Source organism: Palaemon carinicauda, chromosome 5 (assembly GCF_036898095.1).
Source record: "Palaemon carinicauda isolate YSFRI2023 chromosome 5, ASM3689809v2, whole genome shotgun sequence".
Lineage (NCBI taxonomy): Eukaryota > Metazoa > Arthropoda > Malacostraca > Decapoda > Palaemonidae > Palaemon > Palaemon carinicauda.
Window position 1 is genome coordinate 188,989,379 of NC_090729.1, and position 62,136 is coordinate 189,051,514.

General features: G+C 42.5%; 1 protein-coding gene across 1 annotated transcript; it reads right to left on the reverse strand.

The window, feature by feature from the left end:
• Nucleotides 1-2,977: 2,977 nt before the first annotated feature.
• LOC137641679 (RWD domain-containing protein 2A) lies at nt 2,978-51,977 on the reverse strand. Its single transcript, XM_068374458.1, has 6 exons — nt 51,864-51,977; nt 46,037-46,171; nt 42,264-42,385; nt 41,105-41,294; nt 13,454-13,579; nt 2,978-3,529 (listed from the first exon to the last, which is right to left on the reverse strand). Exons 1-6 carry the CDS (start codon nt 51,966-51,968, stop codon nt 3,284-3,286), a joined length of 924 nt encoding a protein of 307 aa, XP_068230559.1. The 5' UTR covers nt 51,969-51,977; the 3' UTR covers nt 2,978-3,283.
• Between the last annotated feature and the right edge of the window lie 10,159 nt (nt 51,978-62,136).

Here is a 62,136-nt window from a genome sequence, read left to right on the forward strand (position 1 = left end):
TGCCTTTGGTATATGTATGTATGTATGTACAAACATTCAAAGATACAAAAACAAATTCAACTGAAATCATAAATTTCAGGTATTGTATGAAAATTTTGTATACTGTAATAGGATAATAGAATATTGTAATAAAACAATATATATTCTAATACAGTAAGCAAAACCGCATTTGCAATTACCCGATATTCATTTTATATGAAACTTAAATATTTATTGACTTTTCCCACTAGAAATTGTAACCACGGGAGTTAGGTTAGGCCTACCTTAAGCCAAAATTCAACTTATAAACCAATTCTTGGAACCTATTAAATTAGTAATTTGAGGACCTTCTGTATTATAAATGAAGAGCCATTTTATTCCTAAAAATAGACCAATTTATAATCGTGAAGGTCTCCCATGTCTTGAATACTTCTCAGCTTGAATGATTTGAATCTAGTCCATAAAACCCTGACAAGATATTCCTGCAAATCTTGTGCTGGGTACCCCTAAAGGAATTATGTACACATTTATATGTATCATGCCAAATATATCATAAGCTCTTAAACCTTTTACCCCCAAAAGGACGTACTGGTACGTTTCACAAAACTTATCCCTTTACCCCCATGGACGTACCGGTACGTTCTTGCAAAAAACTGCTATTTACATTTTTTTTTGCATATTTATGATAGTTTTTTGAGAGACTTCAGGCATTTTCCAAGAGAATGAGACCAACCTGACCTCTCTATGACGAAAATTAAGGCTGTTAGAGCAATTTAAAAAAAATATACTGCAAAATGTGCTTGAAAAAAAATAACCCCTAGGGGTTAAGGGTTGGAAAGTTCCAAATAGCCTGGGGGTAAAAGGGTTAATATACTTTTCATAACAATGAATGCCAACAGGTGGAAAAAAAGAAAAACAAAGCCAAGTAAATGTACAAAAAAATTAAAAATGCAATTACTGTAACTTCAAGGTGGCTTATGACTTCTCAAATACTTGAACACATCTACATTTGCACTGTATTATTGACAAAAGGGCATTTAATCATTCCAGGCATACTTCTGAAGCTCTAAAAATTAAAATATATAGAAGCCATCTACTAGTAAACATTGAGACATCCTGACAAAACAACTGATGTCCGATGTCAAACTGACACCCTGCAAAATAAATAGCATTTAATAACTCAAGAGGCACAAGCACTCAGATCAACAGCATCATTTCCACATCAAAACAATCCTTGATAAGGGTCTTAATCATAGGTGCCCACCACTTAAAAGTAATTCTGTGAAGATAGTGGTCTCATGTTGCAAAATTAAAAACCTAGTATAAGATGAGACTTGAAGCATGGACACAACTAACATAACCTCTAGATGCAGGAAACCTAGTGAAAAATAGCCATATTTCTAATAGCAAATGATCTTGTTTTAGTGGCTGCAAAAGTAAGAAGAGAGTTTGGAATCAAACATGATACCAAGTATTGTTAACATTTAGAATGCTCAAGCCTAGTGTTACGAAGATGAAGTGTGCATTCAGTAGGAGAGCTGTATGACATTGGCTAAACAATAACACATCAACTTTAAAAAAAAAGCTCTTGTTTTTAGCTTCTCATTCAATATTTTGATAATATGAATGTAGCATAAATTTTTAAATATTCATAACCAATCAGTGTACCCACCAATTAAAGCATTTCAGTTGACACAAGGTCTTAGTCAACATTTCAATTGTAATCCAAGAAATGTACAGTCATCAAATGAAATCTCCAATAACAAACAAACGAACTCAATGACAGGTTTCATCTAGATAAATAAGTCCAAACAAAATCCAACACAAATATTTACAAATTTGACTTCTGTTGGCATTCATTTCAAGTCAAAACAGTGAGGCCAATTTACTTATTACCAGACTATTCACTCCATCACAACAGATTTTGATGCAGTTTGCTAATCCAAGACTAGAATTAATTACATTTCATGTCTCTCCTCTATCCTTTCGTTGTCTGATGCTAAAAAAGTTCTCAAGTCTTATCTAAACCATGAAGAGAGGAAGTACCTAAAGCAGTATATAATATCACATTCCCATTCTGTTTCCAAAAGGTCACTACTTGATCATATCAGCGTGATTTTGGTAACTGTTTTTTTTTTTTTTAAACCATAACTTGAACACATGTAATGCAGTTGAAGCATACATGTATCACTAACCATCCAATACGGTATTGGTCTCCTTTTACACAAAAAAACATTACTTATGTACATAGAAAAATTTTAAACATAGGTCCTATGGTGGGAAAAAAGGGGAAAGTTAACATCTACTTATGAACTTTGAAAGTTGTCGTTGGTAATGATGAACTGCTATTAATTTACATTAAAACATTAGTACGAACCTCTTCTTTTTATTCTGGGAACCTGTCATTGCAAGATCACTTTATGATATTACTCAAATTCATCGTTTAATAGTCAAGTTGATACTGTGCTTTTTCTATAAGGAACTGCAACTATTTTTCAGTTATCACTTCTCTATGAAAGCTAAAGGTTTGGCAAGTCATCAAAGGTGCTTTGCCCTAGCAGCAAAGTAACCCTTGGTCATTTTCCCAACATCTATTAGCTTAAGATTTACTTCATTAAAAACTCCCAAGCCTATCATTATGGCATTTTTGTTATTAAGGCTTACATAAAACCCATTTGTAAACAAAATTTTCAAACCAATTTTGAAACTTCTAACGACATACTTTTTAAACTCTCGTAAAGTACTGATTATGTAAAGTAGATGAAATGACTAAAACTATGGACTGCCAAATTATAATCTAGTTCTCAACATCCTTCTGCCCAAATGAATGTTCTGCCTTGACAGAAGGGTGAACATGATAGAATTAACTCTACATTATAAAACATCAATGGTGACTAAAACTTACAAGAATACAGTAGAAGAAAATCTTACGTATAAATTGCTTATCAACATTCCTTTAAACGGCAAATTTGTCTTTAAATTTTGTTTTAAAATAACATAACAAATATTTTTCATCACATGGCTACTCAATGGATGGATGTCCAGTTTGATGAAAGTTTCATACTCTAGTAAAATTTACATAAAAAGGAATCGCACCAATGCTAACGAGTTTTCAAATGAGCAAATTTGTCTTTAAATTTTGTTTTAGAATAACATAACAAATAATTTTCATCACATGGCTACTCAATGGATGGTTGTCCAGTTTGATGAAAGTTTCATACTCTAGTAAAATTTAAATAAAAAGGAATTGCACCAATGCAAACGAGTTTTCAAATGTACTGCACATACTGTACTGTATGATGTATCAAGCAGGTTTACCATCTACCCCAAAGTAATCTTTAAAAACGTAACCAGACCCATGTTTTTCTAAGTATCGGTACACATCACCCATGTCTACGTGGAAACCACCGCTTTTCACACGAATATCAGACTCTGAGCCTAACTCTTCAAATCCTGTAAATCGACGATGAACAGAAAAATCTTCGTCGGGTTCAATGTTTGTGACCTCACGATTCTTAATCAAAATCTTCTGCCAGTTCCAAGACCGTACCTTTAAGGTAAACAAAAAATGTACATGTCAATAATTTCATAATATAAACCATGAAAATAAAATAGCTAAATCACCCAGCAACTTTTCTAACTGATGAATTACCAACAGCATATAAAATGATATTTTCATTATAAAATAAATTTTTGGATATACTTACCTGGTGAATATATAAATAGCTGACGTCTCCGACGGTCGACAGATTTCAAAAACTCGCGAGCGATCGCCATGAAGGCTGCCGGGTGTGCCCACCAGCGCCGACTATCGGCCAGATACCGCATATACTTCTCAACCAAACCAGTTCTTCTCAGTCCGTAGGGTCTCTATCGGGGAGGAAGGGAGGGCCTTTAATATTATATATTCACCGGGTAAGTATATTCAAAAATTTATTTTATAATGAAAATATCATTTTTAAATATCAAACTTAGCCGGTGAATATATAAATAGCTGATTCACACCCATGGTGGTGGGTAGAGCCCAGTATTAAAACAATAAAGGCGTATATGCTCAAGAGTTTTTGACAACTATTCAAAAAACAAACTTAAGTATAGGTACCTGGTAAGGAAGCTGACTCTGATAATTACTCTGCCTCATTAGTCCGCTATCCTCACGAAGCCCAGCGATCCTCTTAGGATGCTGAAAGACTCCCAGGAGCTGCTATATCCAGGGTGAACACCCCTATAACAGGACCTCATCAATACCCTTAATCTGGGCGCTCTCAAGAAACAATATTTTGACCACCCGCCAAATCAAAAAGATTGCGAAAGACTTCTTAGTCTCCCGTACAACCCAAAATAAGATTAAAAATTTCAAGAGTAGATTAAAAGGATATTGGGATTAAGGGAATGTAGCGGTAGAGCCTTCACCCACTACTGCACTCGCTGCTACGAATGGTCCCAGTGTGTAGCAGTCCTCATAAAGAGTCTGGACATCTTTCAAGTAATATGAAGCGAATACCGACTTGCTTCTCCAAAAGGTCGCGTCAATAATACTTTTAATGGATCTATTTTGCTTAAACGCTACTGAAGTTGCTATCGCTCTAACTTCATGAGCCTTGACTTTAAGTAAATTACGATCCTTCTCACTTAAATGAGAGTGTGCCTCCCAAATCAAAAGTCTAATAAAATAAGACCACGCATTCTTAGACATGGGCAAAGAGGGCTTTTTAACGGAGCACCATAAAGCCTCTGAACAACCTAAATAAAATTTAAGAGCTCTAACGGGGCACTGCACTCTTTCAACTTCATTCCCCACAATCTCAGAAAGACTGGGGATTTCAAATGATTTAGGCCAAGGACGAGACGGAAGTTCATTCTTGGCCAAAAAACCAAGTTGAAGAGCACATACTGCTTTATTAGTGGAGAAGCCGATGTTCTTGCTAAAAGCATGTATCTCACTAACCCTTTTAGCCGAAGCCAAGCTCACCAAAAAAAAGTGTCTTGAGGGTAAGATCCTTCAGGGAGGCTGAATTTAATGGTTCAAACCTGTCTGACATAAGGAACTGTAGGACCACGTCCAAGTTCCAAGCAAGAGTCGAAATATGACGCTCCTTGGAAGTCTCGAAAGACTTAAGCAGGCCTTGGAGATCTTTGTTATTAGAAAGATCCAAACCCCTATGCCTGAAAACAGAAGCTAACATGCTTCTGTAGCCTTTAATGGTGGATGCAGAGAGGGAGCGACCGTTTCTCAGATAAAGCAGAAAATCCGCAATATGTGCTACAGAGGCACTGGAAGAGGAAATAGAGGAGGACTTGCACCAGTCTCTAAATACCTCCCATTTCGACTGATAGATCCTGATGGTAGAGGATCTTCTAGCCCTCGCGATCGCTCTAGCTGCCTCCTTCGAAAACCCTTGAGCTCAAGAGAGTCTTTCGATAGTCTGAAGGCAGTTAGACGAAGCGTGGGGAGGCTTCGATGAAATCTCTTTACGTGAGGCTGTCGCAAGAGATCCATCCGCAACGGCAGACTTCTTGGAACGTCTACCAGCCATAGAAGTACCTCTGTGAACCACTCTCTCGCGGGCCAGAGGGGAGCAACCAACGTCAACCTGGTCCCTTCGTGAGAGGTGAACTTCTGCAGCACCTTGTTTAGGATCTTGAAAGGTGGAAAGGCATAAACGTCCAGGTGAGACCAGTCCAGCAGGAAAGCGTCTATGTGGGCTGCCTCTGGATCTGGAACTGGAAAGCAGTAAGTCGAGAGCCTCTTTGTCAGTGAAGTCGCAAAAAGATCTATGGTGGGTTGACCCCATGTCATCCATAGCTTCTCGCACACAGTCTTGTGCAACGTCCACTCCATGGAGATGACTTGTCCTCTTCTGCTGAGGCAGTCCGCCAAGACATTCATTTCTCCTTGCACAAACCTCGTCAAAAGAGATGTTCCTTGCCTTAAATGGAGTTCCTTCTGATCCGTGGACCAAAGACCCGAGCATTCCAGACTGTCCAGTGGAGCTCCCTAACCCAAATCCGATGCATCTGTATACAACACATGGTTTGGGTTCTTGATCGCAAGAGAAAGACCTTCTCGAAGTCTGATGTTGCTGTCCCACCAAGTCAGACATGTCTAGACTGAGTTGGAGATTGGGAAAGAGATACTCTCTAAGCCCTTCTCCTTGTTCCAATGGTTTAGGTGAAATTGGAGAGGGCAAAGGTTGAGTCTCCCCAGAGAGATAAACTACTCCAGCGATGAAAGAATTCCCACGAGGCTCGTTCAAACTCTTACAGAGCAACTGTTTTTCTCTTGCAAGTGACAGACTTTTAACAGAGCTTGTTCCATTCTTGTGGGAGACGAAAAGGCCCGAAAAATTCGACACTGTATCTCTATTCCCAAATAAAGAATAGTCTGGGATGGAGTACTGTAAGTTACGACTTTTCTACGTTCACTATGAGACCTAGCTCCTTGGTTAGGTCTAATGTCCATTAGAGGCTCTCCAGACAGCGATTTAATGACGACGCCCTGATTAGCCAGTCGTCAAAATAAAGGGAGGCTCTGGATCCTCAAAAAATGTAGAAAGCTTGCTACATTTTGCAAGAGTCTTGTAAAAAAAAGAGGAGCAGGAATGAGGCCGAAGCACAGTGCTCGAAATTGGTACACTACTTTCCCGTCCACAAACCTCAGATGTTGTTGAAAATTTGGATGAATCGGGATGTGGAAGTATGCATCCTGAAGGTCGAGAGAGACCATCCAGTCGCCTTCCCTTACTGCTGCCAAGACAGATTTGGTAGTCTTCATCGTGAACTTTGTCTTGACAATGAACACATTGAGCGCACTTACATCTTAAGTACTCCTGCAGTGAACGTGGCTGCCAGATTATTGGAGCCATCCCTGATAGCCTTGTTCATGCATGACATAATTGTACAGCAATACATTGACAGCTGGAGAGACCTTCTTACTTAAGACTCCCAGGGACCAATCCAACAAATAAATACTTCAAACGCTCGAAAAAACTCCTAACAGGAGATGGTCTAGCTCTGAAGCAGACCATAAAATCTTGGAGCGTCTCATGGCTAGACGACGAGGAGAGTCCACTAGGCTTAAGAAGTCTCCCTGGGCAGAGGCAGGTACTCCCAAGCCGAGAACTTCTCCTGTGTCACACCAGACGCTCGAGCGAGAAGCTGATTAAGAAGGAAGAAAAGCAAAAGCAGACTTTCCTAAACTTCTCCTGGATTCCAACCAGTCTCCCAGTAAGAGCATGGCTCTCTTGGAAGAACAAGAGAGAACTGACTTCGTAAATGTAGGAGTCAAAGAAAGTCATGCCAAGAGTAAACTCAGACGGCGGAGCAGCCGTTACAAAACGAGTAGGACAAAATTTCACTAAAGAAATTCATAATAATAAAACAAGGGATTGTTGGACCATCCTAGGATAATCCTCTTCTGAATGACTCCCCAAAGGTACATTAGTTGAAAGGGGGTCATCAACTTCTTCAGAAGGCACATCATCTGATAAATCTAAAGTCTTGCGAGAAGGAGATTTATATTCAGAATGATGTGAAGGAAAAGCCTGACAGGCTACATCAACTTGTATATGAACAGAAGTTAAAGTTGGAAGGTCGATGTCACGTTGTGACTGCAGAGAATGTTATTCTACTACACGTCGTGACAGAAGTAACTGACGTTCAAACGTCCCGTAGTAACAGCGGTGACTGCTGTTCGATGCTATATCGTGACTACGATGACTGACCCTCGACGTCACGTCATGTCTATGGTGTCTACCGCTCAACGTCACGTCGTGTCTGCGGTGTCTGCAGCTCAACGTCACGCTGTGACTGCGGTGGCTGACGTTCAAAGCGATCAAAGTTACATCGAGATTTATGCTCCGCATCTCGTTTAACAGCAAAGCTGTCACTAAGGATAACGTCAGTGTGGCGTAACAAAGCTCGGTTAGAAGGTTGAAGACCCGAATCACGTATCCCAGAACCGTGACGTACAAAAAGCAAAGGATCCTTTCGCACAGGAACAGGATCGTAAGCTTCTATTAAAGAAGAAAGCTTTAACAGCATATCTTGCAAAAAACTTAACTTCGGATCAACCTGTGACAGCGGTGGCTGACGTTCAAACGTCACGTAGTAACAGCGGTGACTGCTGATCGATGCTATATCGTGACTACGGTGACTGACACTCGACGTCACGTTGTGTCTACGGTGTCTACCGCTCCACGTCACGTCGAGTCTGTGGCAGAAACGTCTGTACATGAACGTCATCGCGATGAACGGGACTCTCATGATGACTACAGCTAGGACGTTGAACTTGTTCTGAAGGAACTAATAAACGTTTCAACCGTCTCGAAACCTTACGCCCAGGCTTTTAAAGAGACGAATCATCGGAAGACGAGGAGAAACTTCGTCTCTCCCGTCTTATGGCAAGGACGTGCTTGACGAGCAACGTCTGATACCTTTGAGGGAACATCTGTTCGTTGGTTTACACCCCTCACTCCCTTAGGTCCTACGACATTCCTTCTCCCTGGTGCAGGGGAGCCTGAAAGAGGTCTCGGACTAGGCAAGCGACAAGCACGAACAAACGAACCCTCCGCAACACAGAACATGTTTTTAGCACTTTCTTGACTGATATTGCATTTTTTAATAATTTCACATTAGACATGAATAAAGCTGATTTCTACCCGAAGCACGCAATTCTCCCTTAAATCAAAAGGTTAGAATTGCGAAATGAGTCGTATAATGTAAGCACATTAGTACAAAAAGAAACACACACGCAAAAATCAATAAACATATACATATATATCGAATAAAACGGAAATATATAAAGTTAAAAAGATCAGTGACTGGGGATGAGACTAAAAACTAGTTCACTAAGGACTACGTTTTCAATCTCTCACCGTACAGTGCCTTGGGATGAGAATAAAAACTAAAACGTTTTATCCTCTCTCCCCGTACAGAGACTTGGGACGAGAGTAAAAATCTGAATCGAGAACAACGTTACTCGCTCCCAAACTCCTTGTACAGAGACTTGGGACGAGAATAAAGATCGGATCGTTCTCTCTTTCTCTCTCTCTCTCTCTCTCTCTCTCGCTCTCTCGCTCTCTCTCTCTCTCTCTCTCTCTCTCTCTCTCTCTCTCTGTCACTCACAAGAGAATGGCTCACTCACTCTTTGTCAATAACAGGTTATTTGACTAATGGAAAAAACTGAAAGGACTAAGAAATTGAAAATTAACATGTTCCTTTAAATTAGTATCTAAAAAACTTCAGTTTGAAAGAAGAATGAACAAAACGTCAAAATCGATTTACTCTTTCTGCAAAGTGAAACCGTGATTCTCTCTTTCTCTATCGTAACGATAGAGCGCAAACTGCGTAGCATAAATAAACCAAACGTTAGTTCATTTTTGAAAAACAGCACGAAGACTATTCAAAGAATAAATTTCTTAAAATATTTCTAAAAATATTCATTTCATCACTCTTACAGAGCAACTGTTTTTATCTAAACAAAAATAAAAGTTGAATGGGCTCAACGTTGTTTAACTTCGTTTTCCAAGTCAGGACCGCCTACAAAGAATAGGCAAAGGCCGCATATAAACAAAAACATAAAATTTATCTCGGTGTTTAGTATAAATGGAAAGCTAATCGAAGAGGCCTAATAAAGGCGGGTGAGATATAAAATATATAGAGGTAAATCTAAAAAATATCAACAATAATTTATAAAATGATAAAATAATTACTAAAATCCTTTAACACACTTCCGTACACTGAGGGAAGGGTCGGCCATCTTTTCTCAATGGAAAAACCAGAGCGAGATTAAAAAAGCAAGGGCAAAAAATTTTCCTCTCCTTTCAAAAGCATTTCTTTTGAAGATCGTATTGAATAATCCAACACGGCGAAAGCAATAAAACCAAAACCAAGTACTTCACCAATCGGTAGAAAACTTGAGGTCAAGCGCAAGCGGAACCAGTGTTGTTTTTAACACCGACAGAGAAGAACTGGTTTGGTTGAAAAGTATATGCGGTATCTGGCCGATAGTCGGCGCTGGTGGGCACACCCGGCAGCCTTCATGGCGATCACTCGCGAGTTTTTGGAATCTGTCGACCGTCGGAGACGTCAGCTATTTATATATTCACCGGCTAAGTTTAATATCTAAAAACACAGGTTCTTAAATCATACACGAATATTTAATCAACCTCAAGAAGTTTCTATCAAAGACTTTAGACTGGCATTTATAAATAGACTATCTCATCTTCATTACATACACTTTTAGAAAGCCAAGGTATCAAATTCACCTCTATGTGGGTGAAATGATAGTTTTTATGTTGAACAAGCTGACATAAGTCTCTTTTCATAGTTTAAATATGAAAGATCTATTCTAATGTTGTTACTGGTCTTAAAGTGTTTTACTGCATTTTAATAATTCATTACTTCTCTTGTAGTTTATTTGTTTCCTTTCCTCACTGAGTTATTTTTCCCTGTTGGACCCCTTGGGCTTATAGCATCCTGCATTTTCCATTAGGGTTGTAGCTTATCTAGTAATAATAATAATATACTGTACTCAAGATGGCCATCCGTGAGAAGATTCTCTATGTTTACCCGGCTGATTAGTAAAACTAGCCTCATAACTGTATAAGGAATCTTAAAAGAAAAATGTCATGTCATGAAGACAGCTTCAATACTTTAAAAAAGACCTATGAAATTAATAACAGAATATAATGCAACAACGTTACACTCCTTAGTGTTTATTTCATAAACCTTGAATGCTTTCTCTGTAAATAATTCTTGAGTCACTTTACCATGTAAATCTCTTGTCCTTTCCTTAAATTTTCCTGAGGCACTAAAAACAATCGGGAAAACAAAGTTCTTTCATTCAGTTCATGAATATAAACACTTGTTTGAAGGAAAACAACGCTACAAGCCATGGGCCCTAATAGGGAAATCAGCTAGGTGCAGAAAAGAAACAAAGATGTAGAGAATAAACCACAAAAAAAGAAATATAAAAAAATTATCTAAATAACAATGGTTTAGCAGAGAATCTCACACTGCATTTCTCATTCCAGCAAAGTAGTAACATTTACTTTTGGAATTATTACATATAGACAGAATATCAGCATATCCTTGCATCTAATGGTAAATGCCAGCAAAATAATGAATTCTAAGACAATCTAATATCTTGAGTACGTTGAAAATTTGGATAAATTTTGACACTCGGTCTTGTATATTTCATGAATACAGTACCTACATACATACATACATACATATACCAAAGGCACTTCCCCCAATTTTCGGGGGGTAGCCGACAACAACAAGAAACAAAACAAAAAAAGGGGACCTCTACTCTCTACGTTCCTCCAGCCTAACCAGGGACTCAGCCGAGTTCAGCTGGTACTGCTAGGGTGCCACAGCCCAACCTCCCACATTTCCACCACAGATGAAGCTTCATACTGCTGAGTCCCCTACTGCTGCTACCTCCGCGGTCATCTAAGACACCGGAGGAAGCAGCAGGGCCTACCGGAACTGCGTCACAATCGCTCGCCATTCATTCCTATTTCTAGCACGCTCTCTTGCCTCTCTCACATCTATCCTCCTATCACCCAGAGCTTTCTTCACACCATCCATCCACCCAAACCTTGGCCTTCCTCTTGTACTTCTCCCATCAACTCTTGCATTCATCACCTTCTTTAGCAGACAGCCATTTTCCATTCTCTCAACATGGCCAAACCACCTCAACACATTCATATCCACTCTAGCCGCTAACTCATTTCTTACACCCGTTCTCACCCTCACCACTTCGTTCCTAACCCTATCTACCCGAGATACACCAGCCATACTCCTCAGACACTTCATCTCAAACACATTCAATTTCTGTCTCTCCATCACTTTCATTCCCCACAACTCCGATCCATACATTACAGTTGGTACAATCACTTTCTCATATAGAACTCTCTTTACATTCATGCCAAACCCTCTATTTTTTACTACTCCCTTAACTGCCCCCAACACTTTGCAACCTTCATTCACTCTCTGGCGTACATCTGCTTCCACTCCACCATTTGCTGCAACAATAGACCCCAAGTACTTAAACTGATCCACCTCCTCAAGTAACTCTCCATTCAACATGACATTCAACCTTGCACCACCTTCCCTTCTCGTACATCTCATAACCTTACTCTTACCCACATTAACTCTCAACTTCCTTCTCTCACACACCCTTCCAAATTCTGTCACTAGTCGGTCAAGCTTCTCTTCTGTGTCTGCTACCAGTACAGTATCATCCGCAAACAACAACTGATTTACCTCCCATTCATGATCATTCTCGCCTACCAGTTTTAATCCTCGTCCAAGCACTCGAGCATTCACCTCTCTCACCACTCCATCAACATACAAGTTAAACAACCAAGGCGACATCACACATCCCTGTCTCAGCCCTACTCTCACCGGAAACCAATCGCTCACTTCATTTCCTATTCTAACACATGCTTTACTACCTTTGTAGAAACTTTTCACTGCTTGCAACAACCTTCCACCAACTCCATATAACCTCATCACATTCCACATTGCTTCCCTATCAACTCTATCATATGCTTTCTCCAGATCCATAAACGCAACATACACCTCCTTACCTTTTGCTAAATATTTCTCGCATATCTGCCTTACTGTAAAAATCTGATTCATACAACCCCTACCTCTTCTAAAACCACCCTGTACTTCCAAGATTGCATTCTCTGTTTTATCCTTAATCCTATTAATCAGTACTCTACCATACACTTTTCCAACTACACTAAAAAAACTAATACCTCTTGAATTACAACACTCATGCACATCTCCCTTACCCTTACCTGGTTTAGACAGTACCTGGTTTAGACAAATCTAGGATGTATAAATTTTCTCTAAGAACAATAATACCAAAAATATCAGATGATAAGCAATAATATAGTGTGGTTAAGAAACCTAACGCAGCTCTGGTAGGCCCTGCTGCTTCCTCCAGTGCCTTAGAGGACCGCGGAGGTAGCAGCAGTAGGGGATTCAGCATTATGAAGCTTTATCTGTGATGGATAACGGGGGAGGGTGAGCTGTGGCACCCTAGCAGTACCAGCTGAACTCGGTTGAGTCCCTTGTCAGGCTAGGAGGAACGTAGAGAGTAGAGGTCCCCTTTTTGTTTTGTTTCATTCGTTGATGTCGGCTACCCCCCAAAATTGGGGGAAGTGCCTTAGTATATGTATGAATGTATGTAGGAAACCTAACAAACAAAGCACATGAATATTATAGCAGTAAGATATTGTTTCTTATTCAAGCCATAAACACAGCAAAGACACAAGCATTGAGCAAGATAAGACCACTCATGTGTGGAAAGTAAATCATCACCACTGGAACGATGATCTGTGATGAAGACGATTAAAACTCACTTAAACTACAGAATATACTTAAACTATATTTACAAATGAATGCTATATTGAGTTATATTTACTAAACGCATAAGAAAATAAAATATACTCACTCTCTGCCACCATTCTTCAGTGTTATATGCTAACCCCTCAATGCATATAATTCCAGGTTTTCCAGGAAGGCAAAAGCCAGTGAGATCAAGTTCATCTGCTAAATCCAGTATATCCTTTCGCTTCACCTAAATCAGAAGAAATATATGTAAATAATTTAACTAATTTACCTATAGGAAAGATCTATTTTTCTTTTAAAAAATATCGGTCTTCTATAATATTTATCAATTAAATCTAGAATTATTTATTTGATTAAAAAATCAATATCTGATCAATAATAATAACAATAAAAATGATATTTTAATTATAAAATAAATTTTTGAATATACTTACCCGGTGAATATATAATAGCTGCAACTCTGCGGCTCGACAGAAAACACACTCAAAAAAACTCGCGAGCGATCGCTATGAAGGTTGCGGGTGCGCCCACCAGCGCCAACTGTCGGCCAGATACCACTCTTGCATGTAAACAAACCCTTCAATTCTTCTCGTCCCGCTGCGTCTCTATTGGGGAGGAAGGGAGGGTCATTTAATTTATATATTCACCGGGTAAGTATATTCAAAAATTTATTTTATAATTAAAATATCATTTTTAAATATTTAACTTAGCCGGTGAATATATAATAGCTGATTCACACCCAAGGCGGTGGGTAGAGACCAGAGTTAATTAAGTTTACAGCGTATAAGCTAAGAGTTTTTTCATTTTGACAGTTATCAATATAACAAAACCAAAATATATAGGTACCTGGTAAGGAAGTTGACTTAGACGATTACTCTGCCTTGTAAGTCTGTCTTCCTCACGGAGTCCAGCGATCCTCTTAGGATGCTGAAAGACTCCCAGGAGCTGAAGTATCAAGGTTTGCAACCCATACAACAGGACCTCATCAAACCCCTAATCTGGGCGCTCTCAAGAAATGACTTTGACCACCCGCCAAATCAACCAGGATGCGAAAGGCTTCTTAGCCTTCCGAACAACCCATAAAACAATATTAAAAAGATTTCAAGAGACAGATTAAAAGGATATTGGAATTAGGGAAGTGTAGTGGTAGAACCCTCACCCACTACTGCACTCGCTGCAACGAATGGACCCAGTGTGTAGCAGTCCTCGTAAAGAGTCTGGACATCTTTTAAGTAAAATGACGCGAACACTGACTTGCTTCTCCAAAAAGTCGCGTCCATAATACTTTGCAGAGATTTATTTTGCTTGAAGGCCACGGAGGTTGCTATATCTCTAACTTCGTGCGTCTTAACCTTAAGCAAACATCGGTCTTTCTCATTCAAGTGAGAATGAGCTTCTCGTATTAAAAAAATCTGATAAAATATGACAAAGCATTCTTTGACATAGGCAATGAAGGTTTCTTAACTGAGCACCATAATGCCTCAGATTTCCCTCGTAATGACTTAGTACGAGCTAAATAGAACTTAAGAGCTCTAACAGGACATAATACTCTTTCCAGTTCGTTGCCTACGATCTCTGATAAGCAAGGAATATCAAAAGATTTAGGCCAAGGACGAGAAGGCAGTTCATTTTTGGCCAGGAAACCAAGTTGAAGTGAACAAGTGGCTTTTTTCTGTAGAAAAGCCGATGTTCTTACTGAAGGCATGAAGTTCACTGACCCTTTTAGCCAAAGCCAAGCACACTAGGAAAAGTGTCTTGAGGGTGAGATCCTTCAGGGAGGCTGAATGTAATGGCTCAAACCTGTCTGACATGAGGAACCTTAGGACCACGTCTAAGTTCCATCCAGGAGTTGCCAAACGACGTTCCTTAGAGTTCTCGAAAGACTTAAGGAGATCTTGGAGATCTTTATTGTTGGAAAGATCTAAGCCTCTATGTCGAAAGACCAAAGCCAACATGCTCCTGTAGCCCTTAATCGTGGGAGCTGAAAGGGAGTGAACCTTTCTCAGATGTAAAAGAAAATCTGCGATTTGGGCTACAGAGGTACTGGACGAGGACACAGATGCTGACTTGCACCAGTCTCGAAAGACTTCCCACTTCGACTGGTATACTCTAATGGTAGAAGCTCTCCTAGCTCTTGCAATCGCACTGGCTGCCTCCTTCGAAAAGCCTCTAGCTCTTGAGAGTCTTTCGATAGTCTGAAGGAAGTCAGACGAAGAGCGGGGAGGCTTTGATGGACATTCTTTACGTGGGGCTGACGTAACATATCTACCGTTAGAGGAAGACTTCTTGGAAAGTCTACCAGCCATTGCAGTACCTCGGTGCACCACTCTCTCGCGGGCCAGAGGGTAGCAACCAACGTCAACCTTGTCCCTTCGTGAGAGGCGAACTTCTGCAGTACCTTGTTGACTATCTTGAATGGTGGGAATGCATATAAGTCCAGAAAAGACCAATCCAGTAGAAATGCGTCTATGTAGATTGCTTCTGTATCTAGGACTGGAGAGCAATAGATTGGTAACCTTTTGGTCAACGAGGAGGCAAAGAGGTCTATGGTGGGTTGACCCCAAGTAGCCCAAAGACTCTTGCACACGTCCTTGTGGAGGGTCCATTCCGTGGGTATCACCTGACCCCTCCGACTGAGACAGTCTGCCAAGACGTTCAAGTCCCCCTGGATGAATCTCGTCAACAGGGAGATGCCTCGAATTCTTGACCATAAGAGAAGGTCCCTTGCGATGAAGGAGTGTGTGCCTCCTTGCTTGGAGATGTACGCCAAAGTTGTGGTGTTGTCTGAGTTGCCTCTACCACTAAGTTTCGAAGAAGCTTTCTAATATCATCAAGGCCAAGTGGACTGCTAATAGCTCCTTGCCGTTGATGTGCATGCTCTTCTGACTTGAGGTCCACAGACCCGAGCATTCCCGACCGTCCAGGGTCGCACCCCAACCCAAATCCGACGCGTCTGAGGACAACACGTGGTTTGGGTTCTTGACTGCTAGGGATAGTCCCTCTCTCAGACTGATATTGCTGTCCCACCATTTCAGGCATGCCTTTACTGGTTCGGAGACTGGGAATGATACCGTCTCTAATGTCTTGTCCTAGTTCCAGTGAGAGGCTAGATGGAACCGGAGAGGTAGAAGGTGTAGTCTCCCTAGTGAGACAAACTGCTCCAGGGATGAGAGAGTCCCTACGAGACTGTTCCAACTCCTGACTGAATAAACGTTTTGTTTCAGCATTAGTTGGACTTCGAGCAGGGCTTGACTGCGAATCTCCATCCCCAAATATAGAATAATCTGGGATGGGATCAGTTGGGACTTTTAGGTTGACCAAAAGTCCCAACTCCCTGGCCAGACTCAACGTCCAATGTAGATCCTGCAGACAGCGAAGACTGGACGATGCTCTGAGAAGTCAGTCGTCCAAGTACAGGGAGGCTCGGATCCCCGATAGATGGAGGGATTTTGCCACATTCCTCATGAGCCTCGTAAACACGAGAGGCGCAGGACTGAGGCCAAAGCACAGGGCTCGAAACTGGTACCCCACATTCCTGTAAACAAACCTCAGAAACGGTTGGGAATCCGGGTGTATAGGAATGTGGAAGTATGCCTCCTGAAGGTCGAGAGAGACCATCCAGTCACCTTCCATAAATGCTGTCAAGACAGCCTGGTAGACTTCATCGTGAAGTTTGTCTTGACAATGAACACATTGAGCGCACTTGCCTCTTACGTACTCCTGCAGTGAACATGGCTGCCAAATCATTGGAGCCATCCCTGAGGGACTTGTTCCTGCAGAGAACGTGGCTGTCAGATCATTGGAGCCATCCCTGAAAGCCTTGTTTATGCATGACATAATTGTACAGCAAAACTTCAAAGGCTCGAAATAGCTGTGAAGTCGACCTGTAAAATCTTGGAGCGTCTCATGGCCAGGCGCCAGGGAGAGTCTATGAGGTTTGAGAAGTCTATCTGGGCAGAGGCAGGAACTCCCAAGCCGAGAACTTCTCTCGTGTCATATCAGACTCTCGCTCTATAAGCCAGTTTAAAAGAAGGGAAAGCAAAGTTTGTTTCCCCCAAACTCCTCCTGGTGATAAACCAGTCGCCTAGCAAACGTAAAGCTCTCTTAGAAGAGCGAGAGAGCACTAGCTTATAAAACAACGGCTTTGAAGTAGCTAGGCCTAGTGTAAGCTCTGACGTTTAGGCGAACAAGGAGCAGCAGTTACAAAAAGATCCGGACAAAGATCCTTAAAAATCAGCATGATTTATTTAAAGTCAATAGAGGGCTAAGCAGCTTTAGGCTCCTCTCCGTCTGACAGAGTCCTCAAGGGAATATCAGTAGGAGGGGGAACAGCAACTTCCTCATCTGAAGGAACCTTGTCCGACAATAGCCGAGTCTCAAGCAAGGGAGAGACCTACCGTGGTGGCAATGCTTTACAAGCAGAGTCCACACGCACTAGTGCATTAGTAGCGGACCAGGACGCAACGTCATGTAACTGCTTGACAGTCTGTGAACTGTCAACAACAACAGGTGCGTGAGGACGCACAGCGTCCACTCGAGACTGCTTTGACCGCCTAGACTGAGCAGTCAAAACAACTCTAGAATGCGGAGGTTGACGCTCAGCGTCAAAACAAGTCAACTCCGATTGTTGGCGAACGTCCTGAACGTCAACAGGAGCATCAGCAAGTGGCCTAACGTCCAAACGTGGCTGAAAATCCACACGAGACCGCATCGAGTGTGGTTCTAAACAACCTGACTGACGTGACTTGGCTACGCCAACGTCAACAGGACGCACAAAGGAACGTTAGGGTGGCTGAAGGCCAGGATCTCGATGAGATAAACGGCTAGGCTCAACGGACTTATCGGCAGAATAGTCTTCCATAAGGGAGGCAAGCTTATTCTGCATGTCTTGCCGTACAACCCATTTAGGATCAACGGGAATGGTTGCGGTAAGAGACGAGGGTAACGTCTGTGACCGCAAAACCTTGCCTACAAAAAGACTCTCGGAGTCTGTGTTACGCTTTTGTTAGGCGGCGAGCAGTCTTCCGATGACTGCATAGGGTCAGAGCTGTCCTAATAGTTAAAACCAGGATGCTGGACCTGTCCTGAAAGGACTGACTTTCGCTTAAAGGGCCTCGAAACCTTGTTCCACGGTTTCTTATGCGAAAAGCCTTCGGATGACGAGGAGAAAATCGTCTCTCTCGCCTTATGGTAGGGGTGATCTTGGTAAGATACACCTGATACCATAGAGGGAACGTCTGTTCGCGGATCAAGGCCTCTCGAACCCATAAGTCGTACGACATTACTTCTCCCCTGGGCTTGGGAGCTTGCAAGAGGTCCCGGACTAGGCGAACGACAGGCACGAACAGACGAACCCTCGGTCGAAACACTGATAACACTTTGCGCAATATCACTTTATCACTACGATTTTCTGTTTTGCACTTATTTCACTGAAATCGAATTTTTTAACAATTCACATTAGGTATGAATAAAACTGATTTCTACCTGAAGCACGCAATTCTACCCTCATCAAAAGGTTGTAATTGCGAAATCAGTCGTATAATGTAAGCACATTAATACCAGCAAAAAACAGTAAACATATTTTAAGATAAAAAAATCAGTGGCTGGGGAAGAGACTAAACACTAGTTCATTCAAAACTACGTTTTCAATCTCTCACCGTACAGTGCCTTGGGACGAGAATAAAAACTAAAAACGTTTTATCCTTTCTCCCCGTACAGAGACTAGGGACGAGAGTAACTCGAGAACAACGTTACTCGCTTGGGACGAGATAAAGATCGGAACGTTCTCTCTCCGTCTCTATCTATCTCTCTCTCTCTCTCTCGATTTCGCACCGAAGGGAAGAGCCCACTTACCTTTCGTCAATAAACAGGTTATTTGACCAAAGGAAAAAACTAAAAGGTTTTTCAATTAAAAGTTCCTTTAAAATAGTCTTTAAAACATTTAAGCTTTGAAAGAAAAAAGAACAAAACGTCAGAATCGATTTACTCTTTCTGCAAAGTGAAACCGTGATACTCTCTCTCTCTATCGTAACGATAGAGCGCAAACTGCGTAGCATAAATAAACTAAACGTTAGTTCATCTTTGAAACAGTACGAAGACTATTCAAAGAAAAAAACTATCATAAAATATTTACTAAAAATATTTCATTTAATAAGTGTAATGTCCTAACATATTTCTAATTGTTACCTTTATATTAAGCCTCCACAACCGCCATCTGTTGTTTGGTTATGTCTCCAGACTTATATTTTAGTCCTTGTTTTCCTAGCACCGCTAGTGAATTATTGTAAAATTACTTGTTATTTTTATTGTTGATCCTTGGGAAAACTGACTTAACAGCTTTCCATGCTTCGGTAAGAGGAGAGCTCCTTAACCTTTGGTGGTGAATACTTGTTTCTTAATTTAAAGCATTGTAATATTGTGCTATTCTTTATAGTGAGAAGGGAGTAATATACTTTTGATTGTACTAATGGTTGTATCTATCCTACGGTAACCATTGAGGCATATAGTAATTGTTCGATCACGAGTGTCAACTAAAAATAGAAAAAGGTTAACATCAAGGAAAAACGGAAATTCATTACATAAGTTTTAAATCATTAGCTCTGTAAAAGTTATTTACGATTGAAAAGGGCTCAACGTTGTTTAACTTCGGTTTCCAAGTTAGGACCGCCTACTCTCAGGAAAGGTCGCATATAAACAAATCATTAAAATTTATTTTGATGTTTATTATAAATGGAAAGCTAATCGAAGAGGCCTAATAAAGGCGGTTGAGATATAAAATATATAGAGGAAAATCTATAATTAATTTATAACGTGATAAGATAATTGCTAAAAGCCTACAACACACTTCCGTCTGAGGGAAGGGTCGGCCATTTAAAAGCCAAAGAAAGTCCATACTCTCTCTCTTGTCATCAAAAATTAAATCTATCCAAAAACGAGTTCAAGATTTAAGATGAAGATAAAACACCTGCACTGCGAAAGCTCAAACCAAAATGAAGTACTTCACCAAATATGTTGAGAAAACTCCAGGTTCTACAGCGAGTATTGATACGTCTTGTTGTCAACGTCGACAGAGAAGAATTGAAGGGTTTGTTTACATGCAAGAGTGGTATCTGGCCGACAGTTGGCGCTGGTGGGCACACCCGCAACCTTCATAGCGATCGCTCACGAGTTTTTTTGAGTGTGTTTTCTGTCGAGCCGCAGAGTTGCAGCTATTATATATTCACCGGCTAAGTTAAATATTTAAAACAATATTTTGCAAGGGCATGAACTAGAGACCCTGGTAAAATATTATTCTAAGATACCTTCAATTAAAATGAATCCAGTTTACAGACTAACAATTGAAAAGAGACCAAATAGGGTATAGCAATGGACAGTATTTAATTTGATAATACATTTTTCATATCCTCCTAAAGAAGGTACTCTGAAAAAAATTACTGTTTTAAATAAGGTTATTGTTTCTAAATACAAGTACTCTGAAAAAAATTAGTTTTAAATAAGGTTTTTTTTTACATACATAGATACATATACCAAGGCACTTCCCCCAATTTTGGGGGGTAGCCGACATCAACAAATGAAACAAAAACAAAAAAGGGGACCTCTACTCTCTACATTCCTCCCAGCCTAACAAGGGACTCAACTGAGTTCAGCTGGTACTGCTAGGGTGCCACAGCCCACCCTCCCACATTATCCACCACAGATGAAGCTTCATAATGCTGAATCCCCTACTGCTGCTACCTCCACGGTCATCTAAGGCACCGGAGGAAGCAGCAGAGCCTACCGGAACTGTGTCACAATCGCTCGCCATTCATTCCTATTTCTAGCAAGCTCTCTTGCCTCTCTCACATCTATCCTCCTATCACCCAGAGCTTCCTTCACTCCATCCATCCACCCAAACCTTGGCCTTCCTCTTGTACTTCTCCCATCAACTCTTGCATTCATCACTTTCTTTAGCAGAGAGCCATTTTCCATTCACTCAACATGGCCAAACCACCTTAACACATTCATATCCACTCTAGCTGCTAACTCATTTCTTACACCTGTTCTCACTCTCACCACTTCGTTCCTAACCCTATCTACTCGAGATACACCAGCCATACTCCTTAGACACTTCATCTCAAACACATTCAATTTCTGTCTCTCCATCACTTTCATTCCCCACAACTCCGATCCATACATCACAGTTGGTACAATCACTTTCTCATATAGAACTCTCTTAACATTCATGCCCAACCCTCTATTTTTTACTACTCCCTTAACTGCCCCCAACACTTTGCAACCTTCATTCACTCACTAACGTACATCTGCTTCCACTCCACCATTTGCTGCAACAACAGACCCCAAGTACTTAAACTGATCCACCTCCTCAAGTAACTCTCCATTCAACATGACATTCAACCTTGCACAATCTTCCCTTCTCGTACATCTCATAACCTTACTCTTACCAACATTAACTCTCAACTTCCTTTTCTCACACACCCTTCCAAATTCTGTCACTAATCGGCCAAGCTTCTCTTCTGTGTCTACAACCAGTACAGTATCATCCGCAAACAACAACTGATTTACCTCCCATTCATGGTCATTCTCATCTACCAGTTTTAATCCTCATCCAAGCACTCGAGCAGTCACCTCTCTCACCACTCCATCAACATACAAGTTAAACAACCACGGCAACATCACACATCCCTGTCTCAGCCCCACTCTCACCGGAAACCAATTACTCACTTCATTTCCTATCCTAACACATGCTTTACTACCTTTGTAGAAACTTTTCACTGCTTGCAACAACCTTCCACCAACTCCATATAACCTCATCACATTCCACATTGCTTCCCTATCAACTCTATCATACGCTCTCTCCAGATCCATAAACGCAACATATACTTCCTTACCTTTTGCTAAATATTTCTCGCATATCTGCCTTACTGTAAAAATCTGATTCATACAACCCCTACCTCTTCTAAAACCACCCTGTATTTCCAAGATTGCATTCTCTGTTTTATGCTAGATCCTATTAATCATTACTCTACCATACACTTTTCCAACTACGCTTAACAAACTAATACCTCTTGAATTACAATACTCATGCACATCTCCCTTACCCTTATATAGTGGTACAATACATGCACAAACCCAATCTACTGGTACCATTGACAACACAAAACACATATTAAACAATCTCATCAACCATTCAAGTACAGTCACACCCCCTTCCTTCAACATCTCAGGTCTCACACCATCCATACCAGACGCTTTTCCTACTCTCGTTTCATCTAGTGCTCTCCTCACTTCATCTATTGTAATCTCTCTCTCATTCTCATATCCCATCACTGGCACCTCAACACCTGCAACAGCAATTATATCTGCCTCCCTATTATCCTCAACATTCAGTAAACTTTCAAAATATTCTGCCCACCTTTTCCTTGCCTCCTCTCCTTTTAACAACCTTCCATTTCCATCTTTCACTGTCTCTTCAATTCTTGAGCCAGCCTTCCTTACTCTCTTCACTTCTTTCCAAAACTTCATCTTATTCTCTTCATATGAATGACCCAATCCCTGACCCCACCTCAGGTCAGCTGCCCTCTTTACCTCACGTACCTTGCGCTTTACTTCCACGTTTTTCTCTTTATATTTTTCATACTTCTCTATACTATTACTCTGCAGCCATTCTTCAAAAGCCCTCTTTTTCTCTTCCACTTTTACCCTCACTCCTTCATTCCACCATTCACTGCCCTTCCTCATGCTGCCTCCAACAACCCTCTTGCCACACACATCACTTGCAATCCCAACAAAATTTTCTTTTACTAACTTCCACTCCTCCTCTAAATTGCCAGTTTCTCTTACTTTCACTTCGTCATATGTCATTTTCAACCTTTCCTGATATTTACGTTTACCCCCGGTTTTATTAGCTCTTCAACCCTCACTAGCTCCCTTTTACATCCACCTACTCTATTGCCCCACTCTTTTGTTACAACTAATTTTCCTTCCACCAAAAAATGATCAGACATACCGTTAGCCATACCCCTAAACACGTGCACGTCTTTCAATCTTCCAAACATTCTTTTAGTTATCAACACATAATCCATTAATGCCCTTTCTACTACTCTTCCATTTGCCACTCTTACCCATGTATACTTGTTTTTATCTTTCTTTTTGAAAAACCTATTACTTATCACCATCTCTTGCTCAACACACGTATCTACCAGTCTCTCACCGCTCTCATTTTCACCTGGTACGCCATACTTCCCAATGACACCTTCTACCTCTCCAGCGCCCACTCTAATTTTTTTTAATACAAACCACTAATTTTATCACAACCTATTTCTGCCATTACATATGTACCCAAAACATTCTGAGCCTTGGAAAAAGAAACAGGTCTACTCCTCCAGGTAAGTTACTTCCGCATATATTGTAGTTAGGTCAGGTCACAAGGCTGATTGACTGTTTCACTTCTTGCGAGCAGAACACAAGATATTTTCATCTAAAAAGGTACACGATTACAATGCATGTGTGTTAAATGCAAGGAATATATCTTATTTTGAGGATCAGAACCTTTCGAATCATATTTATTGAAAACTTACAATATTCATTATTAGATGTAAGTTTTTGTTTTAATGATAAAATGCAGTCATTCCTTTAATGAACAAAAATATTTTCGATGTCATCTTGCGTTTATTTTAAGTCCGTTTTCATGCAGTACATGGAAGGACGTGATTTGGCAAACAGAATATCACTGTGAGATGCTGGGTTATGGTTCTTATAATACTCATCCCTCCCCCACAAAAAAAGACTACTGTAATGTGACTGAATCGTCCTATGGGATGTAAAACAGTTTAAGTGTCTATAAATACCCAGGTAGTTCTACCTTCCACAGACATTTGAATGCAATTCTTTTTCACTATAAAAGTAGTATGCAACAAGGTTCCGAGTATGCGGGTAACAAGGAGTGGTTGGTGTGAATCTATATTGAAAAAATTCATATTTGGTACGTTCTAGTTCTGCAGGGGACGTAGGATTCCTTGGCTGAGTGTATGGTATTTTTGCTGCAAGAATTTCTTTTATTACTTTACGGAAGTCTTAAGGGGTGGTGGATTTATTTGGATCCTGAAATACCTACGCTGGTATCACAAGTGATTGTCTGTAAAGATCCTCCACCTGTGAAACATTGAGGGCTGCATGTGGGGCTGTCTCAGTCCTAATAGGATCCAATTGTAAATCCTTTTTCCACCTTACATTTGGTGATAAGCATTTCTTTAAGGAAGCGATGGAAACGCTCGACCATGCTGCTGGTTTCTTGGTTCTAAAGACCCACTAAGGAAGTAACCTATAATTGCCACAGTGCCTTGCCTATGCCTTTGTAACAAATCTATTCTACAGAAAGTACATGACGTCACCTAATGATGGAGTTTGCAATGAAATACCACTTTCCAGCAATAAATCTTGTAACTAAGTGGACATAGTTCTTTTCCTCCCAAACGAACATGGTTACTACAAGAAAACCCAAGCTTTCTTATCTTAATATGACTTGATTTCTGGAGTAGGCAATGTTCTTAAGTTGTCCAGCATGATGACTATCTTGTGAGGGCTTGTAGACCCAAAATGGCTGTTTCCAATTCAAAGTTTAGGTGACTCATAAAAAAGAATATCTTGGAATAATGGAACCACAGGCACTACTGCTCTAAAATGTTGAAAATCCTCTCACAACTGAAGATCAATATTGCTGGTAAGGGCACCAGAAAGCAGTATAGTTTAAATATTGAAAACCAGAAGCTGTTCAATCATAAATGGAAGGAGATCAGGGATGACAGTGAGGAACTAATTTCTTAAGTGAGATGGGGTGACGAATGAGACACTGCCAAGCCTTGTAATGAGGTATTGGTCATAAAGAAATCTCAGCATCAACAAGCAAAGTTCTTAACCGCCATTTAGTTGGATGAACAAATGCATTGACAATTTCCATGTTTATACCAAGAAATGTTGTCCTGGTAAATGGTTCCAAGTCAGGCTTCTACCTGTTGATTACAGGATCTATATACTGGCTAAGTTGTAATAGTCTCAGGAGATGCTGACAAAAGTCTTCACTTAAAGACATCATGACAAGTCTGATTCCAGATGTTAACAAAGTCTAATGACTTAATGGTGAGCCCATACAGAGACTGGGATAACATAAGTGAATACCTAAATCCATTAAAACTGAAAGACCTTGCCCCTTTATATAATGTGGGGATACTTCCTGAAAAATAGATGAGTTAGGATCTGGAAATAGATATCTTTGAGGACTACTGATACCAGAACATTATTTTCCAGATAGAGCAATGAATGAAAGCCCAGCCTCAATTCTGAAAGGGAACTGCTAATAGTGTTGATTCAGAGGCGGATGTTAACGGTGGGTTTCCATCCTCTAACAGCTTTTGGAACAGCAATTAGGAAGCTATAGAACACCAAGGAGTAAACTGAAACTTATTCGATTGCCTATTTTTATATAATTGATTTCACTTTTTAAGACTAGATAAGCTTAATACACGATAATCAAAGTATATCAGCTCAGATAAAAGGGAGATTCGACTCCAAAAATGTCAAGCAATACTCTACAGTACCACTAAAGGTTTAGATGACCTGTGGATCTACAACAACCTCATTCAATAAAATTCATAATTTCTAGAGATAAGCCCTTGCTGGACTTAGACTGAGCCATAGCCAGCTTTAACTTAATATCCTCCTCTCTCTCCCAGTTGGAAGAGAAATTGCTGAATTCTCCAGGGTAATGCTGGAAGGGGCTGACTGAAAAGGATGTCTACAGGAAGTTTGAGGAAGACTTGTAGTAAGGCAATGGGGCTGAACAATGAAAGATCTACCTACTTGCCATTCCCAGTAAATGGAGTGGTTGCCCTAAAGGCATGATGATGTCTAGGCCGTTCATTATAGGATGCATTATCACATACCACAACTTTTCGGTTATGTTCGTCACAAGTTTTCCCAGAAACCGATGTAGTTGCTTGATACAGGCCACTTAAATGTCCTCAACATAAAAGTAAATTTAAAAGATCCTGCAATACTACATCTATTGTTTTTATCTTTTAATGATTAATTTTTGCAAGTGGTACAAAGCATAGCCTACGTTAAAAGTAATAGTTTGTGATGAAACAATTTTAAAATCAGGAAATCACCATTATATCATTTTGAATAGGATACTATAGGCATGAAAGAAGATATGAAGCACTTTAAAAGTTTAAAAGCCATTCATGAATAGCAGAAGCAAGGGACAGTGAAACGGCCCTAGCAAGCAGGAGAATGCCCTAGATACTGATTACAGTATATATATACAGTATATGATCAGCACCAAAGCCCCTCTCCACCCAAGCTAAGACCAGGGAGGGCAAGGCAATGGTTGCTGATGACTCAGCAGGTAGACCTATGGGCTCTCTAAAACACACCATCCTTAGCTCACAAGGATGATGAGGTTGCAGACACTAAAGAAACTATCGAGTTTGAGCAGGACTCTAACCACAGTCTGGCGAGTGCCAGGCAGGGACGCGTCAAATAGGCCACCACAACTTAACCAGAAAAAAAACTGTTATCTTTAAACATAATTAAGATGATTTCCAGAATTAAAAAATTCAACTTCCAGCTAACTTTTCCCACAAAAAATTTAATGAAAAGTTGACTCAAGATTTATTTAATTATTCTCATGTGAACAGCTAACAACCAGAAAGATGTTTATAAAAATATACACAAAACACACACATGTGAAACAAATCTCCTTCCAACATTGTTGGTGGAGGTTATGAGTTTGTGATAAAATAAACATAGTATAATTTTAAAGATGATACAATCCGAATAGGACATAAGTCACATGCTACAGCAAAAACTTATTACTGAATCATAGTTTGTGCTCTAAGAGTTGTTCAACTGTTCAAGGGTTTAGTAGATACATACATACATATACCAAGGCACTTCCCCCAATTTTGTGGGGTAGCCGACATCAACAAATGAAACAAAACAAAAAGGGGACCGCTACTCTCTACGTTCCTCCCAGCCTGACAAGGGACTCAACCGAGTTCAGCTGGTTCTGCTAGGGTGTCACAGCCCACCTTTCCCCGTTATCTTCAACAGATGAAGCTTCATAATGCTGAATCCCCTACTGCTGCTACCTCCGCGGTCATCCAAGACACCGGAAGAAGCAGCAGGGCCTACCGGAACTGTGTCACAATCGCTCGCCATTCATTCCTATTTCTAGCACGCTCTCTTGCCTCTTTCACTTCTGTCCTCCTATCACCCAGAGCTTTCTTCACTCCATCCATCCACCCAAACCTTGGCCTTCCTCTTGTACTTCTCCCATCAACTCTTGCATTCATCACCTTCTTTAGTAGATATTATTTGTAAAAGTTATAATATTATACAGTGCAGTAACAGCAGGTCCTCAGCTTACAAACAACCGAAGATACAAACACAAATCCAACTAAAAATAGCAAAGACAAGATAAATAAACACTGTAATAAAACATTATCACATCATTATTACAGTAAGCAAAATCACAAATTTCAAGTAATATGTTATTTTGATTATAAAATAAATTTTTGAATATACTTACCCGGTGGTTATATAGCTGCAACTCTGTTGCTCGACAGACAACTCTAAGGTAAAAACTCGCCAGCGATCGCTACACAGGTTGCGGGTGTGCCCAACAGCGCCATCTGTCGACCAGATACCCAGTTCTCAATGTAAACAAAGACTCAATTTTCTCCTCGTCCCACTGCGTCTTTATTGGGGAGGAAGGGAGGGTCATTTAATTTATAATCACCGGGTAAGTATATTCAAAAATTTATTTTATAATCAAAATAACATTTTTCAATATTTAACTTAGCCGGTGATTATATAGCTGATTCACACCCAGGGGGGTGGGTAGAGACCAGCAATATATGTTTACACTTTTAAGAGCTAAGAGTTTTTATTTCATTTTAGAAATTATTAAAAATAACAAAAACAAAATAAATAGGTACCTGGTAAGGAAGTCGACTTGAACAATTACTCTGCCTTTTAAGTACGTCTTCCTTACGGAGCCTCGCGATCCTCTTAGGATGCTGATCGACCCCTAGGATCTGAAGTATCAAGGGTTGCAACCCATACAACAGGACCTCATCAAAACCCCTAATCTAGGCGCTCTCAAGAAATGACTTTGACCACCCGCCAAATCAACCAGGATGCGAAAGGCTTCTTAGCCTTCCGGACAACCCAAAAAACAACAATAAAAACATTTCAAGAGAAAGATTAAAAGGGTATGGAATTAGGGAATTGTAGTGGTTGAGCCCTCACCCACTACTGCACTCGCTGCTACGAATGGTCCCAGTGTGTAGCAGTCCTCGTAAAGAGACTGGACATCCTTTAGATAAAAAGACGCAAACACTGACTTGCTTCTCCAAAAGGTTGCGTCCATTATACTTCGCAGAGATCTATTTTGCTTAAAGGCCACGGAAGTTGCGACAGCTCTAACTTCGTGTGTCCTCACCTTAAGCAATGCTTGGTCTTCCACACTCAGATATGAATGAGCTTCTCGTATTAACAGTCTGATAAAGTAGGATAAAGCATTCTTTGACATAGGCAAAGATGGTTTCTTAACTGAACACCATAAAGCTTCAGATTGGCCTCGTAAAGGTTTAGTTCGCTTTAAATAGAACTTAAGAGCTCTCACAGGGCATAAGACTCTTTCTAGTTCATTGCCTACCATATTCGATAAGCTGGGAATATCGAACGATTTCGGCCAAGGTCGAGAAGGCAGCTCATTTTTGGCTAGAAAACCAAGTTGTAGCGAACATGTAGCTTTTTCTGACGAAAATCCGATGTTCTTGCTGAAGGCATGAATCTCACTGACTCTTTTAGCTGTGGCTAAGCATACCAGGAAAAGTGTCTTTAAAGTGAGATCTTTCAGGGAGGCTGATTGTAGCGGCTCAAACCTGTCTGACATGAGGAATCTTAGTACCACGTCTAAATTCCAACCAGGTGTAACCAAACGACGCTCCTTCGTGGTCTCAAAAGACTTAAGGAGGTCCTGAAGATCTTTATTGTTGGAAAGATCTAAGCCTCTATGCCGGAAGACCGATGCCAACATGCTTCTGTAGCCCTTGATAGTGGGAGCTGAAAGGGATCGTCCTTTTCTCAGGTATAAGAGAAAGTCAGCTATTTGAGCTACAGAGGTACTGGTCGAGGATACAGATACTGACTTGCACCAGTTTCGGAAGACTTCCCACTTCGATTGGTAGACTCTAAGGGTGGATGTTCTCCTTGCTCTAGCAATCGCACTGGCTGCCTCCTTCGAAAAGCCTCTAGCTCTCGAGAGTCTTTCGATAGTCTGAAGGCAGTCAGACGAAGAGCGTGGAGGCTTTGGTGTACCTTCTTTACGTGTGGCTGACGTAGAAGGTCCACCCTTAGAGGAAGACTTCTGGGAACGTCTACTAGCCATCGAAGTACCTCGGTGAACCATTCTCTCGCGGGCCAGAGGGGAGCAACTAGCGTCAACCTTGTCCCTTCGTGAGAGGCGAACTTCTGCAGTACCTTGTTGACATCTTGAACGGTGGGAATGCGTATAGATCTAGATGCGACCAATCTAGGAGAAAGGCATCTATATGTATTGCTGCTGGGTCCGGGACTGGTGAGCAATATATTGGGAGACTCTTGGTCATCGAGGTTGCAAAGAGATCTATGGTTGGTTGGCCCCAAGTGGCCCAAAGTCTCTTGCATACATCCTTGTTGAGGGTCCATTCCGTTGGAATTACTTGCCCTTTCCGACTGAGACAATCTGCCATGACATTCAAGTTGCCTTGGATGAACCTCGTTACTAGTTGATGGATTATCATTATAATTATTTACATTTATATGATATTCATTGTTATATGTACCTTTATTGCTAATACACATTTAGCATATATGTTGTGTTAGGAATACATGTATGCAAGTATTCTCGTTTATTGGAACATAGGGAATACTATGTAACATTTATATAATCTCATGTGGCATGCATTTCATATTTTAATTATCTGGTATTATTGCAAGCAGTCTCTCCCGTAGCCCGCCACTGTTTACAGCTCCTCCAGTGTATTACGTTTATTTTGATTATTTTCACTTATTATATGGCTTAAGAACTTACGAAAGTGTTTCTGTGAAAACCTTATTTATTTTATATCTAATAATAACTAAGATGGCGCAGTGATTGATTTGCCATAAGTGAATTTCGATCATTTAGTGAACTTCTTCAACCGGCCTGGACAATGCAAGAAGTGTTTGTGTTCATCGTAACCAAGTTCGTTAGCAGCTGTGAACCATAACTTCGTTTGGATGTATACACTGGCAGTGACTTTGTTTTGTGATTACAGTGACTCTATATAGGGCTGTGTTTATTTTAGCAATCTGAGTTTAATGCTAATGTGCGTCGGCCATCTGCAGAGGCCGGAACAAGAGCGTCACATTCATACTCAGCTGCGTTCGAGGGGAGACTAACGGCTCTCGCTGTGCATGCAACAGCCACGACAGTCACAGTGTTACCAGATACAGCATAGCTCTGTTGCCTCGAGCTATTGTACTCAGTGATTGGCTACCGTTTGTGACGTCATTGTGACGTTACCACTGACGGCATTGAGTGATATTTTCTCTTGGATTTCGTGAGATTTTTCTATTTATGCCGCCGAAACACGATAAAGGAAGGAGACCAAAGACTTCTGAGGTTTCTCCCCCATCATCCCCAACCCCAACTGACATGACGTCATCTCCAACGCATTCAAGATCTATTTCTCCTTCATCAACCCCTTCAACCATGGATTTTATCAGCAAAATGTTTGAATACATGGATAAAAAAGATGAAGAAAGAAGAAAACAGGATGAAGAAAGAAGAAAAGAAGACAATGTCAGACATCAGGAAGAATTCAAAGCATTAATTGAAGCTATGACTGGTCCCAGGCATACCCTACCCCAAGCAAGTGGTATAGGGCCCCCTACCCCAGCACCATCGTCTGCAAGTGTTCTCCAAGTGCCTAATTCAGCTGTGCAGACACCTAAGGTGACAGTAAATTTGCCTCCACCATTAACCCATGATGTTACCTATAGGCAATACACAGAATGGAAGCAGAGATGGAAGGATTATGCTGTTATGGTAGATTTGGATAATTTACCTCAACCTAAGCAGTTGATACAGCTAAGGGCATGTCTCAGTGTTGAGATGAGACGCTTATTAGAACACAATTTGGGTATTCCACCAGACTCAACTATGCTTTTGGATGATGTTTTATCTCATATCGAAACTTATATAAAGGGTCAGCAGAATGAAGCACTTCGTCGGTTAGCTTTTACTCAATGCAAGCAAGCAGAAGGCGAGTCATTAACAGATTTTTTCGTTCGTTTACAACAGCTCTCAGAGGAGGTTGATTTATGTAAAGGCGTTAATTGTGTGGAGGCCCAAATGAAACATGCTATTTTGGTTGGCATAAGGAATGAAGAACTCACCAAAAAGCTCATTAGCATGCCTACAACAACAACACTTGAGGAAGTGAAGCAAACTTGCAGGGCTTTTGAGGCTGCAAAGAAGACAACGACAGAGCTTCAGTGCGTGCCGTGTCAAACTACAAGAAGTTAAAGAAGGCATTTGCTAAACCGGAGCAACCTAAGAAAATTCATCAGCAAGAGAAAACTCCTTCTTCAAGTAGCAGATGCAAAAATTGTGGTCAACAGCATAATAGTGACACATGTAAGGCAGTATCCCACAAGTGCAGGAACTGTGCTAAAACTGGCCATTTCCCGTATACTGCCGCATGTCCCGCATTGGCTAAGGAGTGCCGAATTTGCCATAAATTTGGCCACTATGATGTTTGTTGTGCACAGAAAAAGTCAAAGGGACCAAGGGAGTCGAAAGATTTAAAGGACACAAAATTGAACACTGTCAAGATATCTTCTCCAGCCATACGTTCAGTTAATTTACGTCCCCTAAGTTGTCCCTCACCACCTATCAATTTACATGTCACATATGGCAGTAAATCAGGGAAGATCAATGTTATCCCTGATACTGGTGCAGATACCACTGTCTTTGGAGTGCAACACTTACAAGCATTGGGTATTGATGTCAAGGAATTGTCTCCGCCCCCTGAGTTGCAATTTTCCAACGCCGATGGATCACCCATGGAAGGTAACGTCTTGGGATCAATGGAGGCCGTCATGACTTATGGTGATATCTCATACAAGGGGTATATTGATGTTCTTAGTTCTCTCCCAACACCATTACTGTGTTATGATGCCCTCCGCCACCTAAGGATCATTCCCTGGGACTTCCCACGTCAAATGCAAGAGAGGAAAATTAGCAGGACTTCAGCAGGAACCAGTCAGGTCCCAGTCAGCCAAGTTAATACATGTGAAAAAATGTCCGTGCCTCCGCCTCCAGCCACATCCTCACCTGAGGAAGCCAGGCAATACTTTCTAAAGGAATATAGCGATGTGCTAATGACAAAGGAGCAGTTTCATCAAGGAGCACAACTCAAGCCAATGACTGGACCACCTATGCGTATTCACCTGAAAGAGGATGTGAAACCCTTTGCTATCTACACTCCACGTCTTATACCACTAGCTTTTCAAGAGGACGTCAAGACCGAGTTGGAGACAATGGTAGCACAAGGCATCATTGAACCTGTTGGGGATCAGCCATCCCCATGGTGTCACCCCTTAGTGGTCGTGGCCAAACCTACAGGTGGTGTTCGTGTCACCACAGATTTAAGCAAGTTAAATTCACAGGTTTTAAGGCCTGCACATCCTTCACCATCACCATTTAGTGCAATCAGGAGTATTGATCCTAATTCAAGGTATTTCTCCACCATGGATGCATTGTGTGGGTACTGGCAGATCCCACTAGCAGAGGAAGACCAAGCCCTTACAACATTCATCACGCCTTACGGTCGGTATCGCTATCGTCGTTCACCCATGGGATTCAGCGCTTCAGGAGATGCCTACTGCAGGAGAGGTGATATTGCTCTTCAAGGGGTCCAACATTGTGTCAAGGTTGTGGATGATATCCTTGTATATGATAAGGATTATTATTCTCACTTATGCAGGCTCAACAAAGTTTTGTCTCGCTGTAGGACTCACGGTATTACTTTAAATGCAGAAAAGTTTGTTATTGCTAGCCCTACTGTATCTTTTTGTGGGTATACATTATCTGAAAATGGAATTGCAGCCGACAAGGAGAAAGTTCGAGCTATATCAGAGTTCCCAAAGCCAGCAAATCTGACAGATTTAAGGTCGTTCATGGGCCTTACTAACCAATTAACAGAATTTTCACCTGATCTTGCAGCCGCAGCAGATCCACTTCGGCCGCTAATGAGCCCTAAGAGATCCTTCACGTGGACAGCAGATCATGATGCCGCATTTGCCAGTGTTAAAAAGGCTCTCTCTCAGCCACCTGTGCTGGCTCATTTCGACCCTACCTGCCCCACCGTACTACAAACGGATGCTTCTCGTTTATATGGTTTAGGATACGCACTTCTACAAGACCATGGAGAAGGCCGTTTCCGCATGGTCCAGTGTGGTTCAAGATTTTTGGCCGATGCAGAAACTAGGTGGGCCACCATTGAGCTAGAATGTTTAGCTTCAGTTTGGGCTATGAATAAATGTCGCCATTACTTACTTGGATTGCCCCATTTCACATTGGTGACTGACCATAGACCCCTGATACCCATCTTGAATACATATACATTGGATGCAATAGAAAACACACGTATTCAGCGTCTGAAAGAGAAAATTTCAACCTATATCTTCACTGCAGTATGGCGTAAAGGCAAGGAACATTGCATCCCTGATGCCCTTTCACGTTCCCCTGTGAGCCACCCAACGTCCGAAGACGATATGTTAAATAGTGAAACCCATCTTTCCCTCAGGAGTGTAGTAGCCAAGACCGTGGATGCAATTTCAGATGTGAAGACATCAGATACACAAGATCTTATTTTGGAAGAGATTCGCACCGCAGCACGTGAGGACCCCTCGTACACAAGACTCCTCCAGAACGTTGCCAACGGCTTTCCCAGTCACCGCTACAATCTCCACAATGACCTACTACCCTATTGGAAAATAAGGGAGGATTTATACACCGATGATGACCTTGTCCTGTATGGTAGCCGAATAGTAATTCCCTTAGCTATGCGACGCAGCATTTTAAGACGCCTTCATGACAGCCATTGTGGAGCGGAGGCGACTAAGCGTCGGGCTAAGCAGACTGTATATTGGCCTGGTATTAATTCAGACATAGCAAATACTGTCCATGCCTGTGAGCCATGTCAGATAATGCAGCCAAGCCAACAGCAGGAACCACTGTTATGCAACGAAAACCCCTCTCGTCCCTTCGAATCAGTATCGGCTGATTTCTTCAGTGTTGCTGGGAAATCTTTCCTGGTGTATGTAGACAGACTATCTGGATGGCCTGTAGTTGTAAAATTTGGTACCAATACTACAGCGGAAGTAACAACACGACACTTCAGTCACATCTTCCGAGATTTAGGTGTTCCAGTAAGGCTGAGGACAGATGGTGGACCTCAGTTCACCAGCTCAGAATTCAAGAATTTTCTAACCCGATGGGGTGTTCAACATGTGATATCCACACCTTACTATCCCCAAAGTAATGGCCATGCCGAAGCAGCCGTGAAGAAGGTCAAACATTTTATCCTGAAAGTAGCACCTTCTGGGAACATCGACACCGAAGATTTCGACAAAGGATTATTGGAAATACGGAATACTCCTAACTATGCTGGCCTTTCTCCAGCGCAGATATTATATGGCCAAGCCCTTCGATCATGCATCCCAGCCCATGCATCATCGTTCAAGCAGGAGTGGCAAGAAAAAGCAAATGAATATGACCTTCGTGTAGCATCACGTACAGAAGCAGCCAAAATAAGGTACGACAGCCATGCACACCCTTTGGAACCACTCAAACTCAATGATAATGTCCGTATCCAAGACCCTATCTCCAAGCGATGGGATAAGACTGGCATTATTATGGGCATCGGTAGGTCACGAGACTACCATGTGAAGTTACCCTCAGGAAGAATATTATGGCGTAACCGCCGTTTCTTACGCCCTGTACCTCATTCTCCTTCACATTTGCCTGACGAGACACAGCAATCTCCAAAGAAGAAGGATGTTGTCCCTGCTACTAGTCAACAACAGCAAAGTGGCACTCAAGCTGAGTATCGGCGTTCACCGAGACGCCATACCCATTCATATAGCTCATTGAACGCAAAGGGGAGGGGGAGGTGATGGATTATCATTATAATTATTTACATTTATATGATATTCATTGTTATATGTACCTTTATTGCTAATACACATTTAGCATATATGTTGTGTTAGGAATACATGTATGCAAGTATTCTCGTTTATTGGAGCATAGGGAATACTATGTAACATTTATATAATCTCATGTGGCATGCATTTCATATTTTAATTATCTGGTATTATTGCAAGCAGTCTCTCCCGTAGCCCGCCACTGTTCACAGCTCCTCCAGTGTATTACGTTTATTTTGATTATTTTCACTTATTATATGGCTTAAGAACTTACGAAAGTGTTTCTGTGAAAACCTTATTTATTTTATATCTAATAATAACTAAGACTAGTGATATGTTTTGACCTTTTGACCAGATGAGCAGGTCCCTTGCGATCTCGTACAACGTCAGTGAGTGGGTCCCTCCTTGCTTGGAGATGTACGCCAAGGCAGTGGTGTTGTCCGAGTTCACTTCCACCACTTTGCCTCGAAGGAGAGACCTGAAGCTTTTCAAGGCCAGATGTACTGCCAGCAGCTCCTTGCAGTTGATATGCATGATGCTTTGACTCGAGTTCCACAGTCCTGAACATTACCGACCGTCTAATGTCGCGCCCCAGCCTACGTCCGATGCATCCGAGAAAAGAACGTGGTTGGGAGTCTGAACAGCCAGGGGAAGACCCTCTCTTAGGTTGATACTGTCCTTCCACCAAGTCAGGCAAGACTTCATCTTTTCGGAAATGGGGATCGAGACCGCTTCTAGCGTCTTGTCCTTTTTCCAGTGAAAAGCTAGATGGTATTGAAGAGGACAGAGGTGTAGTCTTCCTAATGACACAAATTGTTCCAGGGATGATAGCGTCCCTACCAGACTCATCCACTTCCTGACTGAGCATTGTTCCTTCTTCAGCATGTTCTGGATGCATAACTGGGCTTGGCTTATTCTGGGGGCCGACGGAAAAGCCCGAAAAGCTAGACTGTGAATCTCCATCCCTAAATACACAATAGTTTGGGATGGGACCAGTTGTGACTTTTCCATATTGACAAGGAGACCCAATTCCTTGGTCAGATCTAGAGTCCACTTTAGATCCTTCAGACAGCGACGACTGGAAGAAGCTCTGAGAAGCCAGTCGTCCAAATAGAGGGAGGCTCGGATGTCCGATAAATGAAGGAATTTAGCTACATTCCTCATCAGCCTCGTAAACACAAGAGGAGCTGTGCTTAGGCCAAAGCACAGGGCTTGAAACTGGTAGACAACCTTTTCGAAAACGAATCTCAGAAAAGGTTGGGAGTCCGGGTGGATGGGGACGTGGAAGTAGGCGTCCCTTAGGTCTAAAGAGACCATCCAGTCTTCCCTTCTGACCGCTGCTAAGACTGACTTTGTGGTCTCCGTGGAGAACGTCTGCTTTGTGACAAAGACATTCAGAGCACTGATGTCTAGCACCGGCCTCCACCTTCCTGTCTTCTTTGACACCAAGAAGAGTCGGTTGTAGAATCCCGGAGATTGAAGGTCCGAGACTTTGACCACCACTCCCTTCTCTAGTAAAAGAGACACTTCCCGTTTCAAGGCTCGTCTCTTGTCTTCCTCTCTGTACCTGGGAGAGAGATCGATGGGAGACGTTGCTAGAGGGGGTTTCCGTACAAAAGGGATCTTGTACCCCTCTCTGAGCAACTTCACAGATTGTGCATCTGCGCCTCTCTTCTCCCAGGTCTGCCAGAAGTTCTTGAGTCTGGCTCCCACTGCTGTCTGAAGATGCGGGCAGTCAGACTCTGCCCTTATAGGACTTGGATCCTTTCTTCTTTCCTCGTTTCCCTTCGGCACGAGCACCTCCTCTGCTGGAGGCTCTGCCACGAAAGGGCGGAATAAAACGGGACGCTGGAGTGTCCATCCTTGGTCTAGCTGACAAGGTAGACAAAGGGGGAGCTTTGCGAGCGGAGGACGCAACAAGATTGTGAGTGTCCTTCTGCACCAATGAAGCGGCTATTTCCTTAATCAGGGCTTCTGGAAAAAGGCACTTGGAAAGAGGAGCAAAGAGAAGCTCGGATCTCTGGCACGGTGTAACTCCAGCTGAAAGGAATGAGCAGAGGTTTTCACGCTTTTTAAGGACTCCGGACACAAATGATGCAGCAAGCTCATTAGACCCATCACGTACGGCCTTGTCCATGCAGGACATAATGAGCAAGGAAGTCTCTTTCTCTGTCGGAGAGATCTTTCTGCTTAGGGCTCCTAGACACCAGTCTAAGAAGTTAAAAACTTCGAAGGCCCTAAAGATACCTTTCAAAAGGTGGTCCAGGTCCGAAGATGACCAACATATCTTTGAGCGTCTCATGGCAAGGCGGCGGGGAGAGTTTACAAGACTTGAGAAGTCGCCCTGGGCAGAGGCAGGAACTCCCAAGCCGAGAACTTCTCCCGTGGCATACCAGACGCTCGATCTAGAAGAGATTCTAGCAGGGAGAAACGCAAAGGCTGTCTTCCCTAAACTCTTCTTGGACTGCAACCATTCTCCTATCACCCGCAAAGCTCTCTTGGACGAGCGTGCGAGGACGAGTCTAGTAAAGGCAGGAGTGGTAGACGGCATGCCTAACACAAACTCTGACGGCGGAGAACGAGGAGCCACAGAAACAAACTGGTCCGGAAACAGCTCTTTGAAAATGGCCAAAACTTTTCTAAAGTCCAAAGAGGGTTGAGTAGACTTAGGCTCGTCCAAATCTGATTGTGGTTCATCTGTGTGTGCAGCAACATCATCATCAGAAAGTTCCTCATCCGACAACTGATGAGGAAACGGCAACGGAGTGGGTAACGGCTGGTTCGCTGAGTCCGGTCGCACGGGTGCATGCGTGACTGAGCCGGACGCAACGTCATGGAACTGCTGCCCAGTCTGTGAGCTGGCAACAACCATGGCAGCGCGGGGACGCACAGCGTCTACTCCAGACTGTCTGGACTGATGTGGGTGCGCAGTGGAAACCACACTGGGTTGCGGAGGTTGACGCACCGCGTCAAAACAAAGCAACTCTGACGGTTGTTGAACCTCCAGAACGTCAACGGCAACCTCCGTGCGTCGCTTAACGTCAACATGCGGCTGGCAGATCACACTGGAACGCATGGGTGGAGGAACTCTCTCAACTGGAGTGCGTGAGAAGGTTACCTCAGCGTCCACAGGACGCACAACCGATCGTGTGGAAGGTTGTAGGTTAGGTACTGCACTAGCTGGTGCGGCAGCAACCTTCTCCGCACGAAAGTCCTGCATTAGAGACGTCAGTTTAGACTGCATGTCTTGCAGTAGAGACCACTTAGGGTCTACGGGAGCAGGTGCAGCGACAGACGGTGTTACTGTCTGAAGCGGTACCGCTTTGCCTCTCTTAGGCGGTGAGCAGTCATCGGATGACGGCAGCGAGTCCGAACTGACCCAGTGGCTACAACCGGGCCGTTGGACTTGCGCTGAAGGGACCGACTTGCGTTTTAACGGTCGCGAGACCTTGGTCCAAGGTTTCTTGCGAGAAACACCTTCAGAAGACGAGGTATAAATGGGCTCTCTCGTCTTAGTTAGGTAGGAGCGATCTTGGGTAGATACGCCCGATACCGCGGAGGGAACGTCTGTTCGCTGATTAAAGCCTCTCGAACCCATGTGTCGTACGACATTGCTTCTCCCCTGGACTTGGGAGCTTGCAAGAGGTCCCGGACTAGGAGGACGACAGGCACGAACAGACGAACCCTCAAGCGCAACACTATCCACAACACTATCACTCGGCACTTTAGCACTTCCCACTGCACTTTTGCACTTCAGCTCCTTCACATCCGCCATGAGCTGATTACGGTCACTAGCAAGGGACTCAACTCTCTCACCCAGAGCCTGGATGGCACGCATCATATCAGCCATCGATGGTTCCTGAGTGCCAGGAGGGGGGTTAGGAGCAACCACTACAGGGGAAGGAATAGGTTGTGGGGCATGAGGAGAGGATATATCAATAGAACGAGAAGAACTTCTCCTAACTCTGTCTCTCTCTAGCCTACGTGTATACTTTTGAAATTCGATAAAATCGAATTCCGAAAGGCCAACGCACTCCTCACACCGATCTTCCAATTGACAGGTTTTATCCCGACAATTGGAACAAACCGTGTGAGGGTCGATAGAAGCCTTCGGAAGACGCCTTGAACAGTCCCTAGCATTGCACTTCCTAAATTTGGGGACTTGTGAAGGGTCAGCCATTTTGAATTGGTCAAAGGGAAATTCAAAAAACTATCAAAAAGTCATCAACAAAGAATCCGTTATCAAAAAGAGTTCAAGGATTTGTGTGAAGAGAAACCCTGCACAGCGAAAGCTCAAAACTAGAATATAGTACTTCACCAAATAGATGTGAAAAACTCCAGTTTAGCAACAGCGAGTAAAGTACGTCTTGTCGACACCTCGACAGAGAGAAAATTGAGTCTTTGTTTACATTGAGAACTGGGTATCTGGTCGACAGATGGCGCTGTTGGGCACACCCGCAACCTGTGTAGCGATCGCTGGCGAGTTTTTACCGTAGAGTTGTCTGTCGAGCAACAGAGTTGCAGCTATATAATCACCGGCTAAGTTAAATATTGAAAATTGTATTTTTCCTAATAGTACTTACCTCGAACTACTTTCTTAGGAGTCTCTGGGATCTCCTCCCAACCGACCACAGTTTTGTGCAGTTTACCCTAGTTCCATTTTCTATGAGGGGTAACCTCAGGTGGAGGGATACGTGCCCTGAGGCTAACCCCGAGTCAGAGAGTATGCTTGCTCAGGTCTCGATCTCCAGTAAGTTCTCTGGTCGCGTCGCGATAACATATCGACGGTCTCTCCTTACCCAGTGCGACCCTCTGTGTCCCCGACCCCCTTTGTGTCTCACGCGGTCCCCACGTGGACCCATTGTGTTCATTCTATACCCTTGACATTTATTTCACATGAAATGGGGCTATTCGTTAGCTTTTGTCGTTGAGAATCGTACGCGTGGGAGTCAGGTCCGGCCTGACCTAGGCCAAAATCTAACAACATTTGACTTTCAAACAGCTTCTTGGAGCCAATTATGTTTGTGAGTCGAGCACCTTCTGTAGTGCATTATAATATCAATAGTAATGCATGCAAATTTCCTACAATATACAGTACTAAGTTTTCAAATGCTGCCTTTGATGTTCAAAGCCTATGTACAGTATACACAAAAAAAATCCATGGATATCATGAATTTTTAATTTGATCTTAAAATTACCAGTTTATATTTTCTACTAGCTGTGGATACAAGTCTTTTTATAGTTTCTATATGACATATCTGTTTAGATGCTGTTTCTGTTTTTAAAATATTTTATTAATTTTTTCTCATATCTAATTATTTCCTCACTGGGCTATTTTTCCATGTTGGAGCCTTCGAGCTTATAGCATCTTGCTTTTCCAACTATGGTTATAGCTAAGCTAATAATAATAATAATAATAATAATAATAATAATAACAATAATATATTCCACTTGCCTTACTATAGATGTGATGCGAGTATACCCATACGCGTACAAATTTACTGTCCTTGTTACCCGTTTGTTTTGGCACAACTTCCGTCTCTACGGTAACTTCATTGCTACTGAGAAATTTTTCACCATTGTCTTGAAGCCAAGTAACTGCTGGTCCAATAAATAGATCACCATACTGGAAACTTCCAAGGAATCTGAAATTGAAATCTTGCTCAATCATTGGGAACTCAAAGGCTACATAAATCCGAACCTCATAAGATTGCATTACCAGAATCTCAAGTTCCTGTATTAAGTCTTCCCAATACCATATGAAGCCCTCTAGTCTTATGAGAGCCCTTATTCAACTTGCAATTTCAGTGCGTAAAAGCAACTTTCCTGCGGTAAAGGGCTGATCTATATATTACAGTATAAGTAAATATTCAGAAATTGATGAACAGACACTTATAAAAAGCATTCACTATTGTACAAATATCTTCCTTGTAATCAGACAAAGTCAACATGTAAAAGCTGGAGGCTTCTCTCTTTAGAAAGTTTTCTATCTAATACTTCACTTGGTATACAGTTATTTAACATTCATTTTTACTAAACCTTTGATTCATGTGTTTAGATCCTTACAGTGCTTGCAGAAGGGTCTATTAGATGATCAGTGATAAGGTTTGTTAAATTATCAGTGGAAGGGTTTGTTAAATGATCAATGATAGGGTCTGTTAAACGATCAGTGAAAGAATCTGTTAAATAATCAGTGAAAAGATCTGTTAAATGATCAATGAAAGGGTCTGCTAAATCATCAGTGAAAGGGTCTGTTAAATGATCAATGAAAGGGTCTGATAAACGATCAGTGAAAGAATCTGTTAAATGATCAGTGAAAAGATCTGTTAAATAATCAGTGAAAAGATCTGTTAAATGATCATTGAAAAGGTCTGTTAAATTATCAGTGAAAGGCTTTGTTAAATGATCAGTGAAATGGTCTAAAAATGATCAATGAAAGGTTGAGCTAAGTAAATTTCAAGAAGTTGAATAGTAAAGTAGGTTGAATCCCAGGGAGAGGGATGAAAAGTAAAATGCTTGTGCCAAAGAAAAAAATTCAACATTTACTCTGTAAATGGAACCCCATACAGGGTATAAAACCAATAGCAATCGCATAGGAATAAAATGAAACTCACTCCATCAGGTCATCATTCAACTGACGCTGTGCTTCTCGGTTCAGGGTCTGAGATCGTACGAATATGTCAGGCGGCACTGCTGGATATTCGTGGGGGAGATTAACGCTCACATTCAAATGACCCTGCGTAAACAAAATGTGAATTACTAAACTGAAACAAAATATAAAAGTTCATACAAAGCTATATTTTCCTGTTGGAGTCCTTTGGCCTATAGCATCCTACTTTTCCAACTAGGGTTGTAGATTAGCTAGTAATAATAATAATACTAATACTAATGATACTAATAAAAGGAAGTACGTTAGTTATTCCCTTTTTGGTCCTTTAGCTACATTTGGCTTAATCTATATTCTGCTACTTGTAAATTCATAAAACTATATATCATTTGAAATTTAACATATATCCAAAGTCACTTCTAATTCCATTATGAGATGCATCTTGACAACAGAAAGCTATCTTTTTAATGAGCAAAATTATACAAGAAATGGCTGAAAATACAAGATTAATGTATAAAAAGCCAAACTGAGATTCCCTAAAATCTTATTATACAAAATTCTGTCAATTTTAAACAATATAAATGTACTATAACATATACTCCTCTTGTTTTACTTATGCCTTGTGACATTCACAAGTATAGATCATATGAGTGCTGTTTATCTGAAACACGTGAAATTGTGATTATCATAAGCCGAATTATCTCATAAGGGAGAAGTCCCGGACTCACTCTTTGTATTCCCTCAAGGGCGTTTACCAATTTTAAAAGCTAGGAAGAGGGCATCCTTATTAAAGTAAGAGATTTTTATGCACTCCAATTAAAAGTAAGAGATTTCTATGCACTCTAATCAAAACAAGTAAAATTGTGATTATCACAGGCCAAATTATCCCATAAGGGAAAAGTCCCGGTCTCACTCTTTGTATTTCCTTAAGAGTGTTCACCAATTTCAAAAGCTAGGAAGAGGGTACCCCTATTAAAGTAAGAGATTTGTATGCACTCCAATTAAAAGTAAGAGATTTGTATTAATTGAACTAAACTTCATATTCGTCTAATTTACAGATTGGGAAGAGAGTTGGATGGTCCGTGATGTTGAAGTTCCTTAAGATGAAGGAATCCCTACGAGTCATATGCCTTGGAAACTTTGCGCTTACTGCGTTTCTCCTTTTCAGTATGCAATTCCCCACACAAAGTCCATCTGATAGAGCAGGAACTGATACTTTTGACCCTGCTCTGACAAGGTCTTCATACTAATTCCTCATATCAGGAACTGTGAGATTTTCTGATAATACTGTACAAAGTATGAGACTGTTCCTCACCAATGGTCTAGCCAGGAGAAAGCTTGGCCTATTCTTTAAACTTCCTCCACTCTCATAATACACCTGAAGACACCACTTCTTCTTTGTCTGCATCTTTTCCCACTTCTATGTGGGGTCGATGTTTCTGGCCAGCGCTCTCCTTCTACCTCTGCCCCACACTTCAACACCGGTTAATCCCTTTGATCGAAGGTCATATTTGATACAGTCCATCCACCTTCGCTTTGGTCTCCCTCTCCTTCTCGTTCCCTGTACCTCCATTTCCATCATTCTCCTCCCAATATACTGTTTATCTCTTCTCATGACATGACCACACCACTTCAGTCAACTTTCTTAGATCTTATCTGATAGTTCTCTAATTCCTGTGGTAACCCTAATTACCTCATTCCGTATCTTACATGAAGACGCTAAGATAACCCAAAAATTCTTCTTCACTTTAGGGGTAGTTAACCCCTGGGACTGTTCAGTGGCTACTTTCCACTTGGTAAGGATATATGACTCTAGCTATGGTAAGCAGCTCTTCTAGGAAAAGGACACTCCAAAATCAAACTATTATTCTCTAGTCTTGGGTAGTGCCATAACCTCTGCACCATGTTCTTCCACTGACTTGGAATAGAGTAATCTTACTTGAGAGTACATTCATGTGCACTATTCTATTCGTTTCCTTATTTACTTTCCTCACTGGGTTATTTACCCTGTTAGAGCACTTGGGCTTATAGCATCCTGGTTTTTCCTACCACGGTAGAAATAATAATAATAATAATAATAATAATAATCATAATAATAATAATAATAATCCATAAAAAAAATGACATGACAAGCAGCTAAAGCTCTCCATTGGTCTTTGTAGAAAATAAATAAAACGCACCAATAAATCATACGAACACCAACCTCAAGCTATGATAGAAAATGATCAACCTAAACTACTCTGGGACTATAGTATAAGGACAAACAGAGCGATAAAGACATTCTCGTTGACAAGACAACGAAAAAAGTCTCACTCATAGATGTCCCAGTACCGTGGGACTCAAGAGTGGAATATAAGGGGAGAGAAAAAATACGAAAAGTACCAAGACTTAAAAAATTAATCGAAAAGGCTATGGAATATGCAATTAGAAGTGGTGCCAATAATCACAGGAGCAATAGGGACCATACCTAAGTCCCTGAAAAGGAATCTTGAAAAGGCAGGAGCCAATATAGCCCCAAGACTTGTGTAAAAATGTGTGCTACTCGAAACAGCACATATATTATTATTATCATTATTATTATTATTATTACTTGCTAAGCTACAATCCTAGTTGGAAAAGCATGATGCTATACGCCCAGGGGCCCCAACATGAAAAATAGCCCAGTGAGGAAAGGAAAGAAGGAAAACTAAAATATTTTAAGAACAGTAACATCAAACTAAAAATTTCCTATTTAACCATGACTTTAACAAAACAAGATGAAGAGAAATAAGACAGAATAGTGTGCCCAAGTGTACCCTTAAGCAAGAGAACTCTAACCCAAGACAGTGGAAGACCATGGTACAGAGGCTATGGTACTACCTAAGACTAGAGAACAATGGTTTTATTTTGGAGTGTCCTTCTCCTAGAAGAGCTGTTTACCATAGCTAAAGTCTCTCTTCTACCCTTACCAAGAGGAAAGCAGCCACTGAACAATTACAATGCAGTAGTTAACCCGTTGGATGAAGAAGAATAGTGAGGAAAGTGATGGATTCCTAAAAAAGCTGGATGTAACCTAGGACCCTACAATATAAAAACAACCACCAGTCTCTGTAGACTGTGAATAATAATAACAATAATAATAATAATAACAATAATAATAATAATAATAATATACGAAGTTGAAAGTAGATAAGGAATTTTAGTCTGTCACGCTGAATACAGCGAAGGTTATTCGCAATAATTGTGGCACACAGCTGTTTTGCTCATATGTTTTTAGGCAGTATTATTATAATTAAAATTATATTTACTAATATCATTATTCATCAATTATAGGTTCAAATAACAGATCATGAGAACTGATTATTGGGGATCCTAGGAATTCTATAATTTTATTCTTACATACATACATATACCAAGGCACTCTCCCCCAATTTTGGGGGGTAGCCGACATCAACAAATGAAACAAAACAAAAAAGGGGACCTCTACTCTCTACGTTCCTCCAAGCCTAACAAGGGACTCAACCGAGTTCAGCTGGTACTGCTAGGGTGCCACAGCCCAACCTCCCACATTATCCACCACAGATGAAGCTTCATAATGCTGAATCCCCTACTGCTGCTACCTCCGCGGTCATCTAAGGCATCGGAGGAAGCAGCAGGGCCTACCGGAACTGTGTCACAATCTTAAATCAGTATAATTCAATAAGTATTGTAGAGTACATCCAAATTCTTAATGAGACAATAAACCATATCTTTTAATAAGTTACTGAAAATAGAGATGAAAACGATAACAAACACAAATACCTTTTCAACATCTAAGTTGAGAACAAAACCAAGACGAGAAGGTAATAACTTAGTCCGTCCTTCCGCAAAATCCCTTAAATCGATGGGGACAGTTGGGTCGTCCAGTATCAGTTCTTTTGGACCAGGAAACATTGACTGTAAGTTATCAAAAAAAACGGAATTTACCAAAAAACAATACCTAAAGTATATATTTTTTTACTTCTATGTATAATTTTAATATATATGAGTTGCTTTGTTCAGAAACAGCATACTGTATACTGTAGATTACTTTATGAGGAAATTATTTCATACTGACATTATGCTCTTGAGGCAACAGGACTATGTTCTACGATGCAAAATCCCAATAAAAATTATATCTTTCTTTATTATCAAGTCTAATCCAGTATTGTACTTTATCTACAACTAGAATAACATAGAGGTTAATACCAAAAAAAATCTATAGCAAACTTAATAAACTGGGTAACATAAATGAACTAAGGGAAGCTAAGCAGTCAAAAATACATGAAAAAAAATGACAAATTCGAAGATAATTTGTATTTTTCCTAACCATACAAACCTTAGCTATTTACATTGGGTTTACCTTTTAGCGCAGCTGAAATGACGAGCCAATAGTTTTAACGAGGGTTAATTACCCCCCGCGCTAGTTAGCGGGGGGTAGGGGAAGGGTAGCTTGCTACCACTCCCCCCCCCCCCCCCCCCCCACAATGGTGACTTGCTTCACTTCACTTAGAGGTAGGACTTGACTTGGGGGTCAGGGATGGCGGGCACATATGTGTAAATAGCTAAGGTTTGTATGGTTAGGAAAAATACAAATTATCTTCGAATTTGTCATTTGTTCCGTAACCGAAATACAAACCACGCTATTTACATTGGGTGACTTACCCCTTAGGCAGGGTGGAAAGTCCCCAGCCTTACTGACTTCGGCTTGCCCGGGGGCTCGATCCCTCAGTGAGCAGCACTAGAGAAAGGGAGCCCCTGTACCTCACAAGTTCCTAGCATCACTAGGAACGAGTGGCCTACATAAGCAGTGTGTGGAGGAGAGTGTGACTCGTCCTATGAAGTTGACCTTGAGACCTTCAGATAGGAATTCTAGGATAGGACGTTCCCAATACCACCTCGTCAGGGTATGGGGGACGCAACAGTATTAAGCTTAATACTAGGAGCACAAAGAAGCATGGGTTACCTGCAGAGGTCGAGGTCAGCTATGCGAGGACCAGGATGCTGCTTCCCCAAGAGAGGGGAGAATGAAGAAAGAAGTAAGGGTCAGACATACTCTTTCATTCACTCAGACTAAGACCGGGTAACAACGCCCTCAACCTACTGCTACTTGTCCAAAAAGGAGCCTGAGGTTAGACCAGTTGTTGTGCAGCCATCACAGGGCCGATAGAAAACGTATCGAGGCTCCTGTGGGTCACGTCTTGCAGGTAGTGGGCTGTGAAGGTCGTTTGACGCTTCCAGACCCCAGCTTGAAGTACCTGCGTCACAGAGAAGTTTCTCTTGAAGGCCAGGGATGTAGCAATACCCCTGACATCGTGGGCCCGAGGGCGACGTGACGGAGGAGGGTCAGGATTCAAGGCATGGTGGATAACCCTTCGAATCCAAGCTGAGATGGTGTTCCTAGTGACCCTCCTCTTAGTCCTGCCTGTGCTCACAAACAAAGCTCGCACTTGAGGACAGACTGCAGCCGTTCTCTTCAAGTAGTGCCTCAGACACCTCACTGGACATAGTAGCAGCTGGTCTGGGTCGCTTGTTACAGAACGGAGACTCGCGATCCTGAAAGAGTCGAACCGAGGATCCGGCACTCCAGGATTCTGAGTCTTGGCAACAAACTCAGGGACGAACCTGAACGTTACCTCCCCCCATCCCCTTGAATGGGTGATGTCGTACGAGAGACCATGAAGTTCACTAACCCGCTTGGCCGAAGCCAAAGCGAGTAGGAAAGCCGTCTTCCAAGACAGGTGGCGATCGGAGACCTGGCGTAATGGCTCGAAGGGAGGTCTCTTAAGAGACCTGAGGACTCGAACCACGTTCCAAGGAGGAGGTCTCACTTCCGACTGGGGGCAGGTAAGCTCATAGCTACGTATGAGTAAAGAGAGTTCTAGCGATGAAGAAATATCCACGCCCTTCAGTCTGAAGGCCAAGCTTAAGGCTGAGCGATAGCCTTTCACTGCCGAGACAGAAAGGCGCATTTCTTCCCGCATATAAACGAGGAAGTCCGCTATTGCTGGAATAGTGGCATCGAGTGGAGAGATACCCCTTCCACGACACCAACCACAAAAGACTCTCCACTTTGCTTGGTAGACTCCCTCAGAGGACCTTCGCAGGTGCCGAGACATTCTCTCCGCAAGCTGTTGCGAAAAGCCTCTCTCCGCGAGGAGACGCTGGATAGTCTCATGGCGTGAAGCCGAAGCGAGGCTACGGCCCTGTGAGGGACGCCGGAGTGGGGTTGTCTGAGAAGCTCGTGTCGTGGAGGAAGCTCCCTCGGGAGCTCCGTCAGGAGCTGCAGAAGGTCCGGAAACCATTCCGCGTGATGCCATAGCGGAGCTACCAGTCATCGAACAGTTGACCGATAGTCTGGTCCTGTTGAGCACCCTTCTCATCAGACAGAAAGGTGGGAAGGCGTACACGTCGATGTTGTCCCACCGTTGCTGGAAAGCATCTTGCCAGAGTGCCTTGGGGTCCGGGACTGGGGAGCAGTACAGGGGCAGCTTGAAGTTCAAAGCTGTCGCGAACAAGTCCACAGTCGGGGAACCCCACAAAGTCAGGACTTTGTTGGCAATCAGAGGATCCAAAGACCACTCGGTACTCACTATCTGCGAGGCCCTGCTCAGACTGTCGGCGAGCACATTCCTCTTGCCAGGAATGAAGCGAGCTGATAGTGTTATCGAGTGGGTTTCGGTCCACCTCAGAGTCTCTACTGCAAGATGGGATAGCTGCTGCGAAAAAGTGCCTCCCTGCTTGTTGATATAAGCCACTATCGTGGTGTTGTCGCTCATCACCACCACGGAGTGACCCGCCAGGGACCGTTGGAACTGCTGAAGAGCCAGAAAGACGGCCTTCAATTCTAGCAGGGTGATGTGTAGGCACTTTTCTGATTCTGACCAAAGGCCTGAGGCCCTCTGGTTCAGAACGTGCGCCCCCCACCCTTCTTTTGACGCGTCCGAAAACAGAGTCAATTCCGGGGGGAGGACGAGAAGACTCACTCCCTTCTGCAGGTTCTCGTCGACCAGCCACCACCGCAAGTCCGTCTGTTCCAGAGACACCATTGGGATCAGAATGTCCGGGGAATCGGATCCTTGATTCCACCGGGACTTGAGCCGCCATTGAAGGGATCTCATCCTGAGGCAGCTGTTTGGAACCAGACGAGCCAGGGAGGATAGGTGACCTAAGAGACGCAACCACGATTCTTCTCGCCTGAGGAAGGGTTCCGCCACCCTCCTCAGTCTTGCTATCCGGTCGTCTGATGGAAAGGCTTTGTGGAGATTGGTGTCTATTAGCATGCCTAGATAAACCAGTCGTTGGGACAGCTGCAGAAAGGACTTCTCGAGGTTTACCACGATCCCCAGATCCTGGCAAAGATCCAGAAGCCTGTCTCGGTGCCGAAGAAGGGTCGACTCCGAGTCTGCTAGGATCAGCCAATCATCTAGATAACGAAGGAGACGAATGCCGTTCCTGTGCACCTAAGATGAAATCAGGGTGAACACTCTGGTGAACACCTGAGGAGCTGTGGAGAGACCGAAACACAGCACCTTGAACGGGTAGATCTTGTCGTCTAGGCAAAATCTCAGGTACTTCCTGGAAGACGGATGGATTGGGATCTGGAAGTACGCGTCCTTTAGATCCAGTGTGCACATGAAGTCTTGTGGTCTCACCGCAAGTCTGACCGTATCTGCTGTCTCCATGCTGAACCGGGTTTGCTTGACAAACCCGTTCAAAGCTGAGAGGTCGATGACGGGTCTCCAGCCTCCAGTAGCCTTCTTCACAAGAAAGAGTCGACTGAAGAAGCCTGGGGAGCCGTCGACGACCTCCTGGAGAGCACCCTTCTCGAGCATGGTCTCGACTTCGGCCTGAAGGGCCAGCCCCTTTGCCGATCCCGTGGCATAGGAGCTCAACGACACTGGATTCGCTGTCAGGGGAGGTTGAGATGTTGTGAACGGGACGCGATAGCCTTGGCCGATCACTGAGACCGTCCAAGCATCGGCCCCGTGTTGCTGCCACCTGCGGACGCAACGCTGAAGGCATCCCCCCACAGGTGGACACGCAGGGGGACTGCCACCCCTAGGGCTTGCGGCCGCGGCCGCCACCCCTAGGGGTCTTGCCTCCCCTGGAGGACTTACCGCCCCTCTTGACCTTGGCTGGAAAGGGCTGGGGCTTAGACACCACCTTCTTAACTGCCGGTGCCTGCTTTGGAGCCTTACGAGGCTGCTGCTGCTGTTGTGGCGGGGCTGGAGGCTTATAGGGCCGAGTTGTAAGGGCCCTATGGAGGAGGGAGTCCGTGCAGGATTTCCTCCACCTCTTAGCCGTTCGCTCCATGTCTTGAGGCTCAAACAGGTTCTCCCCCAGAAGGGAAGCATGCCGGAGCCTACACACATCCACGGCGGGGACCTTCGGATGGAATCTCTCGGACACAGCATCGCGACGCTTCCACACCGAGTTGGCCCACAGGGTGGTAACCTGGTGCCCGAGAGCAAGAAGGTCTCCAGGGCCTTCCTATTGGTCTCCTTGGCCTCTGCCACCACGACGTCGACGATAGACAGAGGGTCTACCTCTGCTACCGCCGGCGACTGCCTAACAGCGGCCCCCAACGAGACAAGGTCAATAAAGGCGACCCTGGAGGGCAAGCCCTTAAGCTCCAGGGAAGACCAAATCTGCAAAAGATCATCATTAGTTAAAGCATTATCAATAACCTCCCCCAGAGGAGGAGGGGGAACCGCCTCGCTATGGGAGGCGACGCCCTCTTCCCCCACCCAAGGTCGGGAAACAGAACTAGAGCCTGCGCTACCACTCGGCCGACTCTCCTTAGGAGCCGGACGAGGGGGAGCTTCGGAGGAGGTTTGGGCGGCGGAAGAAGAATCCCGAGAACCTTTCTCCTTCAAGGCAAACCACGAAGGAGAACGGTCTCTCATGGACTTCTTCTTACGCCGGCGGCCAAACCTCTCCCACTGGGAGGCAGACCACTCCCTGCACTCACGGCACATGTTCTCCTGGTAACACCGTCGGCCCCGACATTGAGGGCAAAGGGTGTGAGGGTCCGTAGCTACGTCCGACATAAAGGTCCCACAAGGACGACCGGCAACACCAGGGCACGTACGCATTGTAAAATAATAATAATGAAGGTCAACTTCCAACCAACACACACGCTGTAGAAAGAAAAAGCAGAAAAATTAAAGGCTGTCACGAGGACGATGAACAGACACGTCTGATCACCGCCGAGCCAAAAGTGAAGTGAAGCAAGTCACCGGTGTGTGGGGGGGGGGAGGGGTAGTAAGCTACCCTTCCCCTACCCCCCGCTAACTAGCGCGGGGGTAATTAACTCTCGTTAAAACTATTGGCTCGTCATTTCAGCTGCGCTAAAAGGTAAACCCAATGTAAATAGCGTGGTTTGTATTTCGGTTACGGAACAATTAACATTTTGTATTTATGGAGCATTAAAATTATTCTAAATTTGGTATGCATCTGTAAACTGCAAAATCATCCTTATGAATTCATTAATAATAATTAAAAAATTTCTAAAAGACCACCTAATAGTTAAGATTTCTTCATCCACCTAGTGTATGGTCTTAAACATTGGTTTCGGAAACAAATTCTTAGCACTTAAAGTACTTACCTGTAGCATATCGACCTCGGACAGCTGAAGTTCAATCATGTTAATTAGCTCAGCATGGTCCAGAGGCTTCTTAGAACTGGGGGTCTCTGCTTCACCACAACTCATGCTTGTTTTATTGACCTGAAAATAAATGAACTTGAGGATATGTTTGCTGATAGGCAATCTAGTGCATAAATTAATTTACCAACAAATTAAAAAAAAAAACAATTATAAGTAAAACAAAATGAAGTATTATAACTGAAACTATGCAACAGTATACCTTGCAGTATACTGTATGGTATAATAAAACAAACAGGATTTTTATATTATGATTATAACATTGTACAGTAGCTAAATTGTCCCCTCCACTAGAGGAGGACTTAGGGGTCAACTAAAGTCAATACAAGACATTATTTATCACAAAATTATACCAACCTCTGAAGTGTAACACCAAAAAAAAGGGCATTACAAAAGATTGAGATCAATAAGACAAATGTTAAATGTTATTCAATAGGAAACACATGAATCTTTGCATCTCCACTGCTTTTTTTATACAATACAGTACTTAATGTATATAAATATAATGTACCGTACATAAGAATACTGTACTGTATTCCCTGGATAAGTAAAATCATCCAAGAGAAGTTTCACTTCTTACAGGTAAATTATTCAAGTCCCTTAAACAGACAATAAATCTAAAGTCCTCTTTAAGCAGACTATTTTTAAATTGCAACATATTTCAAGTATAAATATTTGCAGTACTTAACAAAAGTAAATTCCTTCCTTTTATCAACTACAGTATATGAAAAAGCAGAATTTTAATGATAAAATTCTTATTTCTATATTCACATGATATTTATAAGGCAGTTTCATTTCAATGCACAGAAGTAAACCATGACGACAGAGAAACTAAAATATGAACATCACGGGAGGTTCATAGAAATAATCACATATTATCTAAATTAATTTGTATTTTTCCCAACTATGCAAACCTGTGTTAGTAAGAGTATGATTTTGGCGAAACTGGAAACTCGACCGTTAAAATTCCCAACGAGGTGTATGTAGTTACTGGCGGGTAGCAATGGAACCCTGACCCCCTGCCAGCTCTCTGAGTGGCCACTCTGAAGTTCATTTAAGACTTTCAGGATGGATAATTCAGGAAGTGTAACTTAAATGCTCAGGTTTGTATAATTAAGAAAAATGTTATTTTCATTAGTAAAATAAATTTTTGAATATACTTACCCGATAATCATGTAGCTGTCAACTCCGTTGCCCGACAGAATTCTACGGAAGGGATACGCCAGCGATCGCTATACAAGAGGGGGGTGTACTCACAAGCGCCACCTGTGGCCAGGTACTGCAGTACTTCTTGTTGACACCACCTCAATTTTTCCTCGGTCCACTGGTTCTATGGGGAGGAAGGGTGGGTCAATTAAATCATGATTATCGGGTAAGTATATTCAAAAATTTATTTTACTAATGAAAATAACATTTTTCAATATTAATCTTACCCGATAATCATGTAGCTGATTCACACCCAGGGAGGTGGGTGAAAACCAGTGTACATGTATATCAAGAAGCTAAGTATCCCGTATTTCATATTATCAGTTATTCAAAATAACAATGAAATTATAAGTACCTGGTAAGGAAGTCGACTTGAGCCATTACTCTGCCTTAAATAAGTTCGTCTTCCTTACTGAGCGCAGCGTTCCTCTTAGGAGGCTGAACAACTCTAAGGTGCTGAAGTATCAAGGGCTGCAACCCATACTAAAGGACCTCATCACAACCTTTAACCTCGGCGCTTCTCAAGAAAGAATTGACCACCCGCCAAATCAACAAGGATGTGGAAGGCTTCTTAGCCGACCGTACAACCCATAAAAAGTATTCAAGAGAAAGGTTAAAAGGTTATGGGATTATGGGAATGTAGTGGCTGAGCCCCCGCCTACTACTGCATTCGTTGCTACGAATGGTCCCAGGGTGTAGCAGTACTCGTAAAGAGACTGGACATCTTTGAGATAGAATGATGCGAACACTGACTTGCTTCTCCAATAGGTTGCATCCATAACACTCTGCAGAGAACGGTTCTGTTTGAAGGCCACTGAAGTAGCCACAGCTCTCACTTCATGTGTCCTTACCTTCAGCAAAGCAAGGTCTTCTTCCTTCAGATGAGAATGTGCTTCCCTAATCAGAAGCCTGAATAGTAAGAAACTGAGTTCTTAGACCTTGGAAAAGAAGGCTTCTTGATAGCACACCATAAGGCTTCTGATTGTCCTCGTAAAGGTTAAGACCTTTTTAGATAGTACCTAAGAGCTCTAACTGGGCAAAGTACTCTCTCCAGTTCATTCCCCACCAAGTTGGACAGGCTTGGGATCTCGAACGACTTAGGCCAAGGACGTGAAGGAAGCTCGTTTAGCAAAAACCGAGCTGCAAGGAACATGTAGCCGTTTCAGATGTGAAAACTATGATCCTGCTGAAGGCGTGGATCTCACTTACTCTTTTAGCTGTTGTCAAGCACACGAGGAAAAGAGTTTTTAATGTGAGGTCCTAAAAAGAGGCTGATTGGAGAGGTTCAAATCTTGATGACATAAGGAACCTTAGGACCACGTCTAGATTCCAGCCTGGAGTGGACAACCGACGTTCCTTTGAGGTCTCAAAAGACCTAGGGAGGTCCTGTAGATCTTTGTTGGTGGAAAGATCCAAGCCTCTGTGGCGGAAAACCGCTGCCAACATACTTCAGTAACCCTTGATCGTAGGAGCTGAAAGGGATCTTACTTTCCTTAGATGTAACAGGAAGTCAGCAATCTTTGTTACAGTGGTACTGGTTGAGGAAACTGCATTGGTCTTGTACCAGCTTCGGAAGACTTCCCCTTGAGACTGATAGACTCTGAGAGTGGATGTTCTCCTTGCTCTGGCAATCGCTCTGGCTGCCTCCTTCGAAAAGCCCCTAGCTCTTGAGAGTCTTTCGAAAGTCTGAAGGCAGTCAGACGAAGAGCGTGGAGGTTTGGGTGTACCTTCTTTACGTGAGGTTGACGTAGAAGGTTCACTCCTAGAGGAAGAGTCCTGGGAATGTCGACCAGCCATTGCAGTACCTCTATGAACCATTCTCTCGCGGGCCAGAGCGGAGCCAACCAACGTCAGCCGTGTCCCTTTGCGAGAGGAGAACTTCTGAAGTACCCTGTTGACAATCTTGAACGGCGGGAATGCATACAGGTCGAGATGGGACCAATCCAGCAGAAAAGCATCCACGTGAACTGCTGCTGGGTCTGGAATCGGAGAACAATACAACAGGAGTCTCTAGGTTATCGAGGTAGCGAACAGATCTATGGTTGGCTGACCCCACAGGGCCCAAAGTCTGCTGCAAACATTCTTGTGAAGGGTCCACTCTGTGGGGATGACCTGACCCTTCCGGCTGAGGCGATCTGCCATGACATTCATACCGCCCTGAATGAACCTCGTTACCAGCGTGAGCTTTCGATCTTTTGACCAGATGAGGAGGTCCCTTGCGATCTAGAACAACTTCCACGAAAGAGTCCCTCCCTGCTTGGAGATGTAAGCCAGGGCTGTGGTGTTGTCAGAGTCCACCTCCACCACCTTGTTAAGCTGGAGGGACTTGAAGTTTATCAAGGCCAGAAGAACCGCCAACAACTCCTTGCAATTGATGTGAAGTGTCCTTTGCTCCTGATTCCATGTTCCCGAGCATTCCTGTCCGTCCAAAGTCGCACCCCAGCCCGTGTCTGATGCGTCCGAGAGGAGACGGCGGTCGGGTTTCTGAACAGCCAAAGGTAGACTTCCTTGAGAAGAAAGCTGTTCTTACACCACGCGAGAGAAGACCTCCTCTCTTCGGAAACAGGAACTGAGACCGTCTCTAGCGTCATGTCCTTTATCCAGTGAGCAGCTAGATGATACTGAAGGGGGCGGAGGTGGAGTCTCCCTAACACGATGAACAGGGCCAGCGAAGAAAGTGTCCCTGTTAGACTCATCCACTACCTGACTGAGCATCGGTTCCTTCTCAGCATGCTCTGGATGCATTCTAGGGCTTGGAAGATCCTTGGGGCCGACGGAAAAGCCCGAAAAGCTCGACTCTGAAGATCCATACCCAGGTAGACAATGGTCTGGGATGGGACGAGCTGGGACTCCTCAAAATTGACCAGGAGGCCCAGTTCCTTGGTCAGATCCATAGTCCATCTGAGAATCTCCAGACAGCGACGACTTGTGGGAGCTCTTAAAAGCCAGTCGTCTGACGGAGCCGGACACAAGATCATGGTACTGCTGCACAGTCTGTGAACTGTCAACCATGGGGAAGCGAGGAAGTACAGTGACAACCCGAAGCTGTCTAGACTGTCTGGGTCGTACAGACAACTCCTTATCGGGTTGCTGAGGTTGCCGCACTGCGTCACAACAAGTCACTTCTGCTGGTTGTTGAACGTCTTCCCAGTGACACACTGACTCCGTAAACAAAAAATCCTCTAACAAGGACTAAGCTTGGACTGCATGTCTTGCAACACAGCTCAAGGTCTATGGGAGCAGGTGTGGTAACAGACGGGGTTAGCGACTGAAGTGGAACCATTACCTTCCCTGGAAGCATGTTATGCTTAAATAAAAGTCCATAGGAGGCTACGCAGCTAAAGGCTCCTCTCCAAAAGACAGAGTCCTCAAGGGAATATCAGAAGGAGGGAGAAAAGCACTTTCTCATCTACAGGGACCATATCCGAGAAAAGCTAAGTTCTCTCAGTGAGGGTTTCACTGGTGCAAAAGCAGCAGACTAGAAGGCAACGTTATGAAACTGCTTGACAGTCTAGTGAGTTGGCAACAACCAAAGATGTGTGACTGAGAAGCATGCTGTAAGGTATGCAGAGCATGCTGTATGCAGAGCATGCTGTATGTAGAGCATGCTGTAAGGTAAGCAGAGCATGTTGCATGGCGTGTAACATTTCTCAGAAATTCCATGACCAGTGCTAGATTGAGTAATATCGCATTACTGTCCATTGAAAGTGCACGTGCTGAGGGAATTGATTTAGACTGTTTTGTTGATGAATTTGATAGCCGGCATGATAATCGTAGAATTAAGCTGCACTAAATATACGTACTATAATCTACTTCACCTCAGGAAAGGGAAACTCGCCCTGTTGGCAACACTGCATTACTTCATGCATGCTTGCATGGGGTTTTAATATCAACATAATATTTACATTACATTCATAACTCATGATTCATTTTTGTTTTGAAGATATTTTTGCCATATTTTTGCGATTTTGTTAAAAATATATTGCAAGGAATACATATATATGTTTTACAAATGCAAGTTATGAAAGTAATGAGGTGTTATTATTGTCATTTGTTATTTCAAAGTTGAATGGGAAGAGGCTCAAGCTGAGGAGAAAGTGGCAGATGCATGCGTTGAGGTGGCTGACTCATAGCATGAGGTTCCTGCCTCAAGAGTTGCGCTTGCCTCAAGGGTTGAGGTGGCTGCGCAGAGAGAGGCTCTTGACTCACGAGTTGAGGTTCTTGAGGTGTGAGCTGCGAGAGTTGAGGTGGCGGCTGCGCAGAACGCGGCTCCTGTCTCACGAGTTGAGGTTCTTGAGGTGCTTGCCTCGAGAGTTGAGGTTGCAGCTGCGAGAGCTGAGGTGGCTGCCTCAAGGATGGTAGAGGTTGTCGTACCTCAAGAGGTTGCTGCCTCGAGGATGGTCTTACTGCAAGAAACTCTTGTCTCAAGGGAAGAGGAGGTTGTAAGGCATAAGGCTCCTGCCCCCATTGTTGAGGAGGTTGCTGCGTGGTAAGAGGCTCCAGCCTCAAGGAAAGTGGAGGTTGCTGCACAGCGCTGGTATCTGGCAACTCCCAACGCGGCAGCTCACGCATGGAGGTAGCTAGAGGAACCTCAACCTCATACGTCTGGCAGATTGTACTGCGCAGAGGGGGAGGAGCGTTCGCAGGAGGAGGTGTATTAACCTTCTCTGCCTGAAACTCCTGCATCAACACCGCAAGCTGAGACTGCATTGTCTGCAGTATAGACCACTAGAGTTTAAGAAAGACAACAACAAACGGAGCTACTGTCCGTTGAGACTGAGGGTCTAAAACAGCTGGTGCGGCAACAGACGGAGCTACTGCCTGTTGCGATACCACCTTGCCTCTCTGGGAGGTGTGCAGTTGTCGTACTGCAGCAAGTCCGAACTGACCCAGGGCTAATGGCTACACCTAGGAGTTGGACTTGTGCGGAAGGGACCGACTTGCACTAAAAGCTGCAAGATTTGGTCCATGGTTTCTGCGAGAAACCTCTTCCGCAGACGAGGAATAAAAGGGCTCTCTCGTCTTTTTGTGGGTGGGGTGATCACGTCGGCAACGTGTGTAGATACACCCAAAACCACGGAGGGAAAACGTCTGTTCGTCGATCAAGGCCTGCTGAACCCATAAGTCCTTCGACATTACTTCTCCCCTGGGCTTGGGAGCTTGTAAGAGGTCCCAGACTAGGCGAACAACTGGCACGAACAGACGAACCCTCGAACGCAACACTGTAACACTTTGCACTTATCACTTATCACTTTTGATTTTCTGTTTGCACTTATTTCACTGAACTCGAAACTTTAAGTGGTTTGTACCTGAAACACGCAATTCTATCCTTCCTTAAAAGTTAGTAATTGCGAAAACAGAATTACAATGTAACAGAAAAATCTAATGAAAGATAAATAATTCAGTGGCTGGAAAGAGACTAAACACTAGATCAAATAAACTACGTTTAAAATCTCTCACCGCATAAAGCTTGAGAACAAGAATAAAACTCTAGAAACGTTTACCTTCTTCCCCTAAAGAGACTAGGGAGAAGAGCAAAAACGATAACAACGTTACTCGCTTGAACGAAACGTTTATCCTCCTCTCTCTCCCTCCGTCTCTATATCTCTCTCTCTCTCTCTCTCTTGACTTAGAACCTGAGAGAAGAGCCCAATCATATATATCGTTAAAACATATTATTGTTAAAGGAAAAAAAACTGAAAGATTTCCCAAATAAAAAGTTCCTTTATTAGAATTAAAACCATTAAGCTAAGAAAGAATGAACAAAACGCTAGAAACGGTTTACTCTTACTGCAACGTGACACCGTGAAAATTCTCTCTCTATCGTAACGATAGAGCGCAAGTTGAACGTTCTGAACGTCAACAACTGCAGAGACAAAACAAAACGTTAGTTCAACTTTGAAAACAGTACGAGACTATCAAAGAAATTCTTTCAAAAACATTAAAATAACATATGTTAACAGGTAAAACCGAAATGACGGGCTCAATGTTAATTAACTTCGGTAACAAGAAAAGACCGCCTACTATTAGGAAAGGTCGAATATAAACAAATATAAAAATTAATTTTAATAAGTTTATAATAAAAGGAAGTTAATCGAAGAGGCCTATAAAAGGCGGAGAGATATAAAATAAATCTATAACTTTTGTTAAGCAAAATTAAGAAAGAGAGTCTATACTCTCTTAGACACCAAACTTCCGTCTAAGGGAAGGGTCGGCCATTTAAAAGTGAAAGAGAGTTCATACTCTCTTCGTCACCATAATTAATCAAATTAATTCCAAAAGCTAGCTAAGCTAATGATAAAACTTCCTGAATAGCGAAAGCTAAACTCTAGAGCAAATACATCACCAAATCGTGAGCAAAAAACTCCAGAATCAACAGCGTATCCAAGTAGGTCTAGCCGGAGGCACGACAGAGGAAAAATTGAGGTGGTGTCAACAAGAAGTACTGCAGTACCTGGCCACAGGTGGCGCTTGTGAGTACACCCCCCTCTTGTATAGCGATCGCTGGCGTATCCCTTCCGTAGAATTCTGTCGGGCAACGGAGTTGACAGCTACATGATTATCGGGTAAGATTAATATTGAAAAATAGATATTCATCTTCATCATCATCATCTACTCCTACGCCTATTGACGCAAAGGGCCTCAGAGGATTCAATGGCAAGATACATCAAAGGATAGCCAATTCCTTGTGATGCACAGTTCATTTCTAACTAAGGCAAGTGACACCTGCCAGTCAGTACTAATTATAGTAATATTACCCACAAGCCATCAGGAGTAAAAGCCGAAGAGACAGTTTGTTCAACGCTTTAAACCCAATCCGTCACCATGCAGCCAGTGACTTCGTCGAGATTTAGGGGGCTTTCCTCCACACCCAAAGCTCTCATTACTCCAACAAATTGCTCATCCGCTCATAAGAGTATAACCGCTGGCAAACATGGATTAGCCAGCACAGTATAAGAAAATATTTTAGAAAATTTTTGATTTGTTCCTACAAGAATACATACCTTCGTCCTTTAATTGTAAACTTATCCTTAAGGGGTAGGAAGCTCCTATCAGCAAATTGGCTGGTTTAAAATCCCGGGATGTTAGAATACTCGAACCTTAAGAGGAGTAAGAGTGATGACTCCAAACCACCTCCTATAAGCTAGGCTTCTGTCATTTTGCAAAAGTCATGCATGAGCCTACTGTATATCCCTGACCTCTAAATGTAGAGCTAAAGTAGGTAATATTTCGGTAGAGTCCCACCCAGCGCGATTACCGCTTGCCAGTACATAGGAGCTTGATGTTTTTCTTTTTTCGCGAGCCCACGGCGAAGCAAAACCCGTTAGATTTTGGTAATATTTCAATAGGGTGAAGTGGCTTTTACTCAGCCGTGCGCTCGCTTCGCTCACGAAAAAATTAAATCATCAAGCTCCTTTGTACTGGCAAGCGGTAATGGCGCTGGGAGTGACTCTACCGAAATATTGCCTAAATTAGGTTAGGTTAAGTAGGGAAATTTAGGTTAGTTGGTGTTCATTTTCTTTACACTGGACGAGTCTGGAGGAACTAGCCGCTGATATACAAAGGTTCCGGTTTTTATCTAACTTAATTGCTTACAAATTAACTTTACAAGTAATATTTTTTTATTTCTATCAAATTTAAACATTGTTTGGAGCCTATGTATATCAGCGGCCAGTTCCTCACGCATTCATTCAAAATGGACATCAACTAACCTAAACTTTCCCCCCTAACATAACCTACAAGCCCTGTCCTTACCTACATAAATAACGGGGCCTAACACCCCCCTGTGACCCCCATTACACTGCTGTATTCTAAGTTACACATAATAATACATACATGTAGCCGCTATCATGCATAGCACCGGACGACATGGTGTCTGCACTAGAAAGAACGAGCGTGCTTCGTGTGAGGTATGGTATGATCGAGATTTTAGAATTCTTGAATTCTGATTGGGCAAAAAAATGCCCGTAGGCTAATCCGCAGGTCAAGTGGGGGTCTCATTGGGTCGTTTCAAAAGTACCGCGGGCCGCGATTAGTTCAGTAATTTGCCACTACGGCGGTGCTATCGCTATCGTAACGCCAACTACAGCTAGTTTTTTGAACTACGGGAGCGAGAAGATTCGTGGCCGGAGTAAGAACTCGAGCCACATATAAATTTTCAGGTAATTTAGGGTTTTCGGCAAAAAACATAAAAGTGTGCGTTTAAGCACATATTTAAGATCCGTAGACCATTTCCAAATGATCTTATTCTATACAAGATAACAGTGGGAGCAATAATAAACAAAATATGGCCGGGTGGCCGTAGCGCTACAAACTACCCGTTTGATGAAAGCATTAAAAGAAAAAAAAAAACTTATATTGTAGCAACGTGTCAGACATGACATGTGCTCTATAGTTAGTACATTAATAAGCAAAAGAAACAATTTACGCAATTTAACAAACCCTTACCTTAAACCTTAAGTCTCAAACTTGCATTCCATTAAAGAAAACACAGATGTTATTGAGATACTACGGCCATAGTGTGAAAGGACAGCTGTAATGTTTACATTGCAATGGCCTCGTTCGAAATCCATGATAAAATTATATAGTACGTTTTATAAATGATTAAAGATATATTTAATGACTAATTATGATATAAATATTTATAAATAAATTATAATTTAACTTAAAAGTGATTAAATAAGACTATTAATTAAATAAAACCAATTATCAATGTTAAAGTACGACGAAGTCAAAGTTTAGTATCATACATTGAGACAGTAGTAAACATTGCGTTTGAGTATGTTCGAAAGCTATGATAAATAAACATGGTACATTTTATAACAAATTAAAGACATTCATATTGATAAAATGTAAAGAATATCTTTAAATACAAAGTATAATTTTTCTTAAAATGGATCAAGCTAGAAAATTGATTAAATAACGGTAATTAAATATGTTAAAGTAACTCACTGTCAAAAATAATATAATACATTGAGACAGTAGTAAACATTGCGTTCGAAACTTATAG

Coding starts and splice junctions, on each gene's coding strand:
- LOC137641679 (XM_068374458.1), bottom strand. CDS start 51,968: ATGAGTTGTGGTGAAGCAGAGACCCCCAGTTCTAAGAAGCCTCTGGAC. Junction 42,386..46,036: donor TCAACTTAGATGTTGAAAAG/GTATTTGTGTTT, acceptor TTGTTTACGCAG/GGTCATTTGAATGTGAGCGT. Junction 13,580..41,104: donor CGCATCACATCTATAGTAAG/GCAAGTGGAATA, acceptor CTTCTGATTTAG/GTGAAGCGAAAGGATATACT.